Here is a 72089-nt window from a genome sequence, read left to right on the forward strand (position 1 = left end):
ATCTTAATAGTATCAACTTTTAGGGTTTTAAATAGGTCAGCTGGAATTCCATCACTTCCTCTAGGCTTACTGTAAGCAATATTTCCTAAGGCCCACTTGACTCCATTCTCCAGGATGTCTAGCTCTACATCAGTAACCACACCATTATGTTTATTAGTGATATTAAGATCACTCTTGTATAGTTCTTCTGTATATTCTTGCTCCCTCTTCTAAATTTCTCCTACTTCTCTTAAGCCTCTACCATTTTTTGTCTTTTACCATGCCCATTTTTGCATAAAATTTTCCCTTGATATCTCTAATTTTCTTAAAAAGATCCCTTGTCTTTCATATTCTATTGTTTTCTTTGTATTGCCCACTTAAGAAAACTTTCATATCTCTTTTTACTGTTCTTTGGAATTCTGCATACATTTAGGTATATGTTTCCCTTTCACTTTCCTTCTTTCCTCAGTTATTTGTAAAGCCTCATCAGCCTGCCATTTTGGTTTCTTGTTCTTCTTTTTCTTTGGAATGTTTTTGTTACTGCCTTCTATACAATATTGTGAACCTCTGTCCATAGTTCTTCAGGCATTCTATCTACCATATCTAATCCTTTAAATCTATTTATTACTTCCACTTCATATTCATAACGGTTGTTATTTAAGTCATACCTATATTGTCTGATGATTCTCCATACTTTGTACAATTTAAGTCTGAATTTTGCAACAAGAAGCTCATGATCTAAACCACAGTCAGCTCCAAGTCTTATTTTAACTTACATAGTCCTTCTCTACCTTTGGGAGCAAAGTACATAATCAAACTGATTTTGATATTGACCATCTGGTGAGGTTCACTGCAGAATTGCCTTTTGGCTCACTGCAAAAGAGTGTTTGCTATGATCAAGTTATCTTGACAAAACTTGACAAAACTCTATAAACTCTGCTTCATTTTGTTCTCCAAGGCCAAACTTGTCTATTATTCCAATTATCTTTGAATTTTCTGTTTTAGCATTCCAATCCCCTTTGGAGAATGTAACATCTTTTGTTGGTGTCATTTCTAAAAAGTGTCAGTCTTCATAGAACTGAATAACTTCAGCCTGTTTTGGTATCAGTGGTTGGAGCACAGACATTTTATTACAATAATTTTGAATGCTTTACCTTGGATTTGAAAAAAATATCACACTGTCATTTTTAAGATTATACCCCAGTACTGTTTTTCTCACTCTTTTATTCACCATGAGGAATTTCTTCTAAGGGATTCTTGCCCACATTAGGATATGGAGTGATCATCTGAATTAAACTCACCCACTCCCCTCCTTTTAAGTTCACTGACACCCAAGATGTGGATATTTAATCTTTCCATCTCCTGTTTGACCTCATTCCACTTACCTTGATTCATCTGTCTTACATTCCAGATTCCTATGCAATATTGCTCTTTATAGCATCGGACTTTCCTTTTGTCACTAGACATACCCGCAGTTGAGCATCCTTTCATCTTTGGCCCAACGACTTCATTTTTTCTGTAGTTACTTATAGTTGTTCCCCTCTCTTCCCCACTAACATGTTAGATGCCTTCCAGTCTGATGAGCTCAACTTCCAGTGTCATCTTTTTTTATCATTTTATACCATGGAGTTTTCTTGACAAAGATACTAGAGTGGTTTGCCATTTCCTTCTCCAGAAAATCACCTTTTGTCAGAACTGCCCAACCTCCTGAGTGAGAGAGCAGACAGAAATTAAGGATGCAGGCAAGCCTGCAGCTGGTTGTGAACAAGAGAAGGGCATTTTGTTTAAGGTAGCCTGTTTGTGATTTGTTCAAGAGAGCTGGTTTGTAATAGTGTATTTATCGGATTTGTAGAGAAGGGAAGAATTTTTGACTAAAGAAGAGATAGAAAGCATTGTGAAGTGCAAGATGGATAATTTTGATTACATTAAACTGAAAAGTTTTTGCACAACCAAACCCAATGCAACCAAAATTAAGAGGGATGTAGTATATTGGGAAACAATTTTTATAGCTAATCTCAGGGATAAAGGCCTCATTTCTAGAATATATAGAGAACTGAGTCAAATGTACAACAAAACAAGTCATTCCCCAATTGATAAATGGTCAAAGGATATGAACAGGGAGTTTTCAGAGGAAGAAATTAAAGGTATCTATAATCATATGAAAAAATGCTCTAAATCACTTTTGATTAGAGAGATGCAAATCAAAACAACTCTGAGGTACCACATCACATCCATTAGATTGGATAGAACAGGACATGACAGAACATGACATGACAGAACAGGAAAATGATAAATGTTGGAGAGGATGTAAGAGAGTTGGAACACTAATTTATTGTTGGTGGAACTGTGAGCTCATCCAGCCATTCTGGAGAGAGGTTTGGAACTATGCCCAAAGGACTACAAAAATGTGCATACCCTTTGACCCAGCAATATCGCTTCCAGGACTGTATCCCCAAGAGATCATAAAAATGGGAAAGGGTCCCACATGTAAAAAAATATTTATAGCAGCACTCTTTGTAGTTGCCAAAAACTGGAAATCAATAGGATGCCCATCAATTGGGGAATGGCTGAATAAATTATGATATATGAGTGTAATGGAATATTATTGAACCATAAGAAATGATGAACAAGAAGACTTCAGAGAGGCCTGGAAAGACTTATATGATCTGATGCTGAGTGAAAGGAGCACAACTAGGAAAACTTTGTGCACAGCAACAACCCCAGTGTGCCAGAGTCTTTTCCGGTAGACTTAGATCTGCATAACAATGCAAGGACCAAAAAAAAATTCCCAATGGTCTTCTAAGGCAAAATGCCTTTCACATTCAGAGAAAGAACTACAGAATTCAATCGCAGAATGTAGTAGATCATTTGTGTGTGTGTGTGTGTGTGTGTGTGTGTGTGTATTATGTTTTGGTTTGTTATATGATTTCTCCCATTTATTTTAGTTCTTCTACACAGTATGACTATAGTGGAAATGTATTCAATAGGAATGTATGTGTAGATCCTTTATAGAATTGTATGTCATCTTGGGGGGGGGGGGATTGGGGGTAAGTAGGGGGAAAAAAATCTAAGTTTTATGGTAATGATTGTAGAACATTAAAAATAAATAAAAACAAAAAAAAGGAGAGCTGGTCTGTGGGAAACCTAACAGAGGGAAGGCTTTGGGATGGTGTTATCCTCTGCATTGTTATTGTGTACATATTTCTTTGTTGCTATGATGGATTTGGTTTTCTGGTGCTGAGATTGGGCTTTCTGGTGTCTGAATAAATGTCTTGGTTCTGTCTTCCCTGTGGAGAGTCTGTTGTATTTCATTATTCAGAATTGCACCTGCATATTCATGGCTGCCATATGTGCTGTGAATATCCTGTTGACACTACAGAGGCAGAGAAAATTTAAAACTCAATCTAATTGAACTAAGATTAAACTTGTGAATTTTCTATAACTACTGCCTGAAGCAGTTAGGTGGCATGAGAAACAGAGCACTGGAGCTTGAATCAGGAGGTTGTGAGTTCAAATCTAGCCTCAGAAACTTACTATCTATGTGACCCTGGGCAAGTCACTTAACCTCAGTCTGCCTAAGTTTTCTTAACTATATAATGAGGATAACAATAGCACTTATCTCCCAAAGTTGTTGTAAGGATCAAATGAGAAAATATCTGTAAAACACTTTGCAAACTTTAAAACACCATATAAATGCCAGCTATTACTATTATTACTGAAAGTCAGTCAGCCAACAAGCTGACTAAGTACCTACTAAGTGTCTATCAAAGTTCTTTGATGCCTTGTCAAAAAGTGTGACTCTGGGCTCTTAAAGGTCTGCCAACAGAGCACAAACTTCCACAGGTCCCATCAGAATTATGGAACCACACGATTTTAGAGCAAAAGGGAACTCAGCAGCCATCTAGCCCAAGACATTCTGGAAAAATGATCCCAATGACAAGATGGATGAGAAATAGTCATTTAGCCTTTGCAGAGACTCCAACAAAAGAGATCCATCTGAAATTGCCAATCACATGACCAAATAGGAAACATTTTCAGTATAGATCCACTAGTAAGGTACCATATCTTTGTCATCTGAGAGACAGCATAGAAAAATTCAGAGTCTCTATTAATAAAAAGTTAGACATAGAGAAATGGACTTTTCATACTCAGCAATAAACACAGTGGGTCCACCAAAGGCAGCTGGCTAGAGCACTGAACCTAGAGTCAAGAAGATATGAGTCTTCAGATACTTACCAATGTGTGACTCTGGGCAAATCACTTAACCTTTGTCTGATTCAATTTCTTCAAGTGTAAAATAACATCAACCTCCTAGGAGTGTTGAAAGGATCAAATGTGATAGTATTTGTAAAATACTTAGCACAGTTCCTGGCACACAGTAGGTGCTTAATGAATTCTTATTTCCTTCCTTCTTTCATTTCTGAGGCTTAAAGTTGTTTAGACATTTATCCAAGGAGAAAGACCTCACACTAATAAAATTACAAATCCTTAAAATAAGTACTGAATGAGAAACCAAAAATATTTTCTAAACTAAATCTAAACTAGACTAATTCATCTTCATCTGGATCCAGTCCCTGGATTGGGCATTAAACTGGGGGTAAAAAAAGTGAAATAAAAATAAACAAAAAAAAGACAGTTTGATGAGGTTTCCTTGTGGTTAGCATGAATTTTGTATTTTAAATGTAATTCAACAGGCATTTAAGTGTAGTGCTCAATGGCAGCATCTCAGCCCCGATAGCTTATCAAAAGCACTCAGCACACGCTGAAAATACAGCAATAAAAACTTATTCCAGGCTGAAACTAGAAATACGAAGTTCGAAGTCATGAAATCATTATCATCTTCTAGATTAAAAACACTTAGTCTCAATAACAACTCATACTCAGCACAGTGTAACAGCTTCAGTCTATCAGAGTAAATATTTTATGTGCCAAAATATGTTGAATACACAAGCTGTACCAAATTATGTGTTTAATTAGATGCATTTCATCAGATGCCTTTGTACTTGGAGGAAGTGCTCTATGTGGCATTTTTTCCATCTATTCTTTAGAAAGTGATCAGATTATTAACTGAAAACACCGCATTTAGAAAACAAGATGTCGATTCTGTCTTCAAAATCTACCAGTTCAAATCTCAACATTTCACCAATAATCTTCCTTTTCAACATGATGCATATAAAGAAGATCTCACTCGGCTTAAATTGGAAAGAAACAGAGTATAGTTGCAGGTGTCACAATTTTCCTTGGCTGTGAGTCTTGCCAAAGGTTTTTGGCACATTTTTCCAAAGATTTCTAAGTCTTGAAGGACTTTCAAAAGTCTTTCAGTGAATAAAGTGAAATAGGACCTGTAGAACTCATTGCAAGCCTTCTTCCTGGAAAAGAAATGATGAGAGGTGTTTTCTTCCTCTCCATAGATTGCTGAGGTGGGGACTGTTGCACACACTGGCACATGTGGCCTTTTTGTTCAATGAGATGGTGCAGTGGCTAGAACAGAGGACCTGAGATTAAATCCAGCCTCACACACTAACTAGAAGTGTGGACCTGGGCAAGACACTTAACCCTTATCTGCTTGTTTCCTCATCTGTGAAATAGGGATAATAATAAGACTTACCTCCTAGGCGTATTGTGAGGATAGAATGAGGTGATACTTGTAAAGCACTTGCAGACTTCAGTACACTATAGAAATATGAGCTGTTATGAATAATAATATTAATATAATATATAACAATATTGTTAATAGTAGTAGTAGTAATATTCACATAATACCTTATGTTCTTTCTTAACTATTTGATTTTAGTCTTGTCCCCTTCCCCTTAAGGTCCCTCATAAGTTCCTAAAGGGTAGAGCCTCTGCCTTAGACTTTGTAACCCCAACCCACCTCTTGCCCTGCTCCTCCACACCTAGCCCAAGACTATTGTAGATGCTCATGTGGAAGCCAGCAGATGATTCCAGGCATGGTCTGGAATTCTGCATGCCAGTGTTTCTAGCCTGGTGGGGTTGCCAGGATCTGGTCCTCAGTTTTACAGGCTTTGATAGTCATTTTATCTGTTCACTCAAGCTCTAAAATTTTGCCAACTCCCTAAAAGAAATGCTAACCAAACTCAGAGGAAACTCATGTTAATGAAAAGGTTGGTTAACAAATTTGTAGCAAAGGAATAGTTTTCCAGCATCTGCAATATACCTGTTTGCTGTGCAGTGTAGCCCCTTCAGGTCATTAAGGTATAGCAGCATCCAAGAGAAGGAATCAACAGTGTCAAATCCTACAGAGAAATCAAGAAAATTGAGGATGGAGAAGAGAAAGGAAGAGAAGGGAACAAGCATTCCTTCAGAACCTACTATGAGCCAGACACTGTGGTAACCACTTTTTCCATATCTCATTTAATCCTCACAACAACCCTGGGGAGTAGATGCTACTATTATGCCAGTTTTACAGTTGAGGAAACTGAGGCAGCAGAGGGTAAGTAACTTGCCCAGAGTTCCACAGGTAGGAAGTGAATGAAGTTGAGTTTGAACTCAAGTCTTCCTGACTCCAGGTCCAGTGTTCTATCCACTGTACTAGCTAACCAATGAAAAATTTCAAAGAAAACACTGATCACTTTGGAGACAGCAACTTCCATTGAAAACAGCACGGGGTTTGGAAAAGAATGAAAGGAGAGGAAACAGGGGTGCATCAGTGCCTGAGTAGTTGGCTTTCTCCAGGAGTTTGGCATGAAGAGAAGGGGAGATAACGTCTGATAGCTAGTGTACACAGTAGGATCAAATGAGGGTTTTTAAAGGATGGGGAATACACATATGGGTATGTTGCAGTTAGCAGAGAAGAAATCAATAGACAGGGAGAGACTGAAGATTAGAGAGAGGGGGAGGATGATAGTTTGAGCAGCCTGATAGAGAAAGAGAGAAATGAGATCAAGGGGTCATGTGGAGGTGGAGAAGGCTCACCTCTTCAACCAAGACTGGAGGGAAGGAGAAGATATTTCCTCACAAGATTATTATATGATTAACTGGACCTTATAGACCATCTTAGTCTGGCCTCTTCATTTTAAAGATAAAGGAACTAAGGTCCAGAGAGATCGACTGACTAACTGTAAATCAGAGACTGACTTACGTTCCCCAATTTTCAAGCCAATGTTATTTTCACCATGCTGTGCTACTGTCCAAATGGGCCAGCTTCTTTGTCAAGAGGCATCAGGCTGTCTGGGAGTCAATTCCAAGAATCTCCTGCAGTACGTATTTTGCATTTTTGATATATTATTTGATTATAAGTCCATTAGAATTGTAGTAAATTAGCACCATCTCAAATGAGCATTTGCTATACGCCTTATTCATTTAGAGCTAAATGAGACCTTAGAAGTCCTCTAGCCCTTTACATATGAGGAAAATTAGACCGACAGAGATGAAGTGGCTTACTCGTTGTCACATAAGAGGTAGTTAGAAGAGCCAGAACTCAAACCAACTCTTTCTTCTACCCCACTTTGCTATGCTCTGCTCATCACTATATAGAGATGTCCTTGAGTTCTAGAAGTTTATGACGTTGGCAGTCCACATTTGGCAGATCCCACCAAACTGCAAAAACATTCAACTCAGGACTGGTAATGTACTGTGATTCAAGGACTAATCTAGCAAAGTTCAGAAAGTCTTATCACCTTAAAATGATTGATTTGGGAACCACCTTAAAATGATCGATTTCTGAAAGTATGGCAGGAAGGAAGTACCTACTTCAATGTCATGGGTGCTTTGATGTGCTGATTTTAGATTTCCTCTCCAACATCCTCAACACGTGACTTTATTTGAAGACCTTTGATGAGAAGTCAATTCCTAAAGTATCCCAAACATTTTTGAATGCTTCTAATTGTTATGAAATATGGATTTGCCTCTACAGATTTATGAGGCAGCTAAGTGGCACTGAGTATAGACTTCTGGACCAAGAGTCAATAACAAAAGAGTTCAAAGTCAACCTCAGATACTTACCAGCTATGTGACTGAGTGAGTCACATAATTCCTGACTATTCCAGTTTCTTCATCTGTAAAATGAGAATAATTATTATTTACTTCCCTGGGCTGTTGCAAGGAATTTTGTGAACCTTAAACCTTTATATATGTTAGTTATTATTATTGAAACTCCTAATTAGTGCTCCTAATTCTTCCTCTGGGGACAAAAAAAAAAAATCATCTAATCCCTCTTCCACCATCACAGCCTTTCCAAAATTTGAACACATCTACCATGTTCCTCCTGAGTATTCTCATCTCCAGGCTACATATCCTCATTTTCTTCAACTGACTTTTTCATGAACTTTTCCTCATCTCCCCATTCTGTCTCATAGAATCCCTAGCTTTTTCCAAAGCTTGCTCAAATGCCACCTCCTATGGGAAGCTTATCTGGAACCTCAGTTGCTAGTATACTCTAGACCACAGAGGTTTTAGAAAACCCAAAGGTCAAAAACACTTGGACTTAAGCATCGCCATGCATACAATATCCAAACTTTCTATGGTTTCTGGAACTTTTTTACTTTGATTGGAGGCTTCAGCTAAGTGACCATATGATGAAATAGAGGAGGGTGCTGGACTGCAACAATCTCTGTTCTCCACCTACCGAGCCATCAGGGAATATCAGATGGGTTACTGCCCCCTGAAAGCAAAAGCAGGAAAAACAAGCAGAATTGAAACATCATGGCAAAGCACAGATGGAGGCAAAGTGAGCAAGAGCCAAGAGTGTAGATGGGCATGAGCATGGGCACAGACTGGGGACAGCCAGAAAGTCAGAGAGTAGACAAGACCGAGCCACCAGCTATCAAGGGTAGAAATAGCTGAAGTCCAATTGACAGTATCTTTCCTCTTTCCCAGAGCCAAGCACTGGGAAAATTTCCACCAGAGTTTAAATCCCAATCATAACTTTCAACCCTTCATGCTAGCCAGGAGGAAGAAGGAGATGGAAAGAAAGAGGCAATCTCAGCTGTAAGTGCTATCCCAGTCGTATCGTCTTCCTCAACTAGAACGTTAACTCACTGAAATCAAGGACCATCTTGCTTTCTTTCATTTATATCCTCAGAACTTAGTACAGTGTCAGGCACATAGTAAGGATTTATAAACGCTTCATCACGCATTCATTCTTTCATTTATAGCTTGAGCATTTATCTGCATACCTGATACTGTGTATAAATAAATTACTTGACCACGTACAATGATTTTGTCTAAGCCTACAAGTTGATGGTGTGAGATAAAGAGGGGTAATCAGCCCATGATAGAGTAGATTTGTCTTGGAGGTGGAGGGCAAAGAGGAGGGATAAACCAATAAGAATTTATCGATATTTTGGGTAATCTTTCCTATGTTCCAAAGCATACTCATTAGACCACTTAAGAAGGAGACAAGCGTAAGACCTAAATGAGGGGTGGGGGTAGGGGGTATGGTTTTAGTGCAACACATTTGTTACTGGCATAATGCAGTGTACTTGTTACTGGCACTTCACCTTCCTTGGCATTGCACCCCTCTCCTGAATATTCTTACATCCCATTTTGTGTGTGTGTATATGTATATGTATGTATGCATGTTATATGTGTTTCTATATATATTTATTCATATGCACATATATTTATATATTTGTAAAATATGCGTATCTATACATGAATGCATTTGTACATATTTTATACATATATACATATACAACACATTTCTATGTTGTTTTTTCCACACCCATAATCCATCACTTTGGCAAAGGAGCAAGATATGAGGTATCTCATAACTCTCCTTTTAAACCAAGTTTGATTGTCATAATTTAACAGCATTGAATTTTGTTTCATTGATGTTGTTGTTTTTTCCATTTACGTTGGAGTGACAGTGTATATAGTTTTCCCGATTATGCCTAATTCCCTTTGTATAAGTTCATATAAGACTTTTCATTGTTCCATTAATCATGTTCACCATTTCTCATGGCAAAGTAATATGCCTTTATATTCATTTGCTATAATTTGTTTAGCCATTCCACAAACAATAGGATTTTAAGAGAGAGAGAGAGAGAGAGAGAGAGAGAGAGAGAGAGAGAGAGAGAGAGAGAAGGAAGGAAGGAAGGAAGGAGGAAGGAAGGAAGGAAGGAAGGAAGGAAGGAAGGAAGGAAGGAAGGAAGGAAGGAAGGAAGGAAGGAAGGAAGGAAGGAAGGAAGAAATTCAGCACAACCAACCAATGCACCGATAATATATGAGAATATTCCACCCCTATAGCCCCCACCTCTGCAATAGAGAGGTGCATTTTTTCAAATATCACTAGAGCTAAGCTTGGCTATTATGGGCTATTGTGCTCTAATTTTGCCATTTGGTGACTTATTTGTTAGTTGATATACAGTATAGCTCATAAGAGGTATTTTAAATTTAAATTTTGACTCTATGATTTTTTTTTAAATCCCTCTTCCTCTTTTTGAATTGCTAAGTATTTTGAACTCCAATGGAGAGGTCTGATTCCCTCTCCCTTTCTCTCTCTCTCTCTCTCTCTCTCTCTCTCTCTCTCTCTCTCTCTCTCTCATAATCCTTGGGCTGCTTGGGTGTTTATGCTCATAGATGATGCTGATAAGAATGGATAGGATGGGACATCTGTGGCAGGTCTAAATCTCACAGTAATATAGAAAATATGGATACTACCATTGTTTCCCAGATCTTAATTCTCCATTAGTATTTGCTGCCAGCTTATAACACACTCTTTCTGCCAGTATCCTGAAGCAAATACTGATTTGTTTCCTTACTGAGTCCCTGCCAAATCTTCATTTGACAACATGCCACCACTGAAGTAGCCATGTTGTCAAAAACCAGCGCTTCTGAGGTAGACCAGAGATGAACAGAAAACCTTTGAAATGTAAACACAGAAGTCAAGAGATATCTAGAAAGGTGAATACACAGTGGTCATTGGAATGAGCATCATCTTGAAGTGCTTCCATGCTAGTAGAGGGGAAAGAGTCGTGTCCCTTCTGAATTCCATTACTTCCAAGGGTCACAAAGGGAAATCAGTTGAATTCAACCACAGAACTGGGTATAGTTTTGTTGGGTTTAAGAGAGAAAAGGAAAGAGAGAAAAAGAGGGAAATACAATAGGGAAGAAATGAAGGAGGAGAAGGAGCTTAACTATTTCATATGATTTTAGATGAGAGAAAAAAGAGAATAACAAAAGGTTGGACAGAGCAGGCAGCTCATGAACTTTGCTCGTATCTGAACTAGACAAAGGTTGCTTGAAAACAGAGGTACATATTTTTACAAGAACTGTGGTTTCACTGGTCTAGGGAATTCCCAGTAAGAAAACACATTCTACCAATGCAGGTTGGTGTCTGCTCTAACTTTGGAACTGAATTTCTTCATCATTAGATTTGAGTCTCTTTGTCATTACATTATTTTTTGCTATTTTATGATAAATATCCCTTTTGTCTCTTCATTTTAATCTTGGAAGGCTAAACATTCCTCACATAGAAGAGTAGAAGGGGTTTGAAAGGTGAGAAACTAGGGGAACGTTGAACCCCAGAGCCATTAACAGGTCTGTTGAGAGATGACTACTATCCTACAACCATATGTCATGGGATTCTAGCTAGTAAGCACCAAAATCCAACACCAGACAATGAAATTTATCCCAAAGCATGTTTTGTTATTTGTCTAAGATAAAAAGAAATCATTCAAATCAGAAAACAGTCACAGTATTCTCAGAAAACAGTGACTGGGCTTCTCTCCCACCCCCAGCAAGTTCTCAGCAGCAGTACATGTGTGTGGAGGTCAGATTTGATCTAGCAAACTAATTTAGAATTGCTCCTATGTTAATTGTGAAGAAACACTTTTCTGCTTCCCGCTTGACTTGATTCTTGATGGATTGTATTTCTGGGCTCTGAAATCTAGCCTAGCTAAGCTTGGAAAAGCTCATCCTCAGAAGGCTGGCTACCAGGTGATGGATTTTTCACTCACAACAACTCAAGAAGATCATCCATTAAGGTATTGAGGACACATGAAGGGAGAGCCTATAATGAAGAATTCACTAATTCTTGAGATTTTTAAGTGCCATATTAGAAAATGAAGACCATTTTTATTCTTATACTAAATAAAAATAAAGTACTTAAAATATCATAAGGATCAACAGAAATATAGGTTAGATCTGTGATTTCACTGGTATGGGGAACTCCCATCAATGCAGGTTGGCACCTTCTCTACTTACAGACTTCAAGAGCTGCCCAGAGCACAGAGAAAATAACATAGGTGCCCACAATCACATAGCCAGTAAGTGTCAGAGGCAAAGCATGAATCCAAATCTTCTGGTTTACCTCAACTTCCTCAGCTATAGAATGGGAATAATAGCACCTACCTCCTGGGGTTGCTGTGAGGATCAACTGCATTACCTGGCACATAGCAGATGCCTATGTGTATCATCAGCATTATTTTTGGTTTCCAGGCTAGCTCTCTTTTCACTAGGTAATAATATAAACTATTACTTGGCCTGAAAACATTCAATTTAGTAGAAAAATGAACTCAGTACAAAAAACATAAGCCTATGTGTTAAGAGGACGAGAGAAATTAGACAATATCTTTGCACATGAACTGTCAGCATTTCAAAATAACAATCATTCATTTATTTCATCAGTCATTCAATATATATCTAATAAACACCAAGCCTATGCAAAACACTTTACTAGGTACTTGAGAAAAGAAAAGATATTAAGACTAAGTCCTCGCTCTGCCCTCAATGTTCTTTTAATATAGTATTACTGATCTTATTAACTAGTCTCCAAGGTCAATTACCTCCATTTTTTAGATGCACCATTATTTCTAAGAAATAAATATTTTTGAAATGCTAAAAATAATTGTCACTCACTTGCACATTTCTTCCAAAATACTCATTGAAAAGTGATGAATTTGCACCTTTGCTCAGAAGTGTGTCTGACTTGAGTGTACCAGGGACAAGAGAAAATATCCCAGGAGCTCCTGCCATCTAGTGGCAAAAAGTCATGCTATTTAAGACTAGGAATTTTTAAGTACTGGCAGGATGGACTCAAATACTGTATCAATACATAGGAAATCATTCTTGGCTCTTTTAATGTGGGGTAGATCATAATACATAAAACTTTAGAGCTAGAAGTGCTTTGTGAAATAATGAAGGGTTCCCAAGTACTATCTGGTCAATCAAGATTTCCCATCCTACAAGATTGGTGAGGTGCCATTGTGGTACAGCAGAAAGGACTCCCAATAATAAGAATACTTGAGGTCAAATGCCAGCTCTACTACTTGGAATCTGTGTGACATTGTACAAATCACTTAACCTCTGTTTTCTTGCCTATAAAATAAGAAAGTTGGGGGGCGGAACCAAGATGGTGGAGTAGAAAGATACACATATGCTAGCTCCAAACCCACAGCCCATAAAATACCTGTAAAGAAGAACTCCCAACAAATTCTGGAGCAATGGAAGCCACAGAACAGCAGATTAGAGGAGATTACTGTTCCAGAGAGACCTGAAAAACTGACCCAAAAGGACCATCACACACCAGACCCGGAGCAGAGCCCAGCCCTGCCTTGGCCCAGCAGCACCAAGAGGAGCAGATCGGAGCAGGCTTCAGGGACAGAATCTCCAGTGGCCACGCAGGTCCCTCCACCCACAGGTGGCAAAGGTCAGTGAGAGAGTCTTTTTGGGTGGCCCAGAGGGGAGTGGGGTATCCCCACAACTCAGGCCCCCTTGGGAGGCAGCAGCAGCAGCGAGGCAGCAGCAGACAAGGACTCCCAAAGCAGGCAGGAGCTCAGATCCATTGTTGAAGGTCTCCACATAAACCCCCTGAGGGAAGTGAGCCCAGTGTGGTGGCCCTGCCCCAACCTGAGCACCTGAACTTAATCTCACACTGAATAGAAGCCCTGCCCCTGCCAAAAGCCCTGAGGCTGGGAAGCAGCATTTGAATCTCAGACCCCAAGCACTGGCTGAGAAGATCTGGAGGGGAGGTGGGTGTGAAGAGGAAGCTCAGAAGTCAAGTCACTGGATGTGAAAATGCCCAGAAAAGGGAAAAAAATAAGACCATAGAAGGTTACTTTCTTGGTGAACAGGTATCTCCTCCCTTCCTTTCTCATGAGGAAGAACAATGCTTACCATCAGGGAAAGACATAGAAATCAAGGCTTCTGTATCCCAAACATCCAAAATAAATATTCCATGGGCTCATGCCATGGAAGAGCTCAAAAATGATTTTGAAAGTCAAGTTAGAGAGGTGGAGGAACAACTGGGAAGAGAAATGAGAGAGATGCAAGAAAAGCATGAAAAGCAGGTCAACACCTCACTAAAGGAAAAATGCTGAAGAAAATAACACCTTGAAAAATAGGCTAACTCAATTGGCAAAAGAAGTTCAAAAAGCCAATGAGGAGAAGAATGCTTTCAAAAGCAGAATTAGCCAAATGGAAAAGGAGGTTCAAAATCTCACTGAAGAAAATAGTTCTTTCAAAATTAGAATGGAACAGATGGAGGCTAATGACTTTATGAGAAACCAAGAAATCACAAAACAAAACCAAAAGAATGAAAAAATGGAAGATAATGTGAAACATCTCATTGGAAAAACAACAGACCTGGAAAATAGATCCAGGAGAGACAATTTAAAAATTATGGGACTACCTGAAAGCCATGATCAAAAGAAGAGCCTAGACATCATCTTTCATGAAATTATCAAGGAAAACTGCCCTGAGATTCTAGAACCAGAGGGCAAAATAAATATTCAAGGAATCCACAGAACACCGCCTGAAAGAGATCCAAAAAGAAAAACTCCTAGGAACATTGTGGCCAAATTCCAGAGTTCCCAGGTCAAGGAGAAAATACTGCAGGCAGCTAGAAAGAAACAATTCAAGTACTGTGGAAATACAATCAGGATAACACAAGATCTAGCAGCCTCTACATTAAGGGATCGAAGGGCATGGAACAGTATATTCCAGAAGTCAAAGGAACTAGGACTAAAACCAAGAATCACCTACCCAGCAAAACTGACTATAATACTTCAGGGGAAAAAATGGTCTTTCAATGAAATAGAGGATTTTCAAGTATTCTTGATGAAAAGACCAGAGCTGAAAAGAAAATTTGACTTTCAAACACAAGAATGAAGAGAACCATGAAAAGGTGAACAGCAAAGTGAAGTCATAAGGGACTTACTAAAGCTGAACTGTTTACATTCCTACATGGAAAGACAATATTTGTAACTCTTGAAACATTTCAGTATCTGGGTACTGGGTGGGATTACACATGCACACACGCTCACATACATAGAGACAGAGTGCACAGAGTGAATTGAATAGGATGGGATCATATCTTTAAAACAAAATGAAATCAAGCAGTGAGAGAGAAATATATTGAGAAGAGAAAGGGAGAAATTGAATGGGGCAAATCATCTCTCATAAAAGAGGCAATCAAAAGACTCATTAGTGGAGGGATAAAGAGGGGAGGTGAGAGAAAAACATGAAGTCTACTCTCATCACATTCCACTAAAGAAAAGAATAAAGTGCACACTCATTTTGGTAGGAAAACCTATCTCACAATACAGGAAAGTGGGGGATAAAGGGACAAGCAGGGTGGGGGGGATGATAGAAGGGAGGGCATGAGGAGGAGAGTGCAATTCGAGGTCGACACTCATGGGGAGGGATAGGATCAAAAGAGAATAGAAGTAATGGGGGACAGGATAGGATGGAGGGAAATATAGTTAGTCCTATACAACACAACTATTATGGAAGTCATTTGCAAAACTACACAGATATGGCCTATATTGAATTGCTTGCCTTCCAAAGGGAAGGGGTGGGGAGGGAGGGAGGAAGAGAAGTTGGAACTCAAAGTGTTAGGATCAACTGTCGAGTAATGTTCTTGCCACTAGGAAATAAGAAAAACAGGTAAAGGGGTATAGAAAGCTATCTGCCCCTACAGGACAAAAGAGAAGATGGAGACAAGGGCAGAGAGGGATGATAGAAGAGAGAGCAGATTGGTCATAGGGGCAATTAGAATGCTTGGTGTTTGGGGGGGGAGGGGATAAAAGGGGAGAAAATTTGTAACCCAAAATTTTGTGAAAATGAATGTTAAAAGTTAAATAAATAAATTTAATGGAAAAAAAAAATAACAGAGGCTAATGTTTTGGGCTTTTTTTGCCTTTCTTTGTGTCTCCAGTACATGGTATACCCTTAATAATTGCTTGATGACTTATATGAACTTGAGAAAACAGCTTAAACCCCCAGTGTCTCAGCCTCTTTCTCTGTAAAATGAGGGAGCTGGCCTCTGGGATCCTTTATAGCTCTAGATCAATGACCCCTTGATCCCAACACCAAACAGTCAATGGATGACATAATGGAATATAATTTTATAAAAATGAAGATGAAAATATTCATTCACCTTTTATTGCTCAATATGATTTAACTCTCCTATTTTTCCTGGGACTAAGGACTAAACTAGACCTTGAATGTCTTCTCTCTCCACAACATTTTGGAGTCCAAGAATAAGCACCAAGCTTAATTCTGCTTTAATGGTTGCTATCTTTGTTCTTTAAGTCAGAAAAATATTGAAAGTGGTGATAATTATTCCTTTATAAGGAAATAGGAAAATAATTGCTTATCTTAGTCCACAAGTGACTGTGATTATGATCTGAACATTAAATATTCTTTTACCTTTGAGCTTTGAGATGGCAATAAATGTGGTGTTCTCTTCCTTAAATCCCAAGAAAGTCAACCTACAAAGAGACTGTACTAATCAGCTAATTTTTAGTTCGGAGTGCTTTCTTAAAATTTTGGAGGGGAAGGGAAGGGAAGGAAGGGAAGGGAAGGGAAGGGAAGGGAAGGGAAGGGAAGGGAAGGGAAGGGAAGGGAAGGGAAGAGAACCAATCATTGTGAATGGGGAAAGGAAGGCATAGTATTGTAGATTAAAGAAATTTTATTTTCTAATAATCAGAGGTGAATTTTTCCAAGCCAAAACATTTATCAAAATAAGAAAACATACACACACACACACACACACACACACACACACACGCACACACACATGCACACACACATGCATGAACCCACATTTTTCTTAGGTACCTCCTTTGAGGTTGTTTTAGAAATGATATGCAGCTACGGTAAAATATTTCAGGGAGTATTTTCAGAGGTAATGAGCTGATTGTATAGCGTTTTACAAAAAGAAAAGAAAAACAGTGTCATCTAATGAATACTGGGTCTTCCTTTCTGTATACAGTGTCCTCCTCTATTAGAATATGACCACCCTCAGAGCAGGGACTGTCTTTCCTTTCTGTTTGTTTCCCCAGAGCTTAGTATAATGCTTTACACGAAGTAGTTGTTTACTGCTGTTCAGTCATTTCAGTCATGTCTGACACTTCATGACCCCATTTGGGGTTTTATTGTCAAAGATACTGGAGGGGTTTGCCATTTCCTTCTCCAGCTCATTTTACAGATGAAGAAACTGAGGCAAACAGGGTTAAGTGACTTGCCCAGGGTCACATAGCAAGTAAGTGTGTGAGGCCAGATTTGAACTCAGATCTTTCTGACTCCAGGTCTAGCACTCTATCCATTGCAACACCTCCTAGCTGCCCCTAGCATGTAGTAAGCATTTAAGAAATGCCTTATATATTATTCCTGGCCCATCAGAATGCCAGTTCCTGTTGTCTTTGTTTTTCTGTCCTCAGCATCTTGGCACAATGCCTAGAACATAGTAAGTGCTTAATAAAAGCTTGTTGATTAATTGATTCAAGATTAAACTAAAATATAAAGGAAACATTGAAAATTGAAATTTTATATGATTCTCCCTAGTAACTCAATGATCTGAACTTTTCTCTTGTTAACAGGTCTTCAAATGCTTTTCACAATTGTATATCTTCACTTAATAGTTAACAAGATCAAGTCTACTAAAAAATTTTCCCAAGGATTCTGTGATCTTAACCATAAAGTCATACTTATTGGGTCTGCTTCTCAAACACAAAAAATGATGATTAACTAAAAAAGTTTTTTTTCTTATGACTTCTATTGCATAGGATATCCCCATTCTTCTTCTTGAGAGAGGAGGGATTTGTTTTGGTGGAATTAATTCACAATCTTATGTGACTTATATTTGGGTTCCCAGCCAGATATTTATATACATTGTGAAATGATTATGTAAGAAATCTCCAGGGACCAGCACCGGGATTTTTTTTCAAGAAGTAAAAGATTAATGGGCACCAAAAGTTGTCATTAACCACTTCATACTTTAGATATTCATGGGAACACAGAACTCCTTGCAGAATCATACATAGCCTTTTTTTCCATTTGCAGTCAAGTCTGTAATATTTTATTTCTATTTTCATATGGCAGTGGAAGAAATGCTTTTTTTCTCCATATTCTTCTTCTTCTTCTTTATAAGGAAGTAATTTATGAGCTAATCCACTGGTTTCCTATTTGTCTTGCCAAGCATCTAGTTGACATCTGACTCAACTTGGACTTTGTCCATTTTCATGCATACTCCTTGCCCAAACCAGTCACCGAAATTTCACATCTGTTGGTGAAGGAGGGGGAAAAGAAATGAAATTAAAGGAGAGAGTAGAGTGACTGGGAGAGGAGGGGGGGAACAAGAAAGAGGAAAAGAAGGAGAGAAGAAAACAAAAAGGAGAGCAAAAGAGAGGCAAAAGAGGTCCAGCCAACCAATGTAATAGGACCCAGGACAACCTTATCAATGTATGGTACCATTAGATGCCTTGAATATTAGAGCTGGGAAGGAACCTCAGAGGTCTTACAGTCTTCCCCCACTCCTCTAACCCTGAGACCAACACTTTGACATCTGGACCTAGATCACACCAGCAGTACAGAGCAGGTCATTCTTTTATGACGCCAAGTCAGAAAAGAAGCAACTGTAACTAACCAAATAAATCCTCTGCTTTTTTGCCTTCTCCTCATAAGAAGAAGGCTAGAGCAGGAGCCAAGATGGTGGAGTACAAAGACATACATACTCTAGCTTTTCCCCCATAGCCCATGAAATACCTGTAAAAAATGACTCTCAACAAATTCTAGAGCAGCAGAAGCCACAGATCAACAGAGTGAAAGAGATTTCCAGCCAAAGGTAACCTGGAAGGCAAACAGGAAAGGTCTATTGCACAGAATATGAAGTACAGTCCAGCACTGGCTGTGAAGCAGTGGGACTGAGAGGAAAAGGACTAGAACAGGCCTCTGGGGCAGAATCCCCAGTAGCAGTGGAGAGTCTCAGATCCCTCAACCCACAAGTGCTAAAGAAAGCTTCAAAGAAAGCTTCAAAGATCAGTAAGAGGGCTTTTCCAACTGGGCAAGAGGGGAGTAGAGTCCCACCCTAACAATGCCCCAGATGGCAGCAGCAGCAACAGTGGTGGCAGCAGCTGTAGCGCCCATTTGTGAAGCACTCTGCCTAAAGCCCCTGGGGGAATTGAGCAGCTGATATGAATCTCAACCCTGAGAATGGTCCTGGGGTGAGGAGGAGCACTAGGACCCTTCCTCTTGACAAAGGATTCAAAAGTCAAGTAACTGGTTGGGAAAATGCTCAAAAAAAGAGGAAAAAATAAGACTACAGAAGGTTACTTTCTTAGTGAACAGGTATTTCCTTCCATCCTTTCTGATGAGGAAGAACAATGCATACTGTCAGAGGAAGTCAAAACTTCTGCACCCAGTACCTCCAAAATAAATATGCAATGGTCTCAGACCACAGAAGAGCTCAAAAAGCAAGTCAACACTTGCTAAAGAAGACCCAAAAAAATGCTGAAGAAAATAACACCTTTAAAAGTAGGCTAACTCAATTGGAAAAAGAGGTCCAAAAAGTCAATGAGAAGAATAAGGCTTTAAAAAGCAGAATTAACTAAATGAAAAAATGGAGTTCAAAAGCTCACTGAAGAAAATAGTTCTTTGGGGGGCGGAGCCAAGATGGCGTAGTAGAAAGACGCACATACACATAGCTCCGAACCCACAACCCATAGAACAACTACAAAGAAGTAACTCACGGCGAATTCTGCACCCAGAGGCCACAGAACATTGGAGCGAGGGAGATTTCTGTTCCGGAGAGACCTGCAAACCTCTCGTAAAAGGTCCTTCGTGCTGCGGACTGGGCGCCGGGACTGGGAGCTGAGTACAGCCCTGCCGTGGCCGCGGCACCGAGAGGAACAGATCCGAGCAGGCTTCAGGGACGGGATCTCCAGCGGCCGCACAAGTACCTCCACCCACAGGTGACGGGGGTCGGTGAGAGAGTCCCTTTGGCGGGTCGAGGGGGGAGTGGGGTGCCCCCATGGCTCGGGCCCCCTCAGGAGACAGAAGCTGAGGGGCAGCGGCAGACCAGGGCTCTCCAAGCAGGCAGGAGCCTGGATCCATTGTTGAAGGTCTGTGCATAAACTCCCTGAGGGAACTGAGCCTGAGAGGCAGCCCTGCCCTCAACTGAGCATCTGAATTTAATCTCACACTGAATAGCAGCCCTGCCCCCGCCCAAAGCCCTGAGGCTGGAAGCAGCATTTGAATCTCAGACCCCAAAAACTGGCTGGGAGGATCAGGAGGTGAGGTGGGTGTGAGGAAAATATTCAGAGGTCAAGTCACTGGCTGGGAAAATGCCCAGAAAAGGGAAAAGAAATAAGACTATAGAAGGTTACTTTCTTGGTGAACAGGCATTTCCTCCCTTCCTTTCTGATGAGGAAGAACAATGCTTACCATCAGGCAAAGACACAGAAATCAAGGCTTCTGTGTCCCAGCCCACTCAATGGGCACAGGCCATGGAAGAGCTCAAAAAGAATTTTGAAAATCAAGTTAGAGAGGTGGAGGAAAAGCTGGGAAGAGAAATGAGAGACATGAAGTCAAAGCATGAACAGCAAATCAGCTCCCTGCTAAAGGAGACCCAAAAAAATGTTGACGAAAATAGCACCTTGAAAACTAGCCTAACTCAATTGGCAAAAGAGGTTCAAAAAGCCAATGAGGAGAAGAATGCTTTCAAAAGCAGAATTAGCCAAATGGAAAAGGAGATTCAAAAGCTCACTGAAGAAAATAGTTCTATCAAAATTAGAATGGAACAGATGGAGGCTAATGACTTTATGAGAAACCAAGAAATCACAAAACAAAACCAAAAGAATGAAAAAATGGAAGATAATGTGAAATATCTCATTGGAAAAACAACTGACCTGGAAAATAGAGCCAGGAGAGACAATTTAAAAATTATGGGCCTACCTGAAAGCCATGATCAGAAAAAGAGCCTAGACATCATCTTTCATGAAATTATCAAGGAAAACTGCCCTGAGATTCTAGAACCAGAGGGCAAAATAAATATTCAAGGAATCCACAGAACACCGCATGAAAGAGATCCAAAAAGAGAAACTTCTAGGAACATTGTGGCCAAATTCCAGAACTCCCAGGTGAAAGAGAAAATATTGCAAGCAGCTAGAAAGAAACAATTCAAGTATTGTGGAAATACAATCAGGATAACACAAGATCTAGCAGCTTCTACATTAAGGGATCGAAGGGCATGGAATAGGATATTCCAGAAGTCAAAGGAACTAGGACTAAAACCAAGAATCACCTACCCAGCAAAACTGAGTATAATACTTCAGGGGAAAAATTGGTCTTTCAATGAAATAGAGGACTTTCAAGCATTCTTGATGAAAAGACCAGAGCTGAAAAGAAAATTTGACTTCCAAACACAAGAATGAAGAGAACCATGAAAAGGTGAACAGCAAAGAGAAGTCATAAGGGACTTACTAAAGTTGAACTGTTTACATTCCTACATGGAAAGACAATATTTGTAACTCTTGAAACATTTCAGTATCTGGGTACTGGGTGGGATTACACACACACACATGCACACACGCACACACACATAGAGACAGAGTGCACAGAGTGAATTGAAGAGGATGGGATCATATCTTAAAAAAAAAAATGAAATCAAGAAGTGAGAGAGAAAGATATTGGGAGGAGAAAGGGAGAATTGAATGGGGCAAATTATCTCTCATAAAAGAGGCAAGCAAAAGACTCATTAGTGGAGGGATAAAGAGGGGAGGTGAGAGAAAAACATGAAGTCTACTCTCATCACATTCCACTAAAGGAAAGAATAAAATGCCTACTCATTTTGGTATGAAAACCTATCTTACAATACAGGAAAGTGGAGGATAAGGGGATAAGCAGAGTGGGGGGGGATGATAGAAGGGAGGGCATGGGGAGGAGAGTGCAATTTGAGGTCAACACTCATGGGGAGGGATAGGATCAAAAGAGAATAGAAGTAATGGGGGACAGGATAGGATGGAGGGAAATATAGTTAGTCCTATACAACACAACTATTATGGAAGTCATTTGCAAAACTACACAGATTTGGCCTATATTGAATTGCTTGCCTTCCAAAGGGAAGGGGTGGAGAGGGAGGGAGCTAAAGAAGTTGGAACTCAAAGTGTTAGGATCAACTGTAATGTTCTTACCACTAGGAAATAAGAAATACAGGTAAAGGGGTATAGAAAGCTATCTGGCCCTACAGGACAAAAGAGAAGACAGAGACAAGGGCAGAGAGGGATGATAGAAGAGAGAGCAGATTGGTGATAGGGGCAATTAGAATGCTTGGCGTTTGGGGGGGGAGGGGAGAAAAGGGGAAAAATTTGTAACCCAAAATTTTGTGAAAATGAATGTTAAAAGCTAAATAAAAAAAAAAATAGTTCTTTAACGATGAGAGTGGAGTAGATGGAAGCTAATGACTTTATGAGAAACCAAGAAATTACAAAACAAAACCAAAAGAATGAAAAAAATGGAAGATAATGTGAAATATCTCATTGGAAAAACAACTGACCTAGAAAATAGATCCAGGAGAGACAATTTTAAAATTATGGGACTACCTGAAAGCCATGATCAAAAAAAGAGCCTACACATCATCTTTCATGAAATTATCAAGGAAAACTGCCCTGATATTCTAGAACCAGAGGGCAAAATAAATATTGAAAGAATCCATCAATCACCTCCTGAAAGAAATCCAAAAAGAGAAACTCCTAGGAATATTGTAGTCAAATTTCATAGTTCCCAGGTCAAGGAGAAAATATTGGAAGCAGCTAGAAAGAAACAATTCAAGTATTGTAGAAATACAATCAGGATAACACAGAATCTGGCACCTTCTACATTAAGGGATATAAGGGCTTGGAATAGGATATCCTAGAAGTCAAAGGAACTAGGACTAAAACCAAGAATCACCCACCCAAAAACTAAGTATAATACTTCAGGGGAAAAAATGGTCATTCAATGATATAGAGGACTTTCAAGCATTCTTGATGAAAAGACCAGAACTGAAGAGAAAATCTGACTTTCAAACACAAGAATTAATAGAAGCATGAAAATCTAAACAGGAAAGAGAAATCATAAAGGACTTTCAAAAGTTGAACTGTTTACATTTCTACATGGAAATATAATATTTGTAACTCTTCATATTTCTCTCAGTATTTGGGTAGGTGGAGGAATTATACACACACACACACACACACACAGAGCACAGGTTGAGTTGAATCAGAAGGGACGCTATCTATAAAAAATAAAATTAAGGGGTGAGAGAGGAATATATTGGGAGGAAAAGGGAGAAATGGAATGAGGCAAATTATCACTCATAAAAAAGATAAGAAAAATCTTCAATGGGGGAGAAAAGGGAGGAGATGAGAGGGCAAAAGTGAAGCTTTTACTTTTTACTCTCTTCACATATGGCTTAAGGAGGGAATAACATGCACACTCAATTTGGTATGAAAATCTCTCTTGCACTACAGAAAAGTAGGGGAGAAGGGGACAAGAGGGGTGGGGGGAATGATTGAAGGGAGGGCAAATGGGGGAAGGTAGTAATTAGAAGTAAACACTTTTGGGAAGGTACAAGGTCAAATGAGAGAATAGAATAAATAGAGGACAGGGTAGAATGGAGGGAAATGTAGTTAGTTTTACACAACATGACTATTATGGAAGTCTTTTGCAAAATGACACATATATAGCCTGTATTGAATTGCTTGCCTTCTCATTGGGGATGGTTAGGGAGGGAGGGAGAGAAGTTAGAATTCAAAATATTAGAAACAAATGTTGAGAATTGCTATTGCATATAACTGGGAAATAAGAAATACAGGTAATGGAGTACAGAAATCTACATTGCCCTACAAGAAAAAAGAGAAGATGAGGATAAGAGAAGGGTGGGGTGTGATAGAAGGGAGGGCACATAAAGGGAAGGGGTAATCAAAATGCAAGGTGTTATGGCATGGGAGAGGGAGAGATGGCGAGAAAAGTTGAAACTCAAAATTTTGAGGAAATGAATGTTGAAATCTAAAAATAAACAAACATTTTTTAAAAAGAAGCCTAGAGCAAGGAAAGGCTGGTTTCTACCATAGTGCTCAGCAATGGCTACATGTAGGCCTTCCCCTTGCTCTTTCATCCCTCTCATTTAATCCCCCCTTTTGTATTAAAAAATCTATTAGCCACTAATCCTTATTGGGTGGTTAATGTTAGCCAGTTGAATTGAGATGGGGAAGATATAAGCCTGGATAGAAATAAGAAATATATCCTATTTGAGAATGAAGCAAAGACAAAGACAATAAATCCACTGGAAATCACAGACATCATGAAGGCAATTTGAGATAGTATTTCCAAACCAGGTCAAATTGATACACAGAAGAGATTTTGGGCAAAGAGAAAGTAATATTCTAATGTAAATCCCAAGATCCTCTTTATGAGCTATCTTCCCCCATTAGAATGTAAGCTCTTTCAGGATGAGTTGTGTTGTTTATATTTGAATCATCAGCACTAAGCACAATGACTGGAACATTGTAAGCATTTCATAAATGTCTGTCTCTCTATTAAAAAAGACTTAAATGTTGTAGAATATATTTGCAAGATTAACAGGATCCAGAATTTGTGGTCCTTACTTGCTACTGATCCTGGTAATGCTTCCCTTTCTCTACCTCTGTTGTCAGCAGTCGTTAGTACATGAGGTGACAACCTCCACCAATAGCCTCCAACTTAACTATGGGTGAGGATTTACCTGAGAAGGCACCTTACGTAATTTGCCTTGACTTACAATAACCCTGAAGTTAACCATTGTTGCTGTTCAGTCATCTCAGTCATGTCTGTCTCTTCATGAGATTTTTGTCTCTTCTCAAGGTTTTCTTGGCAAAGATTCTGAAGTGGTTTGCCATTTCCTTCCCCAGCCTATTGTACAGATGGGGAAACTGAGGGAAATAAGGTCAAGTGATTTGCCCAGGTTCATAGATCTAGTAAGTCTATGAGGTCAGATTTGAACTTAGAAAGATGAGTCTTTCTGACTTTAGGACCTGAACTCTATCCACTGTACCACCTAGATGCCCTAAGTTAACATTAGGATTTTTTTAATTATTTTTGTTTTTACACAAAAGAGAAACTTTATTTCATGTGCTTAGCCGGACCGCTATGAATACCTATTCTGTTTTTATGACGAGTGCTCAGAGAAATGTAATGTTTCAAATCTTTGGGCCATTATTGACATAACAAATATCCTTCCACAGTGTTTACCACTGTCCAGTGAGGCCAGGAAAGGAGCAAAGTTGGAGATGAAATCTATGAAGATGTTATTTAACTTCCATCTCCCCACAGAATCGGTTATAATCATAGGGACGAAAGGGAGAGGGAAAGAAAGGAGAATAAATTGGCACCATCAGGAGCAGAAAAGGAGTAAGTGAAAGACATGGAGGCAGAAAGGGAGAGAACTCAGCTTATACTTATAGCCAAGGACATATATAGATCAAACCAATATTTAAGATTTTAGAAGCAGTAATAAGCTGATTTATACACTTGGATATGAATCATTCATCAAGTATTTACTAAGCAATAAGAACTTGTCTGTGGTTTTTTTGCATAGATATGAGATGTGGAACACAAATAAATCCCTGAAGACTTGAAAATGGTTATCCCAAGGAAAGGTATGAGCTTTGAGAAATAAAATACAAGATGCCATCAGAAAGTAATAAGGGGAAAAAAGATGAGTTGGTCATACGAGCAGGGTAAGGAGAGGCAAATGGGCCACCCAAGGTCTACATTGGTATCCTCAAGAAGCCAGAAGAAATAAGGAAAGTGGTTGCCATGTTGGGTGGGCTGCCTATGCTGAATTTATAGGAGGACATAGATGGAAGTCAAATAGGATGGGCTGGGATCTGCACCACTGGAGAACAACATTCAAATCAATGAGATCAAATTGAGTAAACATTGATTGCTGTTGACATTCTTTCTCCAGCATTAATCTCCTCCTCTGGAAAGAATGAAGCTTTCTTTCTCAAAATTGTACTTGCTTGGACAAATTCTCAGAAATCCTAGGTATCAAGAAATGAGGGTGAAGGTGGAGGTGGGGCGGGGGGGGGAAGAACTACACCAGAGGGAGCAGAATGTCTGGCCATCTTACACTATTCTCTCATTAATCCATAAAACATTCCCAGCATTCCAAGTCTTTCTTGATTCTTCCTGCAGCTTAATCAATTACTCTGATATCTCTCCCATTCGAATCTATGACTTTCTGAAAATGACTGATCTTGATTGCCCTAATCTGTGTTTTTTGGCATACACATACACACACACACACACACACACACACACACACACACACACACACATATAGTATTAGAAAACACTGAAAGTTTCAAGAGGTTTTCCAGAAGTTCTTCAAACTCATTTCAGGAAACGCTAGCTTCAAATTCATTCGAATTTTACTTTCAGTCAGAGAAGGGGCCCCTTTTCTTCTCATTGTCTGTGATTAATTGAATTCTGCCTTTTGAACCAGGTTGGAACTAATTTTAAATCAAAAATGATTTCCTCTTAGTATAAAAGGATGTCTAAAACAATGTATCTTTTTAGCAGACTTTCTCTAGGATTATTCATTTAATAATTTATATTTCTCACTAAACCAGTCCTTAGAAAATTTCAATTGTTGAAATTTGGGCCCTGAAATTATCTGTGTATAGGGTCATCTCTAGTTGTCCTGATCTATATCTGGCCACTGGACCCAGGTGACTACAGAGAAGAAAGTGAGGCTGGTGACTTTGCACAGCTCTCCCTCACTCAAATTCAATTCAGGAGTAAGTCAGGACATCATCTTCCTGATGTCATGGTCCTCTTTGAGAATGAAATACAAACCACAACCACACAACTCATCTATTCCCATGTGCCAACTTCTTGAACCATATGAAAATCTGCTCTCAGAGAAAGATCTTATCAATTATTTCACACCAAAGTACAAATGACTGATCATGTCATTCCCAAGCATGTTTATATTCAAACAAGGAACAGTGAACCAAAAGAATAAAACTGTAATAGAGACAAACTGGGGAGGTGTGGTTTTGATCAAGAGAGCCTTCTCAACACTCCCTGAAACTAGGCAAAGTAAGCAACTACATTAGGGCTCGCTTAATCAAAAAACCTGCCATGACTCCTCAATTTGTGAACAGAATTTCCCATTTGGTTTTCTAATGCTAGCAAAGTAACAGACTGTTATGGGAAATAAGATAGGCTTAAATCAACATCTTAACTACTTGGAGCTCCTTTTGGGGATTTTTGGGTTAATCAAAGCAAATTTTGTGCATGTGTTCTCCCATCCTTTCCATACATATGTGTCTTACTCTTCATCTTCAAGATTTCATTCCATGTATCTTGAAGACCAGGTACTGTAGAAAGTCTCCCCAGATAAGACCTTATGTACCATGACCAATGCACCTTCCCAACATGACAAGTTTATTTGATTCATGATGAAATGTTTTGATGGTATGGGGTGTATACATACATACATACATACATACATACGTATGTGTGTTTATTTATTTATATATTACTCTGTTAGAAGAAAAATGATCAAGCAATTTTAAAAGAGAAAAAAAATCTTAGAGATCACTTAATGCTGTGGAGAATCAACTTAGCTTAGCAGATAGAGTCCCTGAACACAGGGTCAAGGAGACCTGACTTCAAATCGAATCTCTGATACTAGAAACCAGTTTTATGACTATGGGCAAGTCATTAAATTTCATTGAACCTCAGTTTTCTCACCTGCAATAATAACTCATATCTATATAGTAACAATAATAACTCATATCTATATAGTATTTTTTGTCTTGCAAAGCTCTTACATATAATAAATCCTTTTAGCCCCACACAGCCCTGTGAGATTGATACTCATTCCCATTTTACAGAGGTTACTGAGACTCAGAGGATAAGTGGCTTGCCCAGAATCTCATATCTAGTAAGCACCTGGGATAGGATTTGAACATGTAGGCTAGGAGCTTGGTATAGTGGTGAGAATACTGGACCTGAACTCAAGAAGAATGGGGTCAAATCCTACCTCTGAAAACTAAGTCATGTGATCATAGCTTAATTTCTCTGGGTCTTAGTTTCTTCTCATATAAAATGTGAGAACTGAACCAGATTAAGGTTCCTTTCAGTTTGAGATTCTTGATTTTATGATCCTGATTCTAAGTTGGGCACTCTGTCCCCTCCACCACCTCACTTGTCAGTTTGGAACACTTACCTCAATGGATTATTTCAAGATCTAAATGAGATAACACCTTTAAAGTGTTGTGGAAATTGTCATTTATTATTTTATCATTAATAAGGTCTCACAGAGCTAACAAGTGGCAGAATCAGAACTCATGCCTTTGTCCTAGGACATTGTTGTTACCCCCATACTATACCACCACACCAGCTCAGGAAGTGAGGAGGAGCTCGTGTAATGATAATAGTCAAAATTTATAATGGGGTTTTGTGATTTGCAAAGGAAAGCTTAGCTATGTTAATTCTTTTGACCTTTGCAACAGTTCTGTGGGGTAAGTGCTATTACTATCCCCATTTTGCCAATTTAGAAACTGAGACAGAGAGTGATTAAGTGACAGGGTCACAAAACTTATAAATGTCTGAAGGTGGATTTGAACTCAGCTCTTCCTGATTCTAAACCCTGCACACGTACCACCTATCTGTCTCCTATGAACAAGAGAGAGAGAAAGAAAGCTACAATTCACAATATCCCTCTCCCAATCTATAAGTAGACAAGGGATGTGAGGCAGGTGGATATGAGACAATGTCAGCAGAGCTTTAGGAAACATTGACTAGAAATTGTTTATTCATTTTCAGTAAAATTTTCCTTAAATTTTCCAAGAGATCAAAGGAAAAGGACTCCAATGGACAAAAAAAAATATTTATAGCACCTCTTTTTGAAGTGGCAAAGAATTGGAATTTGAGAGGATGCCCATTGATTGGGGGATGGCTGAACAAGTTGTGGTATATGAATGTAATGGAATGAATATGTAATATGTAATGGAATATTGTGCTATAATGGAATATTGTTGTACTATAAGGAATGATGAAGGGGATGATTTCAGAAAATCATCAGATACAAAGTGAAGTGAGCAGAGCCAGTGAACAATTTACACAAAAGCAATATTGTAAAGATAATCAACTGTGCAAGACTTAGCAACTCTTAAAAATACAATGATCTATGATGGTTCCAAAAGACTCATAATAACAATGTTATCTAATTCCAGAGAAAGAACTGATGGATGCTGAGTGTAGACAGATGTGTGTGTGTGAGGGAGAGAGAGAGACAGAGAGAGAGACAGAGAGAGACAGAGAGACAGAGGAAGGGAAGGAGGGAGGGAGGGGGCCAGGTTGGAAAGTAACAAGGATGGTGAAATACCAAAGAGGGAAACTTTATAGGAAAGATTTAGAAAGCCTATCAAAGAGTTTAGGTTTGCTACTGTGGGTAATAAGAAGCTACTATATGGATTTTTACAGGATATCTGTCCTTAGAAGAAGCATATTTTTTGTGAAAAGACAGGCAATGGTAAAGGAACTCATCTAGAAAAAAAATGCAATTCTCTTTTAATAATATTTGGTTTCTCTGTGGGCTTTTGAAAAAAATTATTCAATTATATTTTATTTTCAGCTTCACACACACACAAATACACACACACCATACGACTTGCTCATCTCTAAAAACGTGTTTATACCTTTTCTCCTACCTAAATGCCCTCCCTACTCATCTCCACAAGTCTACATCTTCTGTTTTCTTCAAAACCTGACTTTATGTTCAGCTCCTGTTGCTGGCCTTCCCTAAATGAGCCTACCCCACTGGTTTACCTCCCATTGCTGTTGGTCAGTCATTTTCAGGCATGTCCAACTCTTTGTGACCCAATTTGGGATTTTCTTGGCAAAGATACAGGAATCATAGACAGTAACAATCCATTAGATTCTAAGCTCCGTGAGGTTAGGGACTGTCTTTTACCTTTTTGTATCCTTAGCTTAGCCCAGTGCCTGGCACAAAGTGGGCACTTAAAGGATATTTATTAATTGATTGATATGCACAATTTTTTTTCTACATGGTTATATGTTTTTGTGTTATCCATCATCTCACTGGCAAGGGTACCATTGCCTCTATAATCTGTTTCTGAACTTGGCATCCTCCATTTGCCATGCTTGCCATATTTAATCAGTGAGGATTTAAATATCTATGTTGTGCTCATCTTACCCAAGAATCTTTTTTTTTAGGGCACAGTTCTACTCTTGAGCACACAGATGTGTCTCACTGGATTTCTTAGGAATACTCCTCCGTAGGGTGGTAGTTAATTTTCTGCACCCCACATAGTTCAAAGGGAGGGTGAAGCATTCTGTTTTTAATTTGCACAAGCACGCATCAGCCATATGGCTTTCTGAGTGACTGAGCTCCTATGACACCAGACCAACTATGGCTCAATCGTTCTTCACTATGGGTCCTAGAGAGCTGTGATAGTGGGTGGGCAGCTAGTAATGACTTAAGCATACCTCTGGAGACTGCTGCCCTCTCATTGAGGGAAAGGATATGGATTCAATCTGAATCAGCTCTACCACCTGACTTATGGGAGAGGCTCCTGCTCCCAAACCTTCCAGAGTATGGTGGGTGGTTGGCTGATAGGAACTTTTAGGGGCCTAGCTCATAGAGTCATCAACCTTAGCATCATCTTTGGAGTCCCCTTTGACTCTTGTCAATCCTTGTTGATTTTACTTCTACAATATTTCTTGCATCCCTCCCTACCAAATCAAAGACTCTTCCTTTTCTCTAGTTACAAAGCCTTGTCACCCCTCTCCTGAACTATTGAAATAGCTTCTTTTTTAAAATTAGTTTCATTTATTTTCAGTGTTCTACAATCACTATCATATAACTTAGATTTCCCCCTCCCAACTTCTTCCCTCCCCGAGATGGCATAAAATTTTATATAGGTTCTACACATACATTCCTATTAAATACATTTTCACTATAGTCATGCTGGATAGAAGAATTAAAATGAATGGGAGAAATCATGTAACACACCAAAATGTAATACACCCAAAAAAAAAATGATCTGCTACATTCTGCAATTGAATTCCATAGTTCTTTCTGTGGATGTGGAAGGCATTTTGCCTTATAAGACCATTGGGAATTTTTTTACATCCTTGCATTGCAATGAAATTCCAAGTCTACCAGAAAAAACTCTCACACATGTGGTCGTTGCTGTGCACAAATTTCTCCTGGTTCTGCTCCTTTCACCCAGCATTAGATCATATAAGTCTTTCCAGGCCTCTCTGAAGTCTTCCTGTTCATCATTTCTTATACCACAATAGTATCCCATTACATTCATATATCATAATTTATTCAGCCATTCCCCAATTGATGGGTATCCCCTTGATTTCCAGTTTTTGGCCACCACAAACAGGGCTGCTATAAATATCTTTGTACATGTGGAACCCTTTCCCATTTTTATGATCTCTTGGGGATACAGTTCTAGAAGCAATATTGCTGGGTCAAAGGGTATGCATATTTTTGTAGCCCTTAGGGCATAGTTCCAAATTGCTCTCCAGAATGGTTGGATCAGCTCATAGCTCTACCAACAATGAATTAGTGTTCCATCTCTCCCACATCATCTCCAACATTTATCATCTTCCTGTTCTATCATGTTTGCCAGTGTGATAGGTGTGATGTGGTACCTCAGAGTTGTTTTGATTTGCATCTCTCTAATCAATAGTGATTTAGAGCATTTTTTCATATGACTATAGACATCTTTTATTTCTTCCTCTGAAAACTGCCTGTTCATATCTTTTGACCATTTATCAATTGGGGAATGACTTGTATTTTTGTACATTTGACTTAGTTCTCTATATATTCTAGAAATGAGGCCTTTATCATAGATACTAACTACAAAAATTCTTTTCCAGTTTTCTGCATCCTTACAAATCTTGGATGCATTGGGTTTGGTTGTGCAAAAACTTTTCAATTTAATGTAATCAAAATTATTCATCTTGCACTTCATAATGCTCTCTATCTCTTCTTTAGTCAAAACTTCTTCCCTTCTCCATAAATCTGATAAATACACTATTCCTTACTCCACCAATTTGTCCATAGTATCGATTTTTATACCTAGATCATGTACCCATTTGAACTTTATGCTTGTGTACAGTGTCAGGCATTGGTCAATGCCTAGTTTCTGCCACACTCTTATCCAGTTTTCCCAGCAAGTTTTGTTGAACAGTGAGTTCTTATCCCAGAAGCTGGAGTCCTTGGGTTTATCAAACAGTAGATTGCTATACTCTTTGCCTACTGTGTCTTGAGTACCTAGCTGATTCCACTTGTCTACCCTTCTGTTTCCTAGCCAGTACCAAGTGGTTTTGATAATTATTGCTTTATAATACAATTTGAGATCTGGTAGCGCTAGGCCACCTTCCCTAGCATTTCTTTTCATTAGTCCCCTTGATATTCTGGACCTTTTGTCCTTCCAGATGAAATGTGATATTATTTTTTCCAGCTCTAAAAAATAATTATCTGATAGTTTAATTGGTATGGCACTAAATAAGTAAATTAATTTAGGCAGAATTGTCATTTTTATTGTATTGGCTTGGCCTATCCACGAGCAACTGATGTTTTTCCACTTACTTAGATCTGACTTTATTTGTGCAAAAAGTGTCTTGTAATTGTGTTCATATAGTCCCTAGGTTTGTTTTGGCAGGTATACTCCCAAATATTTTACATTGTCTACCCTAGCTTTAAGTGGGATTTCTCTTTCTATCTCTTGCTGTAGGGTTTTGTTACTAGTATATAGAAATGCAGATTTGTGTGGATTTATTTTGTAACCTGCAACTTTGCCAAAGTTATTTATTATTTCAAGTAGTTTTTTACTTGAACCTCTGGGATTCTCTAAATAGATCATCATATCATCTGCAAAGAGTGATAACTTAGTTTCTTCTTTGTCTATTCTAATTCCTTCAATTTATTTATCTTGTCTAATTGCTACAGCTAACATTTTTAGTACCATAATGAATAATAGTGGTGATAATGGACATCCTTATTTCACCCCTGATCTTACTGGAAATGCATCTAGCTTATCTCCATTGCATACAATGCATGCTGAAGGTTTTAGGTAGATACTGCTTATTATTTTATGGAAAGTTCCCTTTATTCCTATGCTCTCCAGTGTTTTTAATAGGAATAGGTGTTATATTTTGTCAAAAGCTTTTTCTGCATCTATTGAGATAATCATGTGGTTTCTGTTAGTTTTGTTGTTATGATCAATAATGCTAATAGTTTTCCTAATATTGAACCAGCCCTGCATTCTTGGTGTGAATCCTACCTGATCATAATGTATTATTCTCGTGATAAGTTGCTGTATTCTTTTTGTTAAAATCTTATTTAAAATTTTCGCATCTATATTCATTAAAGAAATTGGTCTATAATTTTCTTTCTTTATTTTGTCTCTTCCTGGTTTAGGTATCAAAACCATATTTGCAACATAAAAAGAATTTGGGAGGGCTCCTTCATCCCCAATTTTCAAAAATAGTCTATGTAGTATTGGAATTAACTGTTCTTTAAATGTTTGGTAGAATTTACTTGTAAATATATCCAGCCCTGGAGATTGTTTCCTAGGGAGTTCATTGATGACTTGTTCAATTTCTTTTTCTGAGATGGGATTGTTTAAACATTCAACTTCCTCTTCTGTTAATCTGGGCAATTTTTATTTTTTAAAATATTCATCCATCTCATTTAGGTTGTTGAATTTATGGACATAAAGGTGGGCAAAGTAATTTCTAATTATTGTTTTAATTTCCTCCTCACTGGAGGTGAGTTCACCCCTTTCATTTTTGATATTGGTAATTTGGTTTTCTTCTTTCTTTTTTTAATCAAATTGACCAAAGGTTTATCAATTTTATGAGCTTTTTCATAAAACCAACTATTAGTTTTATTTATTAGTTCAATAGTTTTCTTAATTTCAATTTTATTAATCTCTCCTTTGGTTTTCAGTATTTCTAATTTGGTATTTACTTGAGGATTTTCATTTTGTTCTTTTTCTAGCTTTTTCGGCTGCATGCCCAAGTCATTGATCTCCTCTTTCTCTATTTTATTCATGTAGGCATTCAAAGATATAAAACTTCCCCTAAGAACTGCTTTTGCAGTATCCCATAAGATTTGGTAGGTTGCCTCATTACTATCATTCTCTTGAGCGAAGCTGTTGATTGTTTCTATGATTTGTTATTTACCCCACTCTTTGTTCAGGATTAGATTATTTACTTTCCAATTAATTTTTGGTTTATCTTTCCATGGCCTTTTATTACATATAATTTTTATTGCATTATGATCTGAGAAGGATGCATTGACTATCTCTGCCTTTCTGCACTGGACTGTGAGGTTTTTATGCCCTAGAACATGGTCAGTTTTTATATATGTGCCATGTACCACTGGTCATGGGAGATCTCCTCAACTGAGCTGGAGCAAAGGCAAGCTCAGGGGTTGGTGATCCTGGCTGCTGTAATGTCTTCCCATTTCCCCTGGAGCAGTTAGGGACACTTGGGTCCTAGTGCAAGTTTCCACCACCACCACCCCACCCCACCCAGGCCCTCTCTTTCCCGTTCACCTTTGCCACAGTAAGAGGAATCCCCCTTAGCTATTTTCCTAGTCTCAGGTGCTAGAGGCTGTTTGCTCCTTCTGCTGATCCCACTGATCCAGGATTTTTCTGGGGAAATATTTTATAGTTCTTTAGAGGTCAACAAGAGGGGAGGAGAGAGCATTTACCAATCACTCTGCCATTGTGGCTCCCAGAAGTTCAAGTAGGTGACTTACAGATGTTTAATCTGTGGGCTGAAAGGAGCTGCTGCAGCTGATACCTGGTGCTCAACAGCTGTCATTCACTCGGCTCCTCTGGGCTCCCACCTTGGGCTGCCTCTGCCTTTCCACCATGCTGTCACTGACTCAGACCTCCCCAGGAGTTTCCTGATCAGCCATGCAGCTTCAGGGCATGCTGCACTGTGCACTGTGGGCTCGCCCCCAAGGAACAGATCCTTCCTGTCAACCTTCCTAGTCTGTGCATCTGCCACAGTCTGTCTCCTATTGGATCCTGCACCTCCTAAATTTGGTCAGATTCTCTTTCTAGAGGTATCTGAAGGAGTTTGTCTAAGAGCTTAGGTGAGTAGTTGCTCTCAATCTGCCATCTTGGCTTACTGAAATAGCTTCTTAATTAATCTCAAACTTCCAATTTTCCCCCTCTATAAACCATCTTTCATGTAGCTTCCATAATCATCTTATCAAGGCACCAGTCTGACCATGTGCCTCCCCTGATCAATAGTTTTCCAGGACTCCCCATTTCTCTAGGATAAAATATGAGCTGCTCTATTTTGCCTTTAAAGCTCTATGGCATCTGGCTCCAGATGTCTGTAACAGTAGAGAGAAGGAGACACTTTGTTTTTTTTCTTTCTTAACATGAGTAATGCCATTGTAGAATACAGCTCCATTTCCATGTAAACAGGAAGCCATAGCTAATCCCTGGGATTGGCCTTCTTTTACCCCAGATTTTATTTAAGCCCAGTCAAAAGGCAATCTGCTCTGTGTCAGCCTCCAAATCCAACAACAAATTAGCAGATTAGGAAATCACTGTCCCGGATCCAGAAACTCAATAAACTGCCCCAAAGGCCAAAAGAGTGGTTATGAACCCAACACAATTCTGTTTTCTGTATATTACAAGTACATATGGGAAATGATCCATTCAGAAGCCCCCAACCCTATAGAGGCCCCCTTCCTCAGATGACAGCTGATAATTCCCCCACCTTGGTTTACAACAAAAAAAGATGCAAAGTTTTTTGTTGTCCTGTACTTTAAGCTGTAAACCATATGCTTTCTTTCCATGATCTTTCCTGTCCAGACTTGTTTCATATTTCTCCCGTTTAGGTATTCTCCACTCAAATTTGGCAGAGGCTGTCCAGCATGCTAGGAACATACTATCTCTTCACATTTGCTTCTTAGAACCCTGAGCTTCCTTCAAAGCTTAGCTAAGGTCATTACCTCCTACTAGAACCCTTCCATGATGTCCTAATTATTAGCATTCTCTCCCTCTTCAAATCATTTTGAATTCTTTTTTTCTCTTTGCAGATAATATTCCCTAGTAGGATGTAAGTTCTCTGAGGGCAAAGGCTGCTGTTAGTTTTTGTCTTTATACTTCTAGTTTCTGTTTGTAAGTTCAGTGCCTTACAAATGGTAGGTACTGAATAAATGCTTATTAAATTGTTGAATAAATTGTTTTCATGTATGTCCACAAGCTTTGCATGTGTGTTACCATCACTATTTATGGTGAACTTTGAGCATTCATAGCGTATTTGTCCATAAACAAAATAATTTCATAATAATGGTGTTAATACCAAACCCAGCCATAAAATTTGAAACACCTATAATAGGTCTGGCACACTCATAATATCATTCCTGTTGAACTAAATACCACCTGTAACTGACATGATTTCACCTAACATTCCTAATATGGAACCAATTCACAATGATCACATCATTGTGATTTAGAGCTTCAAGGGACCCCCTCACTTTATGGCTAAGTAGGGTATGCCCTGAATCTTTGAACAGTCCTACAAGCCTGGATAGTAAAAATGTGTATTGAAATAAACTGTTTATGTAGGATGACACAGCCAGTATATATCAAAGGTAAGACTTGAGCATAGGTATTCCTGGCTCCTAGTTCATTCAGTTCTCTATCCAATTTGCTCATTGCCTCTGTGAAAATGGAAATAATTTTTTTAAAGAAAATAAAGTGCTACATTATTATAATGACCAAGCCCAATCCAAGAAAAGAGAAAACATAGCTCTTTCCTTTCTTTGAATCGACGGGGAAACATGTAGACAGAACACGAATACACTGTGAGACATGATAGATATGTGAGTTGGTTATTTTGAACTTCTTTTTTCTCTCTTATTCTTGGCTACAGGCGCTGGCTCACTGGGCAAGAGATAGGAGAAGGAAACCTTGGGAAATTAAGATGGCAGAAAAACAAAAGATTTCCAACCACTTTTTGAAATATGATATATATATCATATATATATACTATATAACAAAATATATTAATGTAATAATAAAATAACTTTTTAACAATTGACTTCAATAATGAAAGCAACTCAAATGAACACAGAAAGCAAAATCTAGTGGGGATAAAGGCAAATGACAGGAATAAGTGCCAGGTTGCTCAGGTTTTTTGTTAAAACTAAATTCCAAAGGGGGGGAGGCAGATTTTAGTGAACATGAGTAGAATGTATTGTTTCCTCATAATGATTTTAAATGGAAATTCAATTCAATCACAAATTAAAGTAAACTCTAGACAGTGGAGTGAACAAATCTCTTTCCTGCCTATTCATGGTGATTACCAAATTGGCAGCTACTCACTCATTCACCAGCAATGATCTTCAGGCTCTGACTCTGCTTGTGTAAAAGCCCTAAATAACAGCACCAGTCATCACACATCAAGAATGTGGTGGGGTACAGGATGAGCAGAGCCAGACTTCTATCTCCTCCACCACTTTTTTCTTCCTCTTTCACTGTTTTACTTGTTCCCTGGTAAGGTGAACAGGCAACAAAGATAATTAGTAATAATATAATACAACACAGCATAAGGAACATGACAATATATAGTGTAATATGGTGTGTAATGATAATCACTAGGATTTATATAACGCTTTGAGGTTTGCAAAGCACTTTAAATCTATTAACTCATTTCATCTTCCCAACAATCCTATGATGTAAATACTATTATCAACCCCATTTTACAGACAAACAGTGGTCTGCTAATTTAAGGTCTTGTTGGCAGGCACAACAGCATCCTTTCTAAGAACGTTGGTCCTACATTGAAGAGCCTGCTACTCAGATAGTACCTTTCGCCTTCACTGGAGCTTTCCAAGCAAGGGTAAGATGACAACCTGTTGGGAGATGCTATTATAGGAATTCATGGAACAGCGGGTTGAACCAGCTAGCCAAGGGTCAGATCCCACTGGGGCTACTTGCTACCTGAGTGACTTTGATCAACTAAGTCACTTAACTTTTCCTGGCCTCATTTTCCTCATCTATAAAATGATAGACTTAGACTAGTCTCTAAAGTCTCTTTTAAATATAAAACTATGCTTGGCATACAAAATAGCCTCTAAGAAACCTTACAGCTTTGAGATTTGGAGACTCCAAAGTCAGAGAGCTCAGTGATTTCTACCAATTTACAATGGACAAGTAATTTAATCTCCACGGACCTCAGCTTACTCATCTACAGCGAGGACTAAATGACCTCTAAATCTATGAGCTTATGAGATGGTTTCTGAGGTCTCTTCTAACTCAAGATCTACAATTCTAGGATTCTGGGACACAATGCAGCTAAGGTTTTTAAATGACAAGACCATATGTATCAGCTAAGTGGTGAACTACTGAACCAGTGTCTGAAACCACTCAGGACAGAGTTCTGCTGCTGTTCTCTGGGGGTAGACTGGTTATATCAGAAACAGGCAAATAGATACAATGAAATGAACAAGCCAAAACGCACAAATCCATGATTTTTGTCAGTGTTGTTACTTCGTGCTCCAGAGCAGAGCCCAATCCTGTTCTGGCTTAATAAGCAGTTCCAGCTGAGAAAAACCCCTTGCTTGGGGTCAGTTGGTGATGGGTAGCCCTAAACTTACTGAGGTCGGTTTCCAGATGAGGCTTACAGAGTCATTCCATCACCAAGCCTGTGTTGGGAGCCTTCTCAGTTCAGAGAAACATTCCAGAGCTTGTTCTCCACTGACATGGCTTTGGAGACTTAAGATCTACCTCTATGACAGGCTGAGGCATCAGAGAGAAGCCATTCAGTGGAAGATTAAGGCATTTTACATTTCAAATTCCAGACAAGACTTCCTGAATTGCTTCCTGAGTTGCTTTCCAAGAAACTCCAGACTGTGTGGATGCTGACAACAGTGTGAAATGGAGAGCTAAGCAGAGGGAATTGGACTAATATACTCCTAACCAATCTGGAAACTGCCAGCCTCCAAAATCCTCTCAACCCTCCACAGCTGGAAGGCATCATCCTGATTTATCCAGATTATTGCCTTAATACCAAACACTTCTTTGCCTGTGAAGACAAGCTTGTTGTCTTCAATGTGCCAAACTTCTTGAATGTCCCTCCTCAATGTTGTCCTCCCTTTGCCAAGTCATATCAACATCTCTGCCTGCTGTTGACAGCTGGGAGATAGAAACCAGTAAAGAATGGAAAATAATGGAGAGGAGGACTCTGTGGAAAGAATTCTTGGGAGATGAGGAGAGAATGTACGGCATCCAGAAGCTGACAGGTGCATTTTGAAGACATTATCTATAATCACAGGATCCACACAGGCATCTGATGAATGTGTTTATCCATGTGATCACATGAAGAGGCTGATTCCGTATCACATAAGCAAATGGTACACTTGGATGAGGCTGCTCCCCCAGTGTACGTGAATGCTGAGGAAGTCAAGATAGGACCACAAAATGACCTCAGAATAGATATAAGTATTCTGGAGATCTAATACCCCATGGCCTTTTATAGCAAAAAGCACTGTACAGAGAGACTTTAGAGCATACAGGTGGGGACATTTTCTTCTTGTTGTTTATGTAACCAAAGCAATAAATATTTGATAGCTGTGGTACTATTTATAAACTGATGTTCACCAAATACTTTAACTGGATCAAGAGTGACACCTAGTGAACAAGCTTTGCAGAGACAAATGTTTTACGGAGAAGAGAAAAATAAAATAAATAACAAAAAAAAACCAGATTTATTTTGTTTTATGATTTTTAAAGCATCACCAAAGACATGAAAAAGCCACTCCTTGGAATCCTTCCCAAGAGAAGGTCATTCAGCCTTTGACAAAGACAAAGAGCAGCAAGAGAACAATAAAGTGTACAAGGAATTCACCAACAAAAACAAGTACAAGAATGAAGAAAATGAGTGATGAGCAAATTGTTGTTGTTGGGGTTTTTTTACTTCATTGAAATACGTTTTATTTCTTGGGCATGGTCATTTCCTTCAAGTAGCCTTAGCAGTCAAGGACAAGAAAGGTTTAGCCCAATCTTTGGGCTGGTGTCAGGGAAGCAGCAGTGTGTTAATTTCCTTGGAAATGTCCATGAATTTACAGAAGCTGTTTGGAAGAATTCTAAGTTTGGAGATGAAAATCTAGGCTCAAATTCTACCTCTGATTCTCCCTAGCCATATGACCCTGGCCAAGTCATTTAATTTCTCTGAATTTTCTTTTCCTTAGCTACAAAATGGAGGTACTAATAGCCTCCAGACGTTGTGAGGTTCATTCTAGGTTATAAAAATTTGTTACAGGAATTTACCCACCTGCTTTCTGGAGCTCTTGAAGACAACTTTGCTCATATGCCCCATATGTTTGAACAAGTCACTCCCTCTCAGAATGTATGCCTTCTTGTATAATTCTGTATATGTTGCCTTATTGCTTTCTATGAAGAGTTCACTTGGCTTCCCTCATCTGACATATATTTCTGCTTTGTAGTTTTCCCATATCAACTATTTGTTCTTACCCTGGAAAATAGTTCTCTTACATTTCATCCAAAATTCGAAAAACATTTATTAAATACCTCCAAATACAATTCTCTCTGCCAGGTGCTGCACATACTGAGATGAATCAAGACACAGTTCCTGCCTTCAAAAACTTAAAAATCTAATGTGAGGATGGAGGTGAACAAAGCCTGTCTACAAATTATTATGTAAGTTTTAATGTGATAATGGCATAGGAGAGTTCAAAGCAGAGAGGGCTGGGACAATCTTCCCAACCTCGGTCATTTTCACTTACTGCCCCCCATGCCTGAAATTCTTTCCCTTCTCATCTCTACCTCCTTGATTCCCTGGCTTCCTTCAAGTCTCATCTAAAATCCTGCCTTCTATAAGAAGCCTTCACTGACATCCCTTAATTCTTCCTTCCCATTGATTATCTCTCATTTATCCTTTTAAATAGCTTTTTTGTATGTAGTTCTTTACATGCTGTCTCCCCCATTAGTCTTGAAAGAAGGGATTGTCTTTTGCCTTTCTTTGTATCCCCAGTACTTAGCATAGTACCTCGCACATAGTAGGCAGTTAGTAAATGCTAATTGACTGATGGATTGATTGAGATGCCTTTTCTCTGAAAAAGATCGTAGGAGAATTTCAGTGGGTTGAGGGATTTTAATCATGGAGTTAGGAAAGGGAAGGATGAGTTCAGAGTACAGTAAAATAGTCCTAAAACACAATATTGTGTTCGTCCTTCATTGCCAAAGAAGACCACGCCATCAGAGAAATGACATGACTAGCACTTATAAGGAATAATGTGAAAAAATTGGCATAGAGGGAGCATTGAATATCAGGTTCAATAGTTTTATCCTATAGGTAATAAAGAGTCACTAAAGGTCTTTGAGAAGGATGGTGGTATGATCAGAAGAACACATTAAGAAAAATAACTTTGACGATAGCATGAAGGGTGTATTAGAGAGGGTAAAGAGGCAAGAAGACTAAGTAGAAGGTCATTATAATAATTCAAGTGAGATATAATGAGAAGCAATGTAGAATGATAAAGGGGGTCTGAATTTTGAGTAAGGAAAGCAAGGTTCAAATCCTCACTCTGTGACTTAATATCTGTACGACCTGGGGAAAGTCCTATCCTCTCTCACCCCATCTTGGTCTCCAGTTTCCTCATAGGTTAAATAAAGGAGTTGGACGGGATGATCTCTGAGATTTCTTCTGGCTTGAAATGCATGTTATTATGGTGATAAATTGGAATGGTGTTAGTGAGATTAAAAAAGAGGGGGAAGATTGGATAGATTGTGCAGAGGTAGATTAAGCAGGACGTGGCAACTGATTGGAAAAGGGTGAGTGTAGAGAAGAATTAAAGGTGGCTGTAAATATAAAGTCTAGGTGACTGTAAGGGTGGTCAAACCACAAATAGAAATAGGGAAGTTGGAAATAGGGACAGAATTAAGATGGGAAAAGATGAATTCCATTTGGCCCATGTTGAGTTTGAGGCACCAGTGGAATATGCAGATGGTAATGTCTCATAGGCAACTGGAAATCAGAAGTAGGACTGCAGGGGGAACTCAAAAGTCTAGACCAACATTTGGGAATCATCTGCATAGAAGTGATGGATGAGATCCCTAAGGGATATCATCATAGTGAAAGAAAAGAAGACTGAGGACAAAACTATGGAAAACACCCACATCTACGGTAGGAGGAAGAAAAGAAACTAGCTTGGAATTAAACACTCAGAAAGAGAGGAAAAGAACCACTCTAGAGAGATGTCGATAAATAAGATATATGTGTGTATATGTATAGATACAGGTATGGGTTGTTGTTCTTCAGTTGTGTCTAACTTCTGGACCCCTGGCAAAGATACTAGAATGGTTTACCATTTCTTTCTCCAGTTCATTTTATAAATGAGGAAACTGAGGAAAGCAGACTTAAGTGACTTGCTCAGGGTCACCCAGCTAGTGTCTGAGGTCAGATTTGAACTCAGGTCTTCCAGACTCCAGGCCCTCTATCGACTTTACCATTAGCTGATAGATATAAACAGAGACATAGACATATAGACCTGGACACAGACACAGACATGGACATGGACATGGACATGGACATGGACATGGACATGGACATAGTTATAGAAACAGATACAGTTCAAAGTTCACAAAGCATTTTCAATTCCAATCATTTCCATTAGCCTGTATCTCCTGTGGTTCAGGGCACTAAACTAGGTCCCAAGGATATAACAACAATAATAACAACAACAATTTTTACATAGTGCTTATTATGTGCCAGGCACTGTGCTAAGTACTTTATAATAATTGTCTCATTTGATCCTCACCACAACCCTAGGAGGTAAGTGTTGATATAATCACCATTCTACAGATGAGGAAACTGAAGCAAATAGAAATGAAATGATTTTCCTAGGGTCACACAACTAGCAAGGGTCAGAAGCTGGAAGTGAACTGAGGTTCAGACACAGCACTCTATCCACAGCCCCACTGCATGCTCCAAATATTAAAATTTATGCAATCCTTTCCCCAAAAGGAGTTTCTAAAATGTACACAAATAAATAAAAGAAACAATAAGATAGGTACATAAATCACTGGTTTATCTATTTTATTGGGGTTTTTTTTTTCATAAAATTAGCTTCTAGTTTTATTTATTAGTCCAATGGTTTTCTTACTTTCAATTTTATTATTCTCTTCTTTGATCTTCAGGACTTACAGTTTGGTGTTTAATTGGGGATTTTTAATTTTTTTCTTTTTCCAGTTTTTTTAGTTGCATGCCCAATTTATTGTTCTGCTTTTTTCTCTATTTTATTGATGTAGGCAATTTAAAGATAAAGATTTTCCCCTAAATAGCACTTTGGCTACATCCCATAAATTTTGGCATATTGTCTCATTGTTGTCATTTTCTCTGATGAAACTATCAACTGTTTCTTTGATTTGTTCTTTGACTCATCTTAGGATTATTATTTAACTTCCAAATAACTTTTAATCTTTTTTTCCATTGTCCATTTTTAAATATAATTTTTATTGCATTATGATCTGAAAAGAATGCGTTTACTGTTTATGCTTTTTTGCACTCGATTGTGAGATTTTTATGTCCTAATACATGGTCAGTTTTTGTGTAGGTGCCATGTATTGCTGAGAAAAAGGTGTATTCTTTTCTATTCCCATTCATTTTTCTCCAGAGATCTATAATATCTAACTTTTCCAGAATTTCATTCACCTCCTTAACTTCTTTACTATTTATTTTTGATAATATTTATCTAGTTTTAAAAAGGGGAAGTTGATATCCCCCACTAGTATAGTTTTATTATCTATTTCCTCCTATAACTCATTCAACTTCTTCAAAAATTTAGATGCTATATCATTTGGTGCATATATGTTTAGCATTGATATAACTTCATTGTCTGTTGTATCATTCAGCAAGATATAGTTTACTTCCTTATCTCTTTTAATTATATCTATTTTTGCTTTTGTCTGAGATCATGATTGCTACCACCCATCCCACCTCCCCATTCCCGCTTTCTTTGCTTTAAGTGAAGCACAACAAATTCTGCTCCAGTCCTACCTTTACCCCAAGTGTGTCTCTCTGCTTCAAAACAGAGATCAAACCAGCTTAAGAAACTGTGCTCTAAATCCAGTCCTAGGTAAAATAATGAAGTCTAGAGAATTTATCTATTGAACTCCCAGCTTCCACATCCTTTACCAGTTTCTCTTTGATGACACCCACTACTCTTCTTCCTTCCATGAATTATCACAGCAATCCAGTATCCCCCATCTCCCAAACAACTACTTTCCTTCATTCACACAGAGATCATAGCCTATACTCTCATTCCTGCCAGATCTTCTACAGCCATGAATTCAACACTATCCAATCTGCTGCTTCACAAATGGGCGAATGGTCACAAATGGTCACATGAAGAGTGCTATAAGGGTTTTGCGTCAATACACTCATTCTATCAATCTATCAATTCTATCAGTACAATCATTCTATCAATATACTTATCTGTCACTATTACTGGAACAACAAATCAAGGTGAAAAAAACAGGTCAGAGTTGCTGAATTTGGGAGTCAAAAGACCTGAATTTATATTCCATCTCTCTCATTTATTGTTTCTGCGACCTTGGTCAAGTCATTTCCATTCTCTAAGCTTTATTTTCCTCACCTGAAAAACTGAGAAGTTAAACTAAGTTTCCATTCAATTCAAAATCCATTATTTCATAAACTTGTAGACTCATGACCTCTTTTCACAATTCCATTCTCTTCCCATGTACAAAAGAGGCACTGGAGTTATAGAGAGGATTAAGAAAGTGACTTTTGAAATCTCAAGAAAAAAATGAAAAAGAGTGACTTAATCACTGGGGATAGTTTCAGTAGGTAACTATAATTCAGTTGCTATTAAGGATTTCTCAATTGTTAATAAGCTACTATTTTCCTTCTTAAAGATAGAATCATTTCTATTGTAGTAGGAAGAAAAAAGAATTGATCTTTTTATATTTTTATAAGAGATTGGCTTTTTAGAAAAGTAATAGAAGGTATTTTCTATTTGACACAGGTGTTTGGGGTATTTCACAATTTAAAGAAATTAAAATTTGCACCTGAAGTGATTAACTTCCCAGAAACATAGAAGTTCTGGGATTGGGGCAGGGAAAAGGAAATCTTCATTTTTTTAAGGAAAATGGACATATGTATATTTAATAAGCAGCTAGGTGGTGCAGTAGATAGAACACTGGGCCTAGAGTCAGAAAGATTCATCTTCCTGAGTTCAAATCTAGCCTCAGACACTTACTAACTGTGGACAAATCACTTTCCTCTGTTTGTCTCAATTTCCTCATCTCTATAAAGTGGAAAACCACTCTAGTACGTTTCCCTAGAAAACCCTAAATGGGGTCACAAAGAGTCAGATACATTTGAGAAATGACTGGGAAAATAGTATTTAATAACAAACTATATTATGAATAATTAGATTTGCTCATAACATGATAACCTATGCTATGGTAGGAGGTGTGAAAGTATGGGGAAGAGGCAGAAAAATTCAAGGAAAAATAACTTTCCCCCATTAAGAAGTAGGATGAAAAAATATAGTATAAGTGTAGTAGCTTGCTAAAACCCAGTAAAGGAAAGAAGAAATAATGGTATACTATATTGCATGGGGGAAAGTGGCATCTCCCTGCTTGCTCTAAAGCCACTCAAACCTCTATTCCTTCCATTTGGAGTCTTCTCCTAAAGTAACTTATTAGAGGCTAGGGAGGAACACTGGGTGGAATTAGAAGCCAGGGAGAAAATGTGTACTCAAGTTAATGACATCCACCAAAGATTCTTCTCTGTTGGCTTTTTCCTTCTTTAAGACATTATAGGCGAAGCAGATCTTCTAAAGCTGAGATTCACATCTATGCTCTATAGAAGATATCTTGAGCCTTGATGCCTAAAGGGGTTCACTAGAGAAATCACTAGACCTAAAGTCCAAAGATCAGGATTTATATCCTGGTTTTGCCATTTGTATGTGAACTCTTAGGAAAATCACTTAAAAACTGGGCCTCTATTTCCTTCTCTATAAAATGAGGAGGGTAGATTATATAGCCTCCAAGGTCTCTTCCTGCCCTAAATCTATGATCAAATAGCTGAAACCAGACTTACTTCAGGAAGAAGCAGTGTGAAGTAGAGAAAAAGCAAAGGGTTTAGAGTCAGAGAACCTGGATTCAAGTTCTAACTCTGCCTCTTTTTGACTTGTGTGACCTTGGGCAAGTCTCTTGCTCTTTTGGGGCCTCAGTTTTGTCCTCTGTAAAATGAAGCAATCATACCAGATGATCTCTAAGATCCCTTCCCTTCCTAAAGCCTACTTACTGCCCCATAATCCAATTAGATGTTTGAACGATCACAAGATCCTGAAGCATAAGATCTACAACTAGGTGGCTCGGCAGATAGAGTAGGAAGACTCCTTTTCTTGAGGTTCAAATCTGGCCTCAGACACTTACTAGCTGGATGAACCTGGGCAAGTCACCAAACCCTGTTTGCCTCAGTTTCCTCTTCTGCAAAATGAGCCAGAGAAGGAAATGGCAAACCACTCCAGTATCTTTGCCAAGAAAACCCCAAATAGGGTCACAAAGAATTGGAAGTGGCTGAACATTAAGACCTTAAATGATCACTTGCTGTTCCTTCCGCACAAAGGTCCATCTTTCAATTTGCTGCTTTTCAATGGCTGTTTTCCATGCCTGGAATGTTTTGCCTCCTGGTTCTCTGGCCTCCTTCAAGGTGCAGTTCAAATCCTTCCTTGTATAAAAGTTCTTTCCTATTTCCTCCACCCATAGAAATTAACTTTCATTTATACCCTACATATCATTTATGTTCATAATCATTTGAATGTTTCCTCCCCTTTTGAAGGGCAGCTCCTTTAAGGCAGGGATCATGGGTTTTGCCTTCCTTTGGATGCCCCAAGCTTGGCACAATAGCTACAAATTGACTCTTTGCCCAAAGGACTATCCCAGTGAATAAGGGAAGAAGACAGTAGAGGGCACTCATGCTACAGGTTGAATTAAAAAATTGGCTGTAGATTTAAAGAGTTTGCCCCTTGGTGATCCCAACCAAGAAGGATCTGCATTCCTTCCTTCATAGCTCACAATGATCTCAACCAAGCCACAAGGAAAGGGGGAAACAGTAGGGGTGGGAAAAAAATAATTTCACAGGAAACACCAGAGGCAATGATCATGCTCTGTCCTCTCTGAGGTCTCCATGTTCTTCCAGAGATAGCTGCTTCTCCAAAACGTCTTTAAAAAGAGAAGCCCCCAAAAAATGCTTCTGCACCAAAATGGACCAAACAAACACTCTTGATGAAGATAATTGCAGAGGCATATATGGGGAAGAAAAGGAGGAAGAGGAAAAAGAGGAAGGAAAAGGAGGACGAAGGAAGACCTCAATGCTGTGGAAAAAGTTCTGGGCTTGGGATCAGGAAAAATCTAGATTCAAATTGTTGCCTCTGACACTGTGTAACCATGAGCAAAAATCTTAACTTCTCTGCCCCTCAATTTCCTAATCCATAAAATGTCATGAACTGGAAAGACCTACCTCCCAAGGTTGTTACCAAAAAAAAAAAAGAAGTGTGGGGTCCTTTGTAAAACTTAAAACTCTCTTTATACAAATATAAATTGCTAGAAGATAAGGACTTCCTTTTTGTCTTTCTATCTTCAGCATCTTAGCATGGTGGCTGGCATACAGTAGGTACTTAATAAGTGCTTGCCAAATTGGACTACCAATGATCACTTATCCTAGGGTAGGATTATACCAGAGAACTTCTGCTCACTGCTCTATCAAGTGGATCTGATCTTTTTTAAGGGGAGGGAGTCTTGAAGGCCTCTAGAAACCATATCTGGTTGCCTGATCATTGAGAATCTTAGTTTGTCTTATTCCCTTCTTCTGAAGAATCACTGATTGTTATCAGAGACAGAAAAGTTCTTTCCTTCTGTTCTGAATAAGCTGTAACAATCAGCCCTACATACAACCTTCTTCCCCTTCTCAAAACATTGTGATAACATTTTTCCTTCTCAACTCACTGTAACAATGGAACACACACAGGCAATCCAATGCCACCTAAACAGATACATTGAGGTACAAGTTGCACCCCAGTCTTTCTCCCAAAGTACTGCATCTCCAAAGCAAACTCCATTAGAAAAGACTTCGTTGATGTGCAGGTTCATGGACAAACTGACTCATTTTAAGGTTTAAGCCATTTGGAGAGACCCAAACTCAGATATAAGTCTTTGTCACCCTTAACTATTTACAGATTCTTAGGAGCTGTCATGACTTTCGTGGATCTGTGATCTCATCAGTGTGGATAACTAAAGATGGCAGCCCATCATTATCTTTGCTTCATAGGTTAGTGATAAAAAAAATGTTGTCATCAAGCCTACTACTAATGAGCCTTCCTGACTTTAGCAAGGTTGGACGAGGACAGCAGTTTTACATTCATCGCCAAGGCTCTCCTTGAAGCATATTCAACTTCTTTGAAACAAAGTTTGCACTTTGCCTTCAGGAATCAAGGGTCACCTCCAAGTCAGAGTGTGGCATCATACTAGGACTGCCAATCTCATTAGTCAGTCCATGGTTTCAGCATATGTCTCATTCTACTCTTTTCTCCAAAGCTATAAACCTCTCAGAGTCTTTGGAGAAATCCTTCATGTAGAGGTCCCAGACAGGCCCTTAGTCAAGGATCTATATAACCCTACAATTCCTTAATTGACCTACATCCATGAAAGTTGGCTGCCCTTGTTTGGGGAGTTGACTTGCTCCTGAAATTGGTGAGCAGACAATGTCAGAATCTCAGAGCTGGACAGTCTTAAGCTAAGGACACACAGGGAGAGAACCTCCTCTTACCCCTTCCCTTCCCTTGACCTTCTACTAAACAATTTGCCATTGCTTCTGCCTGCATCTTACCCCTCTGGGATCTCCAGGCTCTGCTCACAAACTTGAGAGACTCAGATTAGAGCATCATTTCTAGTTCTGGGTTCTGCAATTAAGGAGAGATCAGGACAACTTAAGCCAGTTGAGAAAAAAGCCATAGAAAGTGATTAGAGAAGCTGAAAAATAAGCTCTTGGGGAAAGGTTAAAGGAACTAAGATAATTCAGCCAGAAGAAGAGAAGGTTAAGGGGGTCACTTAATAATAGCTTTATATGCACAGTATGTAACAGGCCTTAGGCATCACAGGATGATAACAAGCTGTTCCCTATAGAGAACAGAACCAGACTAATGGGTACAAATGTAGCATGTTAAAAGCAAGGAAGCCTTCTCTGACAGGACAGGTTGTTTACAGTGAAGAAATGGGCTACTGAAGACAGATGTTGAACTCTTCAGGAAAGTTTCTTGGTTGTTTTGGGGTTTTTTTTTCAAAATGATAGAATTCAGGGAAGGGCTTGAGGAAGGAAGGACTTTAAGGAAGAAATTTAGGAAGGGGAACACTTCCATCTAATTCAGTCCCCAAAATGAGGCCCAGAAGAACCACAGACACACAGTAAATAACATAGTCTAAAATAGGGCCAGTGTTTGATCACAGATATTTTAACTTCATATCTAATCCTCCTTCTTATTTTGAATTATTGCAATGTCACATTGCTGGAAAAGCACTCTCAGGTTCATAGTACTAATTAACAAGGTGCTAGGAAGAGTCTGGATTTGGAGTCAGAGAACTTGGGTTCAAATCAGAACCCTGATGGTAATCATTATGCAACCTTGGACCTCCCTGACCCTCCATTTCTGTGAAATGATGGCCTCCAAGATCTCCTCCAAATATATAACCCCAAACATATGATCAGGTTATCTATAAGGGTGCCCTTAGTACTAAATCTATGATAGTAAGATAATTTCTCATCCCTGAAAAAACTGAAGCCTAAAAAGGTTTAACTTAACCCAGAGAGGTTAAGCAAGTGTCCAGTGCACTATGGATCACTTCGAACTTGGTCAGACCATCATCTGGCCAACTTGGGTCAGACAAGCACTATGCACTTGCCCATTGTGCTTTCACTAACACACAAGAACAGTTTTAAACTTAAACTATGGTGGGGATATAAGGACATTCAAGAGTGCCAACCGTGATTTTCTAAAATCAGATCGCAATTGGATTTGTACATCCAGAATAACCCTGATAATAAACATCAAGAGGGCATAAAATGAGGGAGATGCATGCTCATAAAAGTATTTGCTATGGCAATGGAGGAGATCCAGGACAGAGTTCAGACTGAAGAGGGATTATCTATGGATGGTGAGGTTCTCTAGATGCTCCTATTTATGGATGGCATTGTATTGATGGTATCAAGCCTCAAGATATAGCAGAGCTTTCTGTGATCACTTAAATGAATTTGGGCAGTCCACCCACACAGGAAAGAAAGACAAAATGGATGAAGAATAGCCATTGGTCAGATTTCAACATGGAACTTATTGAATGAGAGAAAAAAAGAGTTCAATAAATTTCATAAGGGGGGTGTGAGTGTATATATATACATAGATATAGATATATATATGGAAAATATATATGCATATATTGCACATGATATATACATATGGATACACATATGCATATATATGTGTGTGTGTATGTGTGTGTGTGTGTATGACAGATAATACAGATGGACCCAGAGTTGAAAAAGAAAGTGGACTGGATTGCTTTCAAAAAATCGCAAAGCATTTTCTCTGATCTCATGCTCCCATAATTGCAAATACCCATCTTCTCCAGAAAAATAGTCTACCAGTGTTGCTGTATGGCAACAAGACTTGAAACACCACTGACTCCAAAGAACTAATGATGAACATTGCACAAAAGACAGAGGAAAGGTGCATGGTGGGTAGGTGTAGCTTGCAACTTATAACCAGTGGGAAACTCTGAAGAACAGAGGTAAAGGATGTCCTTGAAAAATCATAGGACAAAGAAAAGACAAGTTGGTCACATGGAAAAAGCAAAGGATAATAAGTGGACAGCCAGAGTTCTCCACTGGGACCCTCTTCATATCCCAGAACAGCAGGGAACCCCCAGGGACTCTGGCAAATTTTTGAGAGGCAAGAACAAGGGTAATACCATGAGGTAATCAGATTGAACTGATAAATACTAGAATGGATATAGAAAAACTAGCTTTTTAGTGCTCTCTTGGCGGAGTTGTGAACTGGTCCATCAACTCTGGAAAGCAATTTGAAACTATGTGTATATATATATATACACATATATATACATATATATACATATATACATATATACATGTATATATGTATGTATGTATGTATATTTGTATGTATATATATATATGTTTGAAACTAAAAATTTATTAAACTGTAATCAGAGATACAACTGTTAGATCTATGCCCCAAAGAAATCAAGGAATAAGGAAAAAGACACATATTTACAAAAATATCTATACAGTGTCTTGTTTTTTGTTTTTTGTGGGGTTTTTTTGGTAGCAAAAAATTGGAAATCAAGGGAATTCCTATCAATTGGGAAATGGCTGAACAAGTTATGGTATATGAAAGTAATGGAATATCAGTGTGCTGAGAGAAATAAGGAAGGAAATGGTTTCAGAAAAACCTGGAAAATTTTTACAAACTGATGATAATGAGGTGATTAGAACCAAAATAATTTGTATACAACAGCAGTATCATAGAAATCATCAACTTTGAAAGACTTAGCAACTCTGATGAACACAATGACCAACCACAATTCCAAAAGACTCAAAAGACTCTGGGCAAAATGTGCTGCCCACCTATAGACAGGAGTAATGGACTCAGAGCATATATTCTTTCCTTTCCTTCTTTCTTTTTGAATAGGGGCAGTTTTTAACCAATTAACCAATTTTAAGTTTTGCATGACTACATATTTATAATAGACTTTGTTTTTCTTGCCATCTCAGTGGGTAAAGGAAGGAGAGAGGAGAGGAAGACTTTAGAACTGACAATAAAATAAAGTTGGGAAAGGAAGGAAGGAAGGAAGGAAGGAAGGAAGGAAGGAAGGAAGGAAGGAAGGAAGGAAGGAAGGAAGGAAGGAAGGAAGGAAGGAAGACACAGGGAGGGCAGGCATGTATGACATAATACTCACTGGAAGGAGCTCCCGAATCAAGGAGATTGTAGATCCATTGGACTATTCAGAATGTTTGCATTCTTTTGCCCCAGGATAATCACTAGCCAGTTTTTCCACATTCCTGACCTTTTAATTACAGTAACCAGAAGGCTGGGATTTTTTAGTTAGATAAGATGATACAGTCAAGGCAAAAATTGTAGATGGGGGAGAAAGGAAAAAACCTGCTGAGTTAGTTGTAAGAAGACTGAGTTCAATATTGTACTGGCAGTGACAAAATACATAAATGGTAAATGTCAGAGGGCCTGTGGGAAGACAAACATGCTAATTCACTGTCCATGGAGCCGTGAATCAGTTCAACCATTCAAGAATATGGTTTCAAATAAAATTAGAAGTCACTAATCAAACCCATTTTTTCAGAGATCTGAGGAGGAAGTTGAAAAAAAAAAAGGGCCTATCTACCAAAAATTATTTTAGTAGCTCTTTTTGTGATAGCAAAAGAAAAGAAAAGAAAAAAAGAAATAGTGGCTGCCATTAATTGTGGAATAACTAAATGAATGGTGAGATAATAAAAACAATGGAGTATTATTGAGTGTAAGAAACATCAATTACACAGAATTCACAAAAACTTGGGGAAACTAGTATAAATTGCAGTAGAGCAAACTAAGCTGAACCAAAAAAACAATTTACTCAATGATTACAGCAACGTAAAAGAAAACAACATTGGCTATTTTCAGCCCTTTAACCATGATCTGTAAAAGTAAAGAGGTTGGAATAAATGGTTTCTAAATATCCATTCTGTATCAAAAGCTGTGCTCCTATCAGTCAGACTCTCCAGGCGTAGTGTTCTAATATGTAAAGTAGGCATAAGAATATCTGTGCTATTAGATCACAGAATTGCTCTGAGGATCAAATAATATCTATGAGGGCTTATTGTAATCATATTTATTATATGTAATATGTATTATAATATACATAATGTGCAATGTTATGTATACATATAATATAGTTATATTTTATATGTGCACATTATAAAGACTTACATATTTACACACACATGGTGCCCCAAAAGTTATTGTGTATTTTTCTGTTATTAAAAGTTTTAGTCTGCATAAGATATTTTGGATCCCTTGCTTATGATTCTTAGAATATGACCTGGATCCAAGGACAAACTAACCTGATTCCCAATTACTTCTCCCCAGAACATGAGCCATAACAGATTTGTATATAATAGAAAATAAAGGGATTGCAATCTACGGCTGCTGTGTGAATAGCTACTCTTGTCAAAATTTCATGGCTACTTCAAGTATTATTATTTTACCAGAAGTTGTTGGGAATTTCCTTAGAGGGCTGAATAATAACTTGTCTCTTTCTTCCTTCCTTTTTTTCTTCCTTCTTTTCTTTCTTCCTTCTTCCTGATTTTTTTCTTTCTGTTCTATTCTTTTCCTCCTTCCTTCCTTTCCTTTTTTCCTTCCATTCTTCTCTCTCTCCCTCCCTCCTCCTTCCTTTCTTTCTTCCTTCTTTGCTTTTTTCTTTCTTTCTTTTTCTTTTGAATAGGACCAGGGATGTCAATCCACGCAGGGTGCTCCTCTAAAGGAGGAGCAATACCTTCTCAACCTGTCTAGAAAGTGCCTGAGGCACTGAAAGAGTAACTTGCTCAGAGTATGTTCCTAGCCAAAGTGGGTCAACAGATAAAGAACTGAACCTGGATCTCTCTGTCTCAAGGACCAGTTCTCTATCCGTTATACTAGGCTGTCTCTCGTAAATTTTGCCTTTTAAAGGTCAGGAGTTTGTCATTCTTGAAACGTTGCTTAGTAACCTGATATCATGAGAATTTGTCTCTGAGTCTGATCCAAGGCAGCACCGAGAAGTATGGGAATTCAGACTCTGGCTTTGTTACAGATCGATGCTCTCTTGCTTAACTGTGGCTTTTGTTAGGAGCCTACCTCCTTCCCAGTCCTGGGACATCATCGTCATTATTCACTGAAGCCAAGTTCTTTTCTAGCTATTTGGAATAGGGAAGACAGAATAACATGTTCCTCTTTCTTAGGCTGAATAGTAGGCTGAATGAATCTTATAACTCTTAAACATCCATTAAAGAGGTGGCTTTCTCATCTTAATATCACAGGAGACCTTGATTCAGAAGTCCACTGGAAAGGAAAACAAGCTAGTGGCCCTTACAGTTTGGATAGTTGAAGACCTGATGTTGGCTTCATAAATCAGAAGACCCCAGGAGCAGACATAACAAGGAAGGAGAATGGGAGTATTGAACCTGCATAGATCGGAAGTAGGCAGGGCTTAAAGATGTCCTTCTTCTGAATGGTCCGGACTCTTGTTCTCTTAATTGTCTCTTCATCTGGCAGGCAAAAAGCAGAACATCTCGGCTCTTTTCTCTCCTCTTTTCTCTTCTCTTAGAAGATGGAATGGTCTAATGGTTCACCCTCCCAAGGTGAACCTCCCACAGAGATAGGGAGGAAGGTCTTCTTCACAAGAATAGATAGATATCAAGTAGACATGCATTTATTAAGTGCTTAGTCACTCAGTCAATAATAAAGTAGGCACTTTAAGTACCTGCTAGGTAGCACAGTGAATAGAGCACTGGAGTTAGAATCGGAAGCTTTGTCTTCATGACACTTACCAGCTGTGTGACTGGGCAAGTCATTTCACTGTTTGCCTCAGTGTTTCCTCATCTGTAAAATGAGCTGGGGAAGGAAATGGCATGACTGAAACAACCCCAAAACAAGTACCTACTATGTGCTGGTCACTGAGCTAAGGTTTGGGGTTACAAAAAATGTCAAAAGATAGTTCCTGCTCTCAGGGAACTCACAGTCTAAACTGGGGATGGGGGACAACATGCAGGCAATTATGTACAAACAAGATGTTTTGTTTTTCGATCTTTTTAGTCATGTCTACTCTTCGTGACCCCATTTGGGATTTTCTTGATAAAAATACTAGAGTGGTTTGCCATTTCCTTCTCCAGTACATTTTATAAATGAGGAAACTGAGGCAAACAGAGTTCAGTGACTTGCCCAAGATCACCTAGCGGTGTCTAAGGCTGGATTGGAGCTCAGGTCTTCCTAACTCCAGGCCTGGAGCTGTATCCCCTGCACCACCTTACTACCCGGTACAAACAAGATATATAGAAGATAAACTGGAGGTCACTATGTGCCAGGTACTTTCCTAAGTACTGGAAATACAAATATGAACTCTCCCTACTTAGAAGGCAAAGGAGGTCTGACTAGGTCTAATTAGGAAGGGGAGTAAGTATTTGTACTGTTTACTCTATGTCATACTAAGTACTTTTTACAAATAGTATCTCATCTGATCCTCACAACAACCTTGGAAGGTGGGTACTATTATTATCTCCATTTTACAAATGAGGAAACTAAGACAAACAGAAAGTGACTTGTCCAGGATCACACAGCTAGTAAGTATCTGGGGTCAATTTTGAACTCAGGTCTTCCTGACTCCAGGTCTAGAGCTCTATCCACCATACCAACAGCTGCCTCTGCAGGGTTTAAGGGAAGAGTATCCAGCACTTTGACCCAAAGAGAAAAATGGGCACTTTTCCTCTACCTGCTTTCTACCTGCTTTCTACCCTTTCGGTTAGGTGACTTTGTCCCCTGGCCCAACCAAGTGTATTTCTTCATCTGCTTGACCAGCCGCCATCCTCATCCACAACACCTGCTTCCCCCTAGACAGCTCTTTTTCAGAAGCAGCAGCATGTTTTTCCCCCTAAACAGCAATATTTTCAGCTGGGGAGAAATCATAAGTTTCCTTCCTGCCCCAAACCCCCAAAGCTTTATCCCAGATGAACTTTACCACAGTTTTATAGATAGATGGATCTCCCAGAAAGTAAACTCCCCCTACTAATTCAATCCCTCCTGCTCTGTGAGTTGAGATTGTCAAGCTATTAGGAGACATCCTTTATTCCAGAGCAAAGGTCCAGTAAGCAGGCTGTACCCAGAACTTGGCATAACAACAATCCTTTGCACTCACCATCTGGTAAAATCATATAATTATTGTATTGCTTTGACCAGTACCAGGTGTTCTCTGAGCTTGGACAAGCACCTGCTGTATCCATATTCTGATCATGAAGCCCTGCTATGAATCAAACTTGCCTCATCATTGATGATGTCACTGTCAGGCCTACGGCTCACAATGCCAGTGGTGTAGGTATAGAGATCTCCCTACACTGCTTTGGGTCCCCCCTACTAGGGGCAGGGCCCCAGCACACTTATCTTTGCTTGCAAGCCATTTCCCTCACTTTGAAATTTAATTTCTGTTTGATTTCTGATTCTTCTGTCTCTAACCTGCTCTGTTTGACTCCAGCCTTCCACAGGTTAGAGGCCAGTTCAATCTGGTTGACAAGATCAAGGGGCTTACTCCAGTGTCACACAAACAGTAAATACCTGAGGTCAGATTTGAACCCAGGTTGTCCCAACTCCAAGGTCAGGTATCCAGTCACTACCTCTTCAGATGCTTATTAACTTACATCAATTTCCAGCTGGTAAAACATATGGGAGAGATTCTCTTTATGGCAAGAGTCCTTTCCTCTCCTCAACTTCCATGGGTCCAGATCCTTCTGGCTCTGCCCTCCTCTTCCTTCTACCCTCCCATCTGAGAGCCTACCTCTCAAGGCTTTGTCTGGTAGACACTACTACCACCTTTCCTTCATCCCACACTGCCTTCACCCACCTCCACCTGTCTTCCACCTTCCCTCATGTCCTCCTTTTTGGGGACCAGCATGCCACCCTGCCTTAGATTCTTCAAGAGATCTTACTGCTAGGAGTTCTAAGAAAGGAGCCAGCATGACATAAGGATTAATGTGTTGAGCCTTGGAATCAGGAAGACCTAAGTTCAAATCTGACTTGTGATGCCCTATTGCTGTGTGACTATAGCAAAGTCACTTAACTTCCCAACATCTCCAGTTGGGTGGTAAAAAATAATCCACAAAAGAGGAAATCTTTAGGGCTTAGAAACTAGAGGAGCTAATTCAGAATCTGTATTTTATTCCCTAATTTTCCTCTTTCTTTTTCTTGTCTGATTTGCCCAACGTCTCCCATTTCCTTTGCTTTCTTCCTCTCTTTCTCTTCTGAAGAAAGCAACATCAACAAAGAGTGTCCTATCAACCTTGTGTCCCTAGACCTCAAGGTATGTGTTAAAAAGCCCCTTGAGGTTTCCCAGAACCCGTCTAGGATTCTTTCATATCAGAAGGATACTCCAGATACGATGATCTTAAACTCTTCATGTTTTTTAGTTTGTCCCCTTGGGCAGTTGGGAGAAACCTCTGAACTTCTCAGAAAAAGGTTTTAAATGCATAAATCAAATACATGGAATATAAGGGAAATCAGTTTTAGTAAAACATCATTTTCAAAATATTGAAAAATATTCAGGGACCCCAGTTTAAAAAATATCTGTTTCCAGAATTTGAGCCTTCATCTTAATTTCTTTCCTGTACTTTCCAAGGTGAAGGTCATCGACAACCTTTTCTTTATATCCTCCATCCTCCTGGCGGATGACCCCTGGCCTAGAGCATAGTGTAAACCCTTTACAATTAGGATCAACACCTGTTAGGGATTTATCTGGACAGTCCCAGGAAAGGGAGGGACCCACCTATTCTAGGAATGACCTTTGGACCAGAAGCTGTGATCTACATTACTTGAGGCATGACAGGATTGTCTAGAAGTTACTAAAGAAATCAGGTCACTCAGACCCTTTGGGAACATATGTCCAGCCCAAGCTGGGGCAATAAGAATCAAAGGAAGGATCTGTCATTAGTATCAGCTTGGAATTTATGGACTATTCTACTTGTTGAGCCTAAAACCCATTCATGGAATTGATGATTCCACCAGAAGGCTTTAATGGAATCCTATTCTTATAATTCCTAGCTGGTAAAATAAGCATTTATTAAGTAAGCCCTTCCTATGTGCCAGGCACTAATTATCTTCTCCACGGTCCACTGGGTCACCAGCATCCCTTGCCTACCAGTGGCTGTAAAGAAAGTACTTTATCATAAGCAAGCTGTTTTAATGATATGAGCCAAAAAATGGGACTTATTTATGCCAAGAAAAGTTTGAACTCTAATTAGAAAATGGAAAAGGGATGACATAACTGTGTCATTTTGGAAAACTAAATAAATATTCCTAAGGAGAAGCAGTGTGGCACTGTGGAAATTGTGTTGTACTTGTGGTCAGAAGGCCCGGGTTTGAGTCTACCTCTGACTCTTACTGTGTGACCTTAAATACGTTGCTTAACTTCTCTGAGCCCAGCATATCCAGAATTGAATTCATTATCTTTCCCCCCAAGTCCTCTTCTCTTCCTAACTTTCCTCTTACTGTGGAGGGTACCACCATCTTCTCAGTCATCCAATCCAGACTCTTAACCTGTGTCAGCTTGGACTCCTCACTCTCACCCCCCCATATCCAATCTGTTCACAAGATCTGTTGATTTCATCTCAGCAGCATCTCTTGAAACCTCCCACCACCACCACCATTTCTCTTCCCCAACCTGATGAAGGTCTTCATCAACCTCCTGCACTATTGCAATAGACGTTGATCAATCTGCCTTTCTCAAGTCTCTCCCCACTCGAGTCCATCCCCCATTCAGCTGCCAAAATGATCTTTCTAAAGCGTGGATCCAACCATGTCATCCCATACTCATAAACTCAGTGGACTCCCTATCACCTCCAAGGTCAAATATAAAATCCTCCATCTGGCATCCAAAAGCTTTCAACACCTATCCCACTTTCCCAGTCACCTCACATTCTCTGTAATTTGTGACCCCAGACTTTTGACTGTTCCTCAAACAAGGTCCTTTATCTCCCGAATCCAGGCATTTTTACTGGTTGTACCCAAGCCTGGAATGTTCTCTTTCCTCATCTCTACCTTCTGGTTTCCCTGGCTTCCTCCAACTCCCAGATAAAATCCCACCTTCTGCTGGAAGCTTTTCATAATTCCCCATAATTCTAGGGCCTTTCCTCTTTTGTTGGTTATTTCTAATTTTTAACTTGTTTACACATTGCTTTTTGCATGTTGTCTCCACCACCATCCCCATTAAACTGAGAGTCTTTTTCCTTTCTTTGTATTATCAGGACTTGGCACAGTATCTGGCACATAGTAGGTACTTAACCAATGTTTATTACCTGACTAATCTTGCTTATCTTTAAAAATGAGAATACTAATATATTATGCACTCCAATGTCAAGAAAAGTCCTCTGGAAATATTAAGGCCTTGTATAATGTGAATTACTGCTGTTGTTATTATTAAGGAGTACTAGTCTTAGCCTCAGAGAGCCAAGTGGCACCACAGTGTGCAGAGCACCAGATCTGTAGTTAGAAGACCTTATCTTCCTGAGTTTATATCCAGCCTCACACATATACTAGCTGTGTGACCCTGGGCAAGTCACTTTATGCTGTTTGCCTCAGTCTCCTCATCTGTAAAATGAGCTGGAGAAGGAAATGGCAAACCACTCCAGTATTTCTACCAAGAAAATTCCAAATGGGGTCACAAAGAGTCAGACACAACTGAAAGATGACTGAAGAAGTCTGATGACTTAGCCTTAGATAACCTGGATCCTGGCTCTGCCTCTTAGTCAAGTCACTCCAATCTCTCCCAGCCTCAGTTTCTTTATCTGTAAAATGTAGATTCAAATATCTGCCCAGGGTAATCCAAAAAATGCTATAGGATTGTGAATTATTCATAGAATTAAAAGTTGTTCTCATTATCTATCATCTTAAAAATAAGTAAGTTTGCCAAGAGGGGTTTGGCCTGCCTGAAGTATATAGAATTGGAATAATCAAACAGGAACAGGTGCTTCAAAGGAGTTCCCTTTCACCCCTCTTCTATCTCTGGTCACCAATCAAGTTAATCTAACTCTTTGGAAGTATTATCCTGGAATCTTTAAGTAATGCTGATGTCATGAGCAAAAGTAAGGCTTTATGGAGATCCTGGAAACCATGGGATTATCACTGTCCTGGGAAAAGCAATCTGCTCTCCTTCTCCTCCTGAAGGAAATAGAGAAGGAAAGTCTTTGGAGGACGAGTGAGCAGGGTTCAAGAGACAGGTCCATGAGAAAAGAGGAGAGAATTTGGGTTTGAGGGATAATGAGATACAATGGAAAGATCACTGACTTCAAAGACAGAGAACCAGGGTTTAAATCCCCCATGTTACCTCCTACCCTTTGACCCCTCTAGACCTCAGTTTCTTCATATGTAAAAGTAAGGGAGTTGGGCTAAAAGACCCTAAAGGAGGTTTTGCCAGAAGACCAGGAAACAGGTACATAGATCAACTCTCCTTATTTAGAGAGTGGAAGAATGACCAGCATTCTAAGGAATAGCATAAAGCTGAGTGGCTGGGGAGACAGGATTTGAGTAGCTGCCTCCCACTGTTGGCATCCCAAGAAGGATATGGCTGGAGTCCACCAATGCTTGCCAAACATTTTTCCCTTGGAGACAATAAAGAATGGTAACATCCTTTGTTTTCTTCCATTCTTTGTCTCTCCTTCCTCTCCTTTCACATTTCCCAAGAGGGCAGATGTTAAATCCAAAGTGTTTCTATTCATTAAGGTTTCACTTAACATTTCTGAATTCATTAGTACTAGGGCCAGCTCACCCTAGATCAAGATCTGATTTATCATAATGACTTTCTGATCTGTGTGCTTTGTCATTGTAAAGGGAAAGTCAGACAAAAGGAGGTGCTGATAGCAAGGTACATAGATGACAATGAAAGGGACTAAGAGCTATATCCTATGTCTAACTTGTTGGGATTTCATCTTTACTGGGAGTTCAGGAAAGAGAATCTTATTGATACTGATTTCTTATTTTTATAGACCTCCCAAAGTGGGTCAAGCATAAATCTAGGTCTTCACTCTTAGGAACCAAAAACTAGCTGTATAACAAAAAGGGGAAGGAGGCATGCGATTGGCCCTGTTGTGATTACACTGCCTTCTTTCTTCTTTTCTTCCAAGCATGCTCAGAGAAATTATTACATGTGGATGGAGTAGGTCACAGGTGATAAGAGAAGGAGGGGAATGGCTATACAATGCTGATAACACTTGCATTCCAAGGGTGGAATCCTCCCCTCTTTCTTAATGTAGCTGAGTAGGTGAACCTTTTTTCGTCTTCAACCAAACAACCCCTCAAACTTTCATAGGCATCGTATTACACTGAGTCACTATTCCTGGAAAAAACATTCTCAAAATTCAGTTTCAAGGCCTTCCAACAAAGAAAGGATACTAACAAAGGAAACGAACATTGAATTTGGATTCAGGGGGATCAGAGTTTGAATCTCAGTTCCATTAATACCTAGCCATATGAACTTTGACAAACAACTCTGCATCTCTGTGACTCATTTTCCTCATCTATACAAGGATAGGGTTGGATTTGATGACCTGTATGGCTTCCTTTGAGGGACCTAAGATCTAAATCTGCAATCCTTTTAACACCATGTTGCTTTATTAATGCAGTAAGTGCTTTAAAATCTCAATCTCTAGCCTCCTCTCCTGCATGCCCAATTTGGAAAATGAAATAAAATGGAAATGGATTGCTTTTGAAGAACTTCTCTGAAGAAAGCTAGTATTTAAATTTAAATTTAAAATGATCTTCCTCTTAATATACCATGTACCATGTGACAAGGAGAAAATAATCTTTTTCTGATCTCTGTGAAGGCTGATCATTCATTATCTGGATAAAGCAAACTAATCTAGCTTGATCTCATAGATAGATATCTTGATAGATAGATAGCTGGATGGAAGGAAGGAAGGTAAGTAGGTAGGAAGAAAGGAAGGAAGGAAGGAAAGAAAGGAAAGAAAGAAAGAAAGAAAGAAAGAAAGAAAGAAAGAAAGAAAGAAAGAAAGAAAGAAAGAAAGAAAGAAAGAAAGAAAGAAAGAAAAAGAAAAGAAGGAAGGAAGGAAAGAAAGAAAGAAAGAAAGAAAGAAAGAAAGAAAGAAAGAAAGAAAGAAAGAAAGAAAGAAAGAAAGAAAAAGAAAGGAAGGAAGGAAGGAAGGGAGGAAGGAAGGAAGGAAGGAAGGAAGGAAGGAAGGGAGGGAGGGAGAGAAAGAAAGAAAGAAAAAGAAAAAAAGAAAGAAAGAAAGAGATGAAAAAGACAGATGAAAAATATAGAGATAGATTAGATTAGATCCACGGACAGATGAAAGATAGATCGATAGATGGATGGATGGATGGGTGGATAGCTAGATAGATGATAAATATGCACATATGTGTATATCTGCCAGCTGGGTCAGAAAGACTGGAGTATCCTCTATCTTGGTCCTAGAAGACCATGTCGTCAAGTGACTTAAGGGTGATAGGCAACTAGTAGATAATAGCTCTTTTATAACTTATAAACTGAGAGTTGCCCAAAGATTTGTAATTTATGGTCTAAGACAATTGCTTAAGATACTAAGAAATTATGTGTTGTATGCAACAAAAGCAGACTTGAACCCAGGTTCAAGAGAGGCATACATGGATTGCAATTACTTCACTCTTCATCAGTCATAGAGTTTTTGTGTCTTAAGCACTCCTGAAGACTCAAAACTTTGTGATGCATATCACATCACTTATGTGATGCTGCAAAGGGAAAAAAAGCTAACTTAGGATAAGAAAACCTAGGTTCGAGTCCTCAATCTGCCACTAATTTTACACCAAAGTAATTTTCCCATTCCAAACCCTCCACCTTCAACCCAGTAAAAAGAGATAAGCAATACAAACCTATATACATTTCCCAGTGAATCCACCATTCGATAACTATAGTCCCTACACACACACACACACACACACACACACACACACACACACACACACACACACACACACCTCTGCTGTGAGGAAAAAGATAAATCTAAAAACCATTGTAAGAGCTTAACAACTTATATGTGTGTGTATACATTACAAATTTATTATATATATATATAATATAATAATAAATTTATTGTGTATTTAAATTTATTATAAATAAACATATATTTAACAAGAATAGCAAGTTGTACATAATAGATTTGCAGTTTCATGTGCAATCTTTTTTATTATCCTACTATATTATGGAAATGTTTGTGTTTTTTTCAAAATTTAAAAGCAAAATAAATACAATTTTTAAAAGCAAAAAAAAAATCTGAGGAAGAATTCCAACAATGTAGGTAGATTCTTTGTGTAAGGTCATAGATAAGAATTGCATTGGATAAAAAGGCACTGATAGGATGTCAACATCATCAGCCTAGTCAGAGAGTAAAAACCATTGGGATCATAGATTTACCCAACACCTCAGAGAATTCTATACATAACAGGTGTTTGATAAATGTTTGCTGAATTGATGCTATTTAATCTTTTAATTGGAAGGAAGGAAAAAAAGAAAGAAGGAAGGAAGGAAGGAAGGAAGGAAGGAAGGAAGGAAGGAAGGAAGGAAGGAAGGAAGGAAGGAAGGAAGGAAGGAAGGAAGGAAGGAAATGAAGATATAGATGTACTGTGATTATTAGACCCTCATACTCAGCCTTGACTACATGTGGTTCATATTCAGCAAAACCATAAAGCATTGACAAGCCTGAGCACTTGAGAGATTTTGAGTGGGTATTGCTTGATTTGAGAAAAGCTGATGACAATGTATTCAAGCGACAAGGGATTTGGTCATTCCTGAGGATGAAGCAGGAAGCCACAATGAGCTGCTGACAACCTTGCCCACCCTGCTAGTGTTTCTTTTTTCCAAAAAATGTTCTCTTACTTTCTAAGAGCAGTAAGATATACTCATCTTCACTTAATCTGGGGAAAATGGTGCAATCTAAAATCTGCTGTACTAACCAAGGTCAAAAATATACTCTTGATAACATAAAAATGTGATGCGTGGCAGAAATTGTTGGTCCTTTCCCACTCCTCCTCCTCATGTGGGCAGTCAGCATTGGGATCTGACAACCTCCACTTTCTCACCCCGCGTTCTTCAATCCCTTGCAATCTGCATTCTATCTTTTCACCACTCTAGGGCAATTCTCTTCCCCAGAATCAGACGACATTTTTTTTGTATTCTCCATCTTCCTTGACATTTCTGCAGCATTTGGCATTGTTGGACATCCCTTACTCTAGATACTTCATCATCTCCTTGTGGCTGACACTAAATACTTGTGGTTCACTTCCTACCTCTGTGACAATTCTTTGTCTTCTCTACCAACTGCTCTTTCTCTTCCACCCTCCTAAATATGAATGCCACCCAGCAAAATCATCCCCTTAAGACTGTGTCTTCAACCCCTCTTCTCTTTTATTTTTTTAAAGTTTTTTTTATGAACAGAAATCTATTTTCTCTTCCTCCTACTCTCCACCCCATTGAAAATAAGTAAAATAGAAAGACAAAGTCCTTGTAACAAATACGTCTTAGTATCATGATAAATTAAGAGTTGTCATCATGAGAGACTAGAATTCAGTCCTACTTTTGATACATGTTTTGTTCAGTCATTCAGTCATGTCCAACTCTTCAAGACCCCGTGGACCAAACTGCCCAAGGGGTTTCTTGGCAAAGATACTGGACTGGTTAACCATTTCCTTCTCCAGTGGATGAAGACAAACAAAGGTTAACTGATTTGTCCAGGATCCCATGTGTGTTATCCCATGCAAATCACCTAGCTTCTCTAAACTGCAGTTTCCACATCTAGAAAACGGGCATAATAATATCTGTAGAACCTATTCCACTCTTGAAAGCCAAAGAAGATTATATATAACAAAATGTTACAAGAATGTCAGTTCTAATATTTTCACCTTATGTAACCCAGAGAAAGGTACATAGTAGGTGCTTAATAAATGTTTGTTGAATTAAATTTCACTTTCTAGATAAAAGCCTAGAGAAAGTGAAAGATACTGTGGGATTTTATGATAATTTGGGGTTATTCTGTTCTATTCTGTAGCCCTTTGCTGTTTCTGTAATGTTAAATGAGATCCCTGAATCTTTCTTTGGGCCAAAATAAGCCCATTTGTTGCAACTGTAATAGCTGTTTGTGTTAAAAATTGGACTCATTTATAAATAGAATGGTTATTTCCTTATAGCAAAAGAACATAATACATTCCTAACCTCTGCTCATATAGGATGTTAAGCACTTTCAGTTCAAATAGAATTTCTGAATGTGTCAGGTCAGCACTAAGTGCTTACTACTGGTTAATATATTTTCTCTTTTTAAGTGGACTATTAAGTCCATTAACATTTAATGAAACAATTTTAGCTTTATACATGAAGAAATTCCACATTTTATGGAATATTCCATCAACTCCCTAAAGGCAAATGGACATAAATTTAAAAGAAAAACAACAACACTTCATTGCCTCACCAAGTGGCAAAGATTTCTACATAACGTATAACATCCAAAATCCCTACTTAAAAACAATTGTTCTTTTTTTCTTAAAGCACAATCAGCTTAATTTGGCGATTATTTCATTAAGACCCTTACCAAGCATCACAGCCTAAAAATGGTTTTTCATAACATCAGTATTGATTCCATGCTCTTTTCAATATGTGAGTTTTTCAAGTACACAAATCCTTTATTCCATAAATTACACCAAGATGCTATAAGTTATATATATTGTATGTATACAAACACATATGCATGTATCTGTTTAAGTGACATGTTTTTTCCTTCCACCTCAAGTAAAATATCAACTTGTTGAGGGTAATACGTATTTTTCATTTTGTCTGTGTTTCGCCACAGCTCAGCATAGTGCTTTGCACTAAGTAGATGCTTCAAAACTGCTGGCTAAATGAGTGAACAAATAAAGAAAGGATAATTACATGTCATAAAAATTCTGTCATCGGTAGATTTTTGAGTTCTCCACTGTCTCCACTGTATGAGGAACCAGTACAGAGCCTGGTATAGTCACAGACAAATACTTTGGTTCTCAGCTTCTTTGGAGAGAACTGAAGTACAGGACATAGCAGTTAAGGATGATTCACAACTTGTTGCCATCTTAAAGGTCTATTCATAGATTAAGAGATCTTTATTACATCTCCATTATGGAATGCCTCCCCACACAAATACTTTTTTTCTGTTTCCCAAATATAACCTTCACCATAAAGAATTCACAAACATGAATGGTCAAGAGTTTAAAACCATTTTTTCTACTATAGTATTTATATTACTTAGGTAAATATCAAACAGGTATAGGAAAATATACATAGCATATTTGTGGAACAAGACATTCACTGATCATGCTTCATCCTTACCATCCTTCAAACCATGAGCTTTGGTTTTGGGTTTTCTTGTTTCTTTTGAATTTTATTTTTTAGGTTTATTCATGTTCTGGCCCACAAGTCTACATCTGAATTTTTTTGGATGCTCCCTTTCTGAAAATCACTTTGAAATTCTTTCTCAGGAGTGGGGGGGGCAGGGAGATAGTAGTCCTTTTTTAGCCCTGTTTAACTTTAAAAAAAACACACTGAAGAACAAAAAAAAAAAGGTGTGGTTGCACTCATTAATACCCATAATCCAACACCATGTACAATACTGTCAATTTACTGGCACCATCCTCTCCTCCCTAACAACAGCTTCTTTTGAACTCAGCAAATAAAGGACTACAGATTCTCAGATTTAATAATTCCTAAAAATTTTATTTTAGAAAATTTATTTTAGCTTCTAATGAAAAGGTCACATATATACATATATGTGTGTGTGTGTATGTATGTATGTATGTATGTATTTTAAAACACCAATCTTGAAAAAAAAAGTCACTGAGCAGCTGCAGGGATTTGAATACCTTTGAGAGACTTGAACATTTAAAGGCTTGAGCTGGGCCAGTGCAGCTGAGAGGAGGCACATTTGACATGGCAGTTGTGGAAGCTGTAAATGTCCCACAGTAGGAAGCTGCTTTCTATAGACTTCAAAGCAAAAGGCAGTTAATTATCCTGCTTTCAGGAGAGGTCTGGACATACTTAAGACAGCTGTTAGGCTAGGACACATGGGCATCTCAACAAGGAAACATCCAGCTTCCCATTGTGTCACTGTTCTGTTCCCATCACATTGGGAAGAAATGCAGAGGGCCTCAGCTTGGTTCAATTTAAATTAATCTAAGAGTTTTCCCAGATGGCTTCAGAAACACCGGCTTCTTTCTCCCTCTGTAGCCTGGGATCCACCAGGGCCTCTGAGCTGGCGTGCACATGCTGTTTGCCTATGCCCGAGCTCCATTTTGAATTCTGTGTGAAGGATGCCCATTTGTACTTCTTGCTTCCCATTATTATTACTGATCCAACCTGGAGGCCTGGAAACTTGGGGGTGGGGAGAGGAAGGGAGGGACAGAGTTTTCCTTCCTCCTGAGTCCCTTTGAATGTGTTTGCTGTTGATTTTTGTTCACAGAAAACACTGACTGCTCTTGACAGGTGGAGAAGGAAGATGTTCTCCATGGCTGACCAAACACAGTGGGTTGAACAGCCAACCAATTTCCATTCTTGATGTGAATCCAATTGTGGTTTAATCACTAGGAATTAGTTCTAGGCTGGCTTGGTCCAGTTTCCCCCAATTGAACCTACGTTGTTCTTATCAGCCTCTTTCCCCAGACTACTTAGTTCAGTCATGCAGAGAAAACTTAGTTCATTCTAGGCCTTCAATGGTAGCAGCAGCAGCCAAGGATTGAGACCACAGCTTGTGCCCATCACTACATCAGACCTTTTCCCTTAGTTTTGTGACTTCTCCAGGATTCCTGCTATGCAAAGTCACTTCCAGCACTAAAATATATGATCCTCTGACAATGTCAGGCTATCTATTAGCATGAAGAGGAAAAAGACAGAAAGATAAAAGACTAGAGTGTTTCATTGGACATACAGAGAAAAGGGTATCTGAACAAGGAAAGGAATCAGAGCAAAGTTCAATGCCATTCAATAATCATTTAATAAACAGGACATTAGAGAAGGTTGTTGGGGGGGAGAGTGTGTGTGTGTGTGTGTGTGTGTGTGTGTGTTCATCCTTCGCTGCCGAAGAAGACCATGCCATCAGAGAAATGATGACATGACTTGCACTTGACTTTGTTTTGAGTGAGGGAGGGCTGTGCAGGTCACCAGCCTCACTTCTCCTCCAGAGCCATCTGAATCCAGTGACCAGATATTCATCAGAATGACTGGAGATGACCCAGGATAAGGCAATTATGGTTGTGACTTGCCCAAGATCACATAGCTAGTGAGTGTCAAGTGTCTGAGGTGAGATTTGGACTCAGGTCGTACTGACTCCTTCACTAGTGCTCTATCCACTGCACCACCTAGCTGCCCCTGGGGAGGGGGGTGAAACAAAGACCAAAGGAAGCCTCTGTCCAGAAAATAACATCTGAAGAATGAATGGGAAATGTACTTACTTTGTGTCAAGCACAGTGTTGAGTGTTAGGACCACAAATACAAAGCAAAGAGACCCCCTAACCTCAGGGTGCCTACAGTTTAGAAGACTTTAGTGAATGACTTGCAGGAGGGTAGGAGGGTAGACTAAGGTACTCCACTCAGAAACAATGGTGAGGTTGATTTCATTCTTGATTCTGGTTCTAACACTTGAGGTGGAAAAGGGAAAGGAGTGATACAGGTGTGAGGGGATTCTGCAGGGCAGTTAGCCAAACAGTGGAGAAGGTGACCAGAGATTAAGGGGTGAAAGTAAAGCATGACTGAGACTTTACTGAAAGCTTTCCCAGACAGGCATTCACCAAGCAGAATGGCATTGCCCTTTACAGGGATGTCTCTCCAGGGCAACAGAGCAGCTGGCTAAAAAGAGTAGGGGAGAAGAAAAGAAAATTTAAACACTTGAAGAACTGAATTGTTTGATGTGACCTATTCCAACTGCAGGCTTTTTTTTAAGAAGAAATTTTCTGGCATTAAGTCCTGTAAGTAAGTGAACCCATGCACTTAAAATTGAAAAGTTTAAAAAAAAACCCTGGAGCAGACACCACCCCCTCCCAGCCCAGTAATTTCTGACCTCTTACTGCCCTGGGTTTCCAGCTATTCACCTCAATCAGCCACATACTGTTTCCTAACATGTCCAGAGTTCCAAATGAAGTCTTTCTGATTTCAAGCAGTTGGTAACTATCTGCGACATATGCACAATCATCTTCTGGGTGAAGTTCAAAATCCCAGTTCTGTTCCTTTCTCCTCCCTCCTCCCTCATCTCAACCAAGCAAATTCCCAATAAGGCTTTCATTTTTCTCAAGTGTGTAAAATGTTCAAGACTGGAAAAATGTGTCACGTGTGTAATTCTGATGGAAATATGTTAGGAATCTTTTAATTTTCTTTAAGCATGTCACTTTGTAACCGGCATGTCAGTGACCAACAGTTTATCATTTCTTCCAAAAGGCTGAGCAGGAACTGAATTTTCTTTTTTTGGACACTATATAGCTCAAGAATGATAAAATTTAATGTCCTTGCTTTCCTGTAATGGCTTTGCTTTCTTCCTGAGGAGTCTGAACACCCCAGAGGAGAAGGCTGGGCAAGCTTCCATGATATGAGGCAGATGATGAGAGTCCTCAGGGGACAGACCATTACTGTGCCCTGCCTAGCATAGTACAAAAGGTGCAGCTCAGCCACAGCCCACTGGATAAATGTCTGGTAGCCCACTGGGTGGTTTGACCCAGGCTTCTAAACAAGTGCTGGGAAGCAAGATTCAAGAGTCATCCCATTAGTTCGTTGGTTGGACCTTGGATTTCAGGTGAAGTCCTAGTGTGGAAACTCCCTCCACTGAGCCACATTGGTAACTTATAGTCATAGAGAGTTGCCTTAGGTAATAGAAGGTTAAGTGACTTGCCCAGGGTCCCTCAGCTAATAAATAGCAGAGGGAAGACAGTCTTGATCCTATTGGAAAAGGTGAGTGGCAGGGGGTTTTCAGGGACATTATCATGTCTATGAAGAGTAGAGGAGAAAGAAATAAAGAGAGGAGAGAGGTTCTCCAAGAATGTGAAGAACAAGTAGTCAGAGGGAGAGACTTGTTGATCAAGGAGGGGGTGGAAATGGAACAAGAGAAACATGGGCTTTTTAGCCTCATTTTTGGAAGTTTCTGACTTCTGAGAGAGGAATAAGGTACCCAGGGAGCTGATTCTGAATATTCTGGTTCCATTATCAACAATGATAAGAGTAGGTCAGGCAGAGCCAAGATGGTGGAATAGCTTGTTGTTCAGTTTTTCAGTTGTGTCCAACTCTTCATGACCCCATTTTGGGGATTTTCTTGGCAAAGATACTGGAGTATCTTTGGAGTGGTTTGCCATTTCCTTCTCCAGTTCATTTTATATATGAGGAATTGAGGTAAACAAGATTAAGTGACTTGCCCAGGATCACACAGCTAGGAAGTATCTGAGACAAGATATCAGCTCATGAAGAAGAATCTTCCTGATTCCAAGCCCTGTGTGCTATCTGCTGTACTGTCTAGCTACCCCTGGTGGAATGGCAGGAAAAAGTAGAGCTCCTCCTGGTCCGTACCCCAACCCAGAACTAAAAAGTGCACCAGACTGAAACCTAATCAGGAAATCCAAGTGGGGGAGGGGGAGGGAATTACAGTGAATCATTTTTTCTAGCCCAGGTAAGCATAATGAGATAGACAGATAGGTACACAGACACTGGGGATGAAGTCTGATCAGGAATGAGCTATCTGGAGCATTCTAATGCAGACAGAAGCTTAGCAACTGGGCAAGGAGAGGCAGCCCTGCAGTTCACTACCCACTCGAGCCACAGATCCAAGGTGATGTGAGAAGACCTGTGCCTAGAGGTAGCATTCCAGTAGGAGTAGCAATTGCAAGTCATAGACAACATACTGATCAAGGAAAAAACAGCAAACTAGCTATGTCTTTTGGACCAGAGAAGTAGAATGGGGTTTTTGATGCAGTTTCTAGCCCAGCCTGAATTTGGTAAGAGTTCTAGACCAGCTGGAGCACTAGACTTGGAGTTAGGAAGACCCTAGTTAAAATTCAGCCTCAGACTTTTACTAGCTGTGTGACCTTAGGTAAATCATTTAATCTGTTTGTCTCAGTTTCCCCAACTGTAAAATGAGGATAATAATCATACCCAACTTGAAGGGTTATTGTGAAATATGAATATTTACAAATATTTCATATTTGTAAAACATTCTTAGCACAGTGCCTGGCACATAGTAGGTACTATATAAGTATTTATTCCTTTCCCTTTCCATTTTCCACTCATGCCAACCTACTTTACAGCTTTATTTCCAACTACTTTTTTAAAAATTTTTTTCAAGGTGATATTACTCATAATCTTTAGTTATCCTCTTTTACAAAGTTTTGCAAATGAGCACCAATTCTATAATGGTGTTATCCTTTGACAACTAAATCTCTTCCTTTAGTAAGACTAAGGTTTTGGGGGGCAGAGCCAAGATGGTGGAGTAGAAAGACATACATACGCTAGCTCCGAACCCACAGCCCATAAAATATCTGTAAAAAAGAACTACCAACAAATTCTGGAGCAGTAGAAGCCACAGAACAGCAGAATGGAGGAGATTTCTGTTCCAGAGAGCCTGCAAACCTCTCACAAAATGTCCTTCAGGCACCAGAGTGGAGCCCAGCCCTCCTTGGCCACGCGGCACCGAGAGGAACAGATCCCAGCAGGCTTCAGGGACGGAATCTCCAGCAGCTGCGTGGGTCCCTCCACCCACAAGTGACAAGGGTCAGTGAGAGGGTCTCTTTGGCAGGTCGAGAGGGGAGTGGGATGCCCCCATAACTCAGGCCCCCTCGGGAGGCAGCAGCTGAGGCGGGAGCAGACCGGGGCTCCCCAAGCAGGCAGGAGCCTGGATCCATTGTTGAAGGTCTCTGAATAAACCCCCAGAGGGAACTGAGCCTGTGAGGTGGCCCTGCCCCAACCTGAGCAACTGAACTTGATTTCACACTG

General features: G+C 39.1%; 1 long non-coding RNA gene across 1 annotated transcript; it reads right to left on the bottom strand.

Annotated features, from left to right (window-relative positions):
* Positions 1-4629: 4629 nt before the first annotated feature.
* Positions 4630-56363, bottom strand: LOC140510004 (uncharacterized). The gene is made up of 5 exons (XR_011969036.1): positions 56274-56363; positions 37602-37769; positions 6158-6236; positions 5588-5667; positions 4630-5348 (listed from the first exon to the last, which is right to left on the bottom strand). It is a non-coding gene; the product is annotated as an uncharacterized lncRNA (long non-coding RNA).
* Positions 56364-72089: the final 15726 nt, after the last annotated feature.

The sequence above is a fragment of the Notamacropus eugenii genome, chromosome 6, assembly GCF_028372415.1.
Source record: "Notamacropus eugenii isolate mMacEug1 chromosome 6, mMacEug1.pri_v2, whole genome shotgun sequence".
In the NCBI taxonomy this organism is placed as follows: domain Eukaryota; kingdom Metazoa; phylum Chordata; class Mammalia; order Diprotodontia; family Macropodidae; genus Notamacropus; species Notamacropus eugenii.